A 60,948-nucleotide genomic window follows, 5' to 3' on the forward strand; every position below is an offset into this window, starting at 1 on the left:
GTGGACCATTCTTGATACACATGGGAAACTGTTGAGCGTGAAAAACCAGCAGTGTTGCAGTTCTTGACACAAACCGGTACGCCGGCACCTACTACCATACCCCGTTCAAAGGCAATTAAATATTTTGTCTTGCCCATGTAACAGTCTTGCTTCCGTCCCTCTCCTCACCCCTACCTGGGCTTGAACCAGGGACCCTCTGCACACATCGACAACAGTCACCCTCGAAGCACCGTTACCCGTCGCTCCACAAAAGCCATGGCCCTTGCAGAGCAAGGGAAACAACTACTTCAATGTCTCAGAGCGAGTGATGTCACCGATTGAAATGCTACTAGCGCGCACCGCTAACTAGCTAGCCATTTCACACCGGTTACACTCACCCCCCTTTTGACCTCCTCCTTTTCCGCAGCAACCAGTGATCCGGGTCAACAGCATCAATGTAACAGTGTTGCTTCCGTCCCTCTCCTCGCCCCTACCTGGGCTTGAACCAGGGACCCTCTGCACACATCGACAACAGTCACCCTCGAAGCACCGTTACCCATCGCTCCACAAAAGCCGCGGCCCTTGCAGAGCAAGGGAAACAACTACTTCAATGTCTCAGAGCGAGTGACGTCACCGATTGAAATGCTACTAGCACGCACCGCTAACTAACTAGCCATTTCACACCGGTTACACCCATTCACTCTCTAAATGGCACACATACAAAATCCATGCCTCAAATGTCTAAAGGCTTAAAAATCCTTCTTTAACCTGAAGTGGATTTAATAATTGACAAGTGACATCAATAAGGGATCATAGCTTTCACCTGGATTCAGCTGTTCAGTCTATGTCATGGAAAGATTAATATTTTGTATACTCAGTGTATTTGCCATTCCTTTTGCCTCGTCTCTCCCAACCATAACATTCTTCAATTCCTCATCAATCCACAGGGAATTTTTAACAGTCATTTTCTTAATGGGTGCATGCTTATTAGTAACTGGAAGAAGCAATTTCATAAATGCGTCAAGGGCAGCGTCTGGTTGCTCCTCATTACAGATCAGCAAAAATGATTTACATCTTCAACATAGGAATTACTACCTCTTGTATGATCTCTCATACACTTTTTTATGCCCTTGAAACTTTGGTTCCTATTAGGGAAAACCGCCTCAGTGCTAACAGTATAATTCAGGTTCATAGGCACATGATTACTGCTGACAATAGATGTCGGATAGACAGAGGCATTCAGGGGAGTTAGAGGAACATAAATTAGGTTACTTACATTATGACTGACAACACCCCTGGGAAAATGTAGCAGCACAACGACAACTCTGCGACACAATGGTAGGGATTACCTGAGCAGGGCTTGGGCTGCTGATAAGTCAATGTCTCAATGCGGCCTTGAAATGGGAGGACAGGATGCTCACCACATCCACACACCCCTGTCCCTGTATACAGTTCTTCCTGGTCTTCCAGATGGCTAGCTTGGCTACTTCTGACAAAAAGTTTAGCAGGACTACCCCGCCCCTGTACCTGAAACTGTACTTCGATCCTGGAATGAACAGCCTGGAAGAGAACACCTCCCCTAAGGCAGAGAACCAGTTTGTTAGCAGAGTAAACATCCCTACCAGTCTTGGACACTGTATTATGAGATGAGAAGAGAGAGAGGAGAGGAGGGGAGCGGTGAGGAGGGAGACGAGTGGTAAGGAGGGAGAGGAGTGGTGAGGAGAGGAGAGGAGAGGAGAGGAGAGGAGAGGAGAGGAGAGGAGAGGAGAGGAGAGGAGAGGAGAGGAGAGGAGAGGAGAGGAGAGGAGAGGAGAGGAGAGGAGAGGAGAGGAGAGGGGAGGAGAGGAGAGGAGAGGAGAGGAGAGGAGAGGGGGCTCTGCCTGCAGGTGTAGCACACGTGGAGCTCTGGCAATTATTATAATGTGCATGCTGACCTCCTGTGTGCCCTCGGGAACACACCCTTGGAATCACACTGAACAACCCCTCTCTTTCTCTTCTCCTTCTTCCTCTCTCTCTCTCTCTCTCTGACTTTGTGACTTCCTCCCTTTCTCTTCCTCTCTGCTTATCGCTCTCTCCTTTTCTCTTTCTTTCTATCTGTCTGTCTCTCACAGGATCCAAAGAGCTGTGAGATGCTCTCTGAATTAGAATGTAATTTAATTCTATAGTGGTGTAATTTAATTTGGGGGGTTTTGTTCTATCGTGGGAGGACAACTCTACCAGGATTGACTAATTATAAAAGAAAATGAAGAAGAACAAGCTTTTGGTCAACCAAGTTAAATGGAGGACGAAACTCAGTTGACTCTATCTTTAATTGCAAGGTTACTTTAAAGGCCCAGTGCAGTCCAAAATGTGATTTTCCTGTGTTTTATATACACTGAGTATACCAAACATTAGGAAAACATTCCTAATGTTGAGTTATTTTTTACCATTTTAATTGAAAACAATCACAGTAAGGTACTTAATTGTTACCCTGAAATTATTTGATATTGAGATAAAAACGGCTGCATTGGACCTTTAACAAAAAAAATCCACCAAATGAGGTGTCCGGAGCGTCTCCGCAGCAAAGCACTGAGCAACATTCAACATTTCTCCCACAGATTCTGTTCTATTAGTTCCCTACGGCAAGGAGCAATCAACAAAATGATGTAGAAGTAGTAGCATTTGTTTTGTTTTCACCCCCTGAAAGAACCCCAGAAGTGAATCAGTGACTCAGATAGAGGCTTCCCACTGGGCAAAAACTGGTTGAATCAATGTTTTTTCCACGTAATTTCAACAAAAACATTAAATGTGATGACGTTGATTCAAAGTGGAAAACTGATTGGATTTGAAAAAAGTAATCAACGTGAGGGAATTTCTTAATTTTTTCACCCATCTTTTAACCCAAATCCAATGACATGGTGAAATTATTGGTTGATTTCACGTTGACTACAAATTAATAATGGATATGTTGGTTTCAAGTCTCCATCTTAACCAGAAATCCAAGTGAAAGAAAATGACTAAACATGATCTAATCAAACTTTAAATGCACATTAAATAACGTTTAATTTGATTTAGTCATATTCTTTAACTTAGATTTTTGGTTGAGATGGAGATGTGAATCCAACATATTAATGGTTAACTTGGCGATTACATTTGAAATCAAGCAGAGCTTGAAACTCTAGGCCTATATGTATTGTCTATTTTTAGTTGAATCCTGGGCTGAATTTAAACAATAACTGTTGATGACTTTGCAAATGCTATATAGGCCTAAATATTATCATTGATGATATTAATTATAGAGTATGGTTATATTTCATTTGCTCTGTTAAACCTACCCTTTGGAATGACTTCGATAGCAACAGTGAAAATATTTAGTTATTAAGAGATCGCTCAACAATCATTCTCACGATAGCACATTGGTAGTAATCAGTGACAAATACCAAATCTAGGCTGGGCTTGATTAAAACAAAGGATGGGAGACCAAATTAATAATTGTAAATAGATAAATGGGGACTGTGAAGAGACACACACACAGGCACAGACACACATACACATGATAAGATACACAGTCTACACACACGTACACATGGATTTTGTATTGTAGATGATAGTAGAGTAGTGGCCTGAGGGAACACACTTAATGTGTTGTGAAAAGTGTTATGAAATGGAATGTCATGTAATATTTTTAATGGAGCATAACTGCCTTAATGTTGCTGGACCCCAGGAAGAGTAGCTGCTGCCTTGGCAGGAACTAATCAGGATCGATAATAAACCCCAGGAAGAGTAGCTGCTGCCTTGGCAGGAACTAATGTGGATCCATAATAAACCCCAGGAAGAGTAGCTGCTGCCTTGGCAGGAACTAATGGGGATCCATAATAAACCCCAGGAAGAGTAGCTGCTGCCTTGGCAGGAACTAATGGGGATCCATAATAAACCCCAGGAAGAGTAGCTGCTGCCTTGGCAGGAACTAATGGGGATCCATAATAAACCCCAGGAAGAGTAGCTGCTGCCTTGGCAGAACTAATGTGGATCCATAATAAACCCCAGGAAGAGTGGCTGCTGCCTTGGAAGAACTAATGGGGATCCATAATAAACCCCAGGAAGAGTAGCTGCTGCCTTGGCAGAACTAATGTGGATCCATAATAAACCCCAGGAAGAGTAGCTGCTGCCTTGGAAGAACTAATGGGGATCCATAATAAACCCCAGGAAGAGTAGCTGCTACCTTGGAAGAACTAATGGGGATCCATAATAAACCCCAGGAGAGTAGCTGCTGCCTTGGAAGAACTAATGTGGATCCATAATAAACCCCAGGAAGAGTAGCTGCTGCCTTGGAAGAACTAATGGGGATCCATAATAAACTTTTTTAGATGTCTGTCTCTATCTGGTGTCTGTCTCTATCTGGTGTCTGTCTCTATCTGATTTCTGTCTCTATCTGATGTCTGTCTCTATCTGGTGTCTGTCTCTATCTGATGTCTGTCTCTATCTGGTGTCTGTCTCTATCTGGTGTATGTCTCTATCTGATGTCTGTCTCTATCTGATGTATGTCTCTATCTGGTGTCTGTCTCTATCTGATGTCTGTCTCTATCTGGTGTCTGTCTCTATCTGATTTCTGTCTCTATCTGATGTCTGTCTCTATCTGGTGTCTGTCTCTATCTGATGTCTGTCTCTATCTGGTGTCTGTCTCTATCTGGTGTATGTCTCTATCTGATGTCTGTCTCTATCTGGTGTCTGTCTCTATCTGGTGTCTGTCTCTATCTGGTGTCTGTCTCTATCTGATGTCTGTCTCTATCTGGTGTCTGTCGCTATCTGGTGTCTGTCTCTATCTGGTGTCTGTCTCTATCTGGTGTCTGTCTCTATCTGGTGTCTGTCTCTATCTGGTGTCTGTCTCTATCTGGTGTCTGTCTCTATTTGATGTCTGTCTCTATCTGGTGTCTGTCTCTATCTGGTGTCTGTCTCTATCTGGTGTCTGTCGCTATCTGATGTCTGTCTCTATCTGGTGTCTGTCTCTATCTGGTGTCTGTCTCTATCTGGTGTCTGTCTCTATCTGGTGTCTGTCTCTATTTGATGTCTGTCTCTATCTGGTGTCTGTCTCTATCTGGTGTCTGTCTCTATCTGGTGTCTGTCTCTATCTATTTCTGTCTCTGTTCGTGGTTTTGATTGATGCAAGACATGATGCTGGGTTGGCCCCTTCACTTGTGTCAAATTGTGCTTGTCACTAGCCCCTAGCAAGAGCTATTCATTATACAGTAGCCTACTTAGCCTCTTAACATTGCTCCTCTCTAGATACTGTTTTGAGGAGATCAAGTTGCTAATCCGCTCTAAATCGTTGTGATTCAGATATGCTTATATCTGAGCGGGAATGGTCACAGAGTAGGAGCCAGCGCAAGGACAATCAATACCCAGTCTGAGGTCATCCTCTCTAGGGCAGCCTCTGTAGTGCAGAGGCGTGGGAATGGACGATATCACCACCGCCTCAGCCTCATAGAGCTCCTGTTTACAAAGAGACAGCCCTGCAAGAACAAAGGGATGTAATTCAGTTTAATTCAGTCTAAATGTCCACCATAATGAAACAGATGTTCTTTATGCGTTCAAGTATGTTTCCGATTCATTATGCAAAAAGTTCATAGGAAAGGAAGATGACGTGATAAAGACCTTACCTCACACACAGTGCTGCTTTTTCATTATTTCTGATCATCATAACAACACGCTGCTTCGTGCTGCTATTTTCCCACAATGGAAGAGAACAAAGAGACTTTCGAGATTCGGTTAGCCCACGGTGTAAGGCGAAAGCTAACCTAGTGTAACTGGAGTGAAATGGCAAGCTAGTTAGCGCTGCACGCTAGTAGTTTCGGTTAGCCCGTGCTGCAAGGCGAAAGCTAACCTAGTGTAACCGGAGTGAAATGGCTAGCTAGTTAGCGGTGCGCGCTAGTAGTGTTTCAATTGGTGACGTCAATCGCTCTGAGACCTTGAAGTTGTTGTTTCCCTTGCTCTGCAATGGCCGCAGCTTTAATGGAGCGATAGGCAACGATGCTTCATAGGAGGCAGTTGTTGATGTGTTCAAAGGGTCCCTGGTTGTAGCCCAGGTTGGGGCAAGGAGAGGGACGGAAGCAAGACTGTTACACTAGCTAGCTCACTATACATGCGTGCACTGCCAGAAAGGTGAGCAGCAGCTGGAAGTTCCCTGCCTCAGTATAATTATCACCCCACTATTCCAAGAAGAAGGAACATGCAAACTACAGTATCATCTAAACTCTATTTGTGTAACCACCAACGTGAACCACAGGACATCATTTTATCCCGTCAGCCTTCCTCATGATCTATTCTCTTATACATTACAGTCAATGTGTCACCAAGGAAAAGATATGGAGCAAAGTAACTGTAACTGAAAATGATGGTTAACGATAAAGTGACACTGGGCTATAACCCAGTAGTAACCGATAAAGGTTAAGATAAGGATTAAGATAAAGGTTAAGAAAAGGATTAAGATAAGGATTAAGATAAGGGTTAAGAAAATGATTAAGATAAGGATTAAGATAAGGGTTAAGAAAAGGATTAAGATAAGGATTAAGATAAGGGTTAAGAAAAGGATTAAGATAAGGATTAAGATAAGGGGTAGTAGTAGAAATCAGGAAAATGGATGGGGTGAGACCTTTGTAGACAATTATGAAGCAGTACTTGGGAGGAGTTGACCTTTTCTCTGTGACAGAGGCGATGGCATTGCTCTTAGGTGTTCAGCAACACTATAACCCTCCAAATGCCAGCCCTGATCTCGTGCTTGTCTCCAAGGGGAAAGGTTGCAGCAGATTCCCTCAGTATGACGTTACCTTTTGCATGTGAGGGCATTACTTATGTCTCTTTGAGTTTGTGTAAGAAAAGTATAACAAAATGCATCCCTCCATGCAGCACTTGTTTTACATCATCTCAGAATGATTACGACACAATATTGATGAAACCGTATCTTAAACATTCTATAGATAGAGGGACCTTTATGTTCTGAGTCAAAGCCCTTCCTCTCATACTCTGCTGTTGTATCGCGCGTGCAATGATGTGCAATGATGTGCAATGACGTGCAATGACGTGCAATGATGTTCAATGATAATCAATTATGTTCAATGATGTTCAATGATGTGCAATGATGTTCAGTGATTTTCAATGATATTCAATGATATTCAATTTTGTTCAATGATGTGAGAGGGGTAAAAAACAGTGTTCATTGTTTGAAGTAACTTCTTTGTTGTTGTGATATCGCAAATGGACGTGGCAGTTTCACCATTACGGATTCCAGCTTTAAATGATGTGGATGAGTTTGCCCTGTTTCTAGCCTCATACTGTCAATCTCAGCAATTTAACCGACTCTGAATGAACCCAGGGCTCTGTTCAAAAGTAGTGCACTATATAGAGAACATGGTGACATTTGGGACACAGACTTGTAGATGAGCTCACTCTAAACCTCCCTTTTAGTGTAATTGATCCATGATGTTTACCAATGATCAGCCAATCAGAGACTAAACATCCATAATAGACTGTGTGGATAGACTTTCGACCAGTGTCTTCAGAAGGGAATGGAGGGATGGAGGGATGGAGGGGTGGAGGGGATGGAGGGGATGGAGGAATGGAGGGATGGAGGAATGGAGGGGTGGAGGGGATGGAGGAATGGAGGGATGGCGGGGATGGAGGAATGGAGGGATGGAGGAATGGAGGGGTGGAGGGGATGGAGGAATGGAGGGATGGAGGGGATGGAGGAATGGAAGGATGGAGGGATGGAGGGGATGGAGGGGATGGAGGAATGGAGGGATGGAGGGGATGGAGGGGATGGAGGAATGGAGGGATGGAGGGGTGGAGGGCTGGAGGGATGAAGGAGTTGAATGGTAGCTTAGTGGTTAAGAGCATTGTGCCAGTAACTGAAAGGTCGCTGGTTCTAATCCCCGAGCCGACTAGGTGAAAAATCTGCCGATGTGCCCTTGAGCAAGGCACTTAACCCTAATTGCTCCTGTAAGTCGCTCTGGATAAGAGCGTCTGCTAAATAAAACAATTACAAAACTCACTAATGACAGGTGCTCAACCATGAATGTGAGTGATAATGGAAATGTTGAAAGTGTGCGGGTGATGGAGAGAAACAAAATGGTGCAGTTTGAGGCCATGTGGCGTAGAGTAACGCGGGCGCTGGGGGTGTGGGTCTGGGCAGGGGTGATGTTGTGAATGTTTGTGTGCGTCTGTATGTTTTGTATTGCTTAAAGAATTATCATAAATCAAATATTATTTTCAAAAAGGGTTCCATTTCACTTGGGCTAGCACTATTACCTTCAGTTAACAACATTTAGTCAGGACTTATTAGTTGTGGAAGTCATTCAGACTTCAGCAGAAATAAGAATCCCAAGAGGGAATATTATCAATGAAGAACATACTTTTTTAAACGAACTGCCAAAAGGTTAGGGTTCAATATTGATATACGGTAAATCATAATATTGACAATGGTATTGGTTCTGTCAATGGTATTGACAATAGGAGCTATTTACAGATGTAGGATCTTAATTGGACCTATATTTTCGCAACACAATAATCCTGCAACAACAGGATTTGAACATTTAGTCCATAATGTTGCATGATTGGTGGTTAGGCTATTAGCTGGCCAAAATTAGGCTACATGAAAAGTGCAATACTGTTAATATAACCGTGTTTTAGTGCATTTATGTAAATCACAAAGCTTGTCTACATTTCCTGTGGGGCAGGAAGATTCTCAGCAACAAAATAGTGATTCAATTAAGATCCTACATTGGTAGCTGTTCTTTCATCAAAACACAAACCTGAGTCACTCCTCACTTGAAATGTACAGGTAACTGCCAAAATAAAGGAAACACCAACATAAAGTGTCTTAACAGGGCATTGGGCCACCATAAGCACTTTATTTTGGCAGTTACCTGTATAACGCTGCGAACGCTGTTACACATTCTTCTCACAACTCTGCTGTTGCTATTTCTAAAAATCCTGTGAACTAAAAGTTTGAAGATTGTTCTCTATAAGGGAGAGTCAATTGACAGAGAGCGTGATTCCAGCTAGTTATTTCGGGAGATTTGACATCCTCCCTCTATGTTTTGGATGGCATTGATCTCCCCTCGTTGTGCCATGTCAGCCGTAGGTAGAGGCGTTTGATGAGGCAGACTGAAGTCCTGGTGTTATCTGCTGTAATCTCCTAGATGGGATACCTCCAAATCAGACAGCAGCTAGCACTGGATCCTGGTCACAGAGGTTGCTCCCAATTGGCACCCTGTATGGGCCCTGGTCAAAAGTAGTGCACTACATAGGGAATAGGGTGCAATTTGATAGGGAACTCTACCCTACCCACTCAGTATCACAGGCTGTGGCCTCTTCGTATGCGGCTCAGCGAGCTGAGCTGTCCTTCAAACACATTAAAAAATAATCAGGCTGTGGCCTCTTCGTATGCGGCTCAGCGAGCTGAGCTGTCCTTCAAACACATTAAAAAATAATCAGGCTGTGTTCCACTGTAAATCAATCTCTTTCCTCTGTGCTTTCAGCAGTCTGTCTGGCACTAATCTAATTTTACCAAAGGGGCCGTGTTGAGGTTGTGTTAATCTCTAGAACAAATCAACTACATGATAACACCTGACCCTATTCAATGTGTTATCATGTAGTTGTCCAATGAGCATTAGTGGTTTCTAATGGGCCTCACATTATTTTAGGGGAGTGGATATTGTAGAAGCTGTAGTAATCAGCCTTTTACTGAGCATCACTTCACTACCTGGGGTTTATTCGTTACGGAAACAGTAGACTGTTTAACAACCAAATGGAAGCAAACCGCAAAACGAGAGTCTCTATTGGACAAATTCAGGCAGGTCCCTCCCCTTCCCGTTCCGTTTGCTTCTATTTAGGAACAGTTTTGCAACAGAATGGGCGTAATGAAAACGGTCCTGTAAACATCGTCATGGCCATGGATCTTGTCTTCTGTTTCAACAGTGTCCCAGAAATCCATTAAAAAAGGGACCTGGAATGTTGTCAACTTTATATTTCCTTGAAGCAGCAATATGTTAGCCAACCACTAAATCAAATTAAATCAAATCAAATCAACCACTAAATCTAATCCATTACATTGATTGACTGTGGGACTCAGCTCCTCCCATTCAACTTTTGCTGATTTGGAGTCAGTCCATGTCCCACTGGGCACACACTGGTTGAACAACGTTGTTTCCATGTCCTTTCAATAAAATTACGTTGAACCAACGTGGAATAGACGTTAAATTGACGTCTGTGCCCAGTGGGGTATGAGTAAGACTGGAGCCCTTGGCCTGGATTCACAAAAGTCCTGTTTATACCTGGTTCTAACATTCGTCCTTTGTCCTGATCTCATCAACACTCTGATTGTGCCCACATAGAAGCCGTTGCATCTACACATGGTATTAAAATGTGTCTCTTATTCGTCCACTGTGTCCGCATTTTGAAAATATTTCCTGCTCCCTCCCTGTATGCAAATTATTTGATAGATATTCTGTCAAACAAATATTTATTTATTTTAAGAGACATCAAGTCAATGGTGCCACCTGTCAATGGGGTGAAATAATGATGATTTAAATGGTTTCACTGTCTAGATCTGTCTAGACTTGTAAGATATCTAGACACAATGAGTCCCTGACTTCCTCTGGACGTTGGCAGGGATTGTCTGCACCTGTCTAAAAATGACGGGCAAAATCTGAATGTGGACAAGATCAGGACAAAGGACACGTTTGAAGCAGGTATAAACAGGGCTAGTGTGTCTCAGAGTGGGAGTGCTGTTCTAGGATGAGTTTTGCCTTTTAAATCACAATGAGTAAGATCACATGGACAGTGGGGACCTGATCCTAGATCAGCACTCCTAGTCTAAGACGCTTTGTGGATACGGTCCCTGACTTGCACTCTATCTGTTGCCTTGAGGAGAGTGAACAGCTGATGAGCAGTGGTGTAATGGAGGGTAAATGCAAGTAACGCAGTTTACCCACCTTTTGTGGAAAAGTGCATTGAAAGTATAGGGAGCTTTTTTTACTGACCGGCGATCAGTTTACCCACCTTTTGTGGAAAATTGCATTGAAAGTATAGGGAGCTTTTTTTACTGACCGGCGATCAGTTTACCCACCTTTTGTGGAAAAGTGCATTGAAAGTATAGGGAGCTTTTTTTACTGACCGGCGATCAGTTTACCCACCTTTTGTGGAAAAGTGCATTGAAAGTATAGGGAGCTTTTTTTAATGACCGGCGATCAGTTTACCCACCTTTTATGGAAAAGTGCATTGAAAGTATAGGGAGCTTTTTTCACTGACCGGCGATCAATTTAACCACCTATTGTTTTTAACCACTACATCACTGCTGATGAGGTGCAATACTGGCCCACGGTGGACATCCTGCGCTAGTTCAAACAAGCTTTCTCAGGAGGGGGAAGGAGGGTGCTATTTTGATCAGTTTGGTTGGGTTCCAATGAACTAATCAATCCTCAAATGTTCACCCTGGTGATTAGAGTGTGGTAAAGTTTGGTGTTGCTGAATTTTGCATTAGTCAGCTCAGTCAGATCAGTTTCCCAGGAGCCAGCTCTCACCTGAGCCATTCACAACCTGGAATCCAACTAATGACTGAAGATTCCTGCCAGTCGCTTTATTACTTGGACATCCTGCAAATGATGTTGGAAATGAAGGGGGAATCGGAAAGCCAGGGAGGGCAGTGCTGCCAATCTGAAGCCCATCATGATGGAATTCATTACAGGTAATACCCAGTATCTCAGAGCTGAGCAGTGGCGATTTTAGCATATAAATCTTGGTGGGGCAAACTCAACAACAACAGAAAATGTGATGCATGCCAGCAAAGCCACTACACAACACAACATTAAACAATACATTAATTGCACTATAACGATGACAACCGGTGCCCACAAACTGTTAGGGCCTACATAAAGCTGACCCAACAGCAGAGCTTTCTTTTCAGCACCATGGAGTGAATCCTTACCACTGCTATATCTGGCTATCATCGGAGCCTTGTCTGGCAACGAAACAGTTAATTCAGCCTCATTTACCGCCTTTAAAAAAAATTGAGCTGATATGGCTGACTTGCTTAAACAAATGTGGTTTCTACTGTGAATTGAGATGTACAAACTATGGCATAAGAGGACGACGAGTGGATAAGAGGCAATCTGCAATTTCCGTTAATACATTAATGAGCGCACTTGGACGGACGTTGTCAATATAACTATTTGTTCAGCGACAGAATTCAGAACATGGGCCGTTCTCACAGTGTTCTCCCTGTACACCAAGTCAGAACCGTAGGATAAATAAAGGGGGCATATAAGCAGACAATATTCAATGACATTTCTCTAAAATAGGCTATAGGCTACATGTGCACCACCAACAGCTAACTACACAACATACACCTAGTATGACTTTCTTAGCTACAGTATACAGTGGGGGAAAAAAGTATTCAGTCAGCCACCAATTGTGCAAGTTCTCCCACTTAAAAAGATGAGAGAGGCCTGTAATTTTCATCATAGGTACACGTCAACTATAACAGACAAAATGAGGAAAAAAATTCCAGAAAATCACATTGTAGGATTTTTAATGAATTTATTTGCAAATTATGGTGGAAAATAAGTATTTGGTCAATAACAAAAGTTTCTCAATACTTTGTTATATACCCTTTGTTGGCAATGACACAGGTCAAACGTTTTCTGTAAGTCTTCACAAGGTTTTCACACACTGTTGCTGGTATTTTGGCCCATTCCTCCATGCAGATCTCCTCTAGAGCAGTGATGTTTTGGGGCTGTCGCTGGGCAACACGGACTTTCAACTCCCTCCAAAGATTTTCTATGGGGTTGAGATCTGGAGACTGGCTAGGCCACTCCAGGACCAGACCCAGCCATGTTTCATCTTCAATGCCCTTGCTGATGGAAGGAGGTTTTCACTCAAAATCTCATGATACATGGCCCCATTCATTCTTTCCTTTACACGGATCAGTCGTCCTGGTCCCTTTGCAGAAAAACAGCCCCAACCCATGCTTCACAGTAGGTATGGTGTTCTTTGGATGCAACTCAGCATTCTTTGAGTTTTTAACATTTTGGTTTCATCTGACCATATGACATTCTCCCAATCCTCTTCTCGATCATCCAAATGCACTCTAGCAGACTTCAGACGGGCCTGGACATGTACTGGCTTAAGCAGGGGGACACGTCTCGCACTGCAGGATTTGAGTCCCTGGCGGCGTAGTGTGTTACTGATGGTAGGCTTTGTTACTTTGGTCCCAGCTCTCTGCAGGTCATTCACTAGGTCCCCCCGTGTGGTTCTGGGATTTTTGCTCACCGTTCTTGTGATCATTTTGACCCCACGGGGTGAGATCTTGCGTGGAGCCCCAGATCGAGGGAGATTATCAGTGGTCTTGTATGTCTTCCATTTCCTAATAATTGCTCCCACAGTTGATTTCTTCAAACCAAGCTGCTTACCTATTGCAGATTCAGTCTTCCCAGCCTGGTGCAGGTCTACAATTTTGTTTCTGGTGTCCTTTGACAGCTCTTTGGTCTTGGCCATAGTGGAGTTTGGAGTGTGACTGTTTGAGGTTGTGGACAGGTGTCTTTTATACTGATAACAAGTTCAAACAGGTGCCATTAATACAGGTAACGAGTGGAGGACAGAGGAGCCTCTTAAAGAAGAAGTTACAGGTCTGTGAGAGACAGAAATCTTGCTTGTTTGTAGGTGACCAAATACTTATTTTCCACCATAATTTGCAAATAAATTCATTAAAAATCCTACAATGTGATTTTCTGGAGAAAAAAAATCTCAATTTGTCTGTCATAGTTGACGTGTACCTATGATGAAAATTACAGGCCTCTCTCATCTTTTTAAGTGGGAGAACTTGCACAATTGGTGGCTGACTAAATACTTTTTTCCCCACTGTACATATCTCCCTGGCATATTACATCATTTATGCAGCAGCATACAATACATTTTTGGACTCACCTTGTTGTGCTGTGCTCACTTGAACAGGAAGGTGGCGCGGCGGTCCTTTTTGGGCAGATTTTGTCATCAAACTTTGTCATCAAAATCTAGCATTCTCTGGATTTATGGTTCTTTCAAGACAACTGGGAACTCAGAAAAAACAAGGTTGAATCATGACATCAGTGATCTTCAGGTCGGAGCTCTAGAAAGAAGCCAGAGTTCCTGACTTGGAATTCCGAGTTGGATGACCGTTGAAAACGTTTTTTCCCAGTCGGAGCTCATTTTTTTCAGAGTTCCCAGTTGTCTTGAACTCACTGAAGTCTGATATTTCCGACTTCCGAGTTTCCAGTTGTTTTGAACACGGCAGAAATCATGCTGGATTGACAGCATGTCAATGTTGAATGTTTATCCTTTTAAGTTTGGTAAAGAGACCCTTAAACCCAGACTTGGACCACACACCCACTCCACTGAATAGCAGGCTCTCTCCCGAGTGGCGCAGTGGTCTAAGGCACTGCATCGCAGCGCTAGCCGTGCCACTAGAGATCCTGGTTCGAATCCAGGCTCTGTCGTAGCCGGCCGCGACCGGGAGACCCATGGGGCGGTGCACAATTTGTCCAGGGTAGGGGAGGGAATGGCCGGCAGGGATGTAGCTCAGTTGGTAGAGCATGGCGTTTGCAACGCCAGGGTTGTGGGTTCGATTCCCACGGGGGGTCAGTATGAAAAAATAAATAAATAATGTATGCACTAACTGTAAGTCGCTCTGGATAAGAGCGTCTGCTAAATGACTAAAATGTAAATGATTGCTTTGCAATGCTTGCAGTTAGCCACTGATTCCTTCCAAACCACTCATTGTGGAATTTTTGATTTCCATCTTGTTGTGTAATGTTTATGTCCAAAGGCCAATGAGCACCGATACGTTTTATCGATAATTCCTCTTCATCATTTCTCTTCATATGATAAGGATTAAAAAGGATTTGCCAGTAGATTGTCGACTTGATTCATGATGATGACTGCTAGCTTGCTAGCTAAGATTTTGAAAGTATGATGTTGACATGATCAGTCTGTCACGCCCTGGCTCTGGGGACTCTTGTATGTTGAGCCAGGGTGTTAGTTTCTTTGTGTAGTGTCTATGTTTCGTTTTCTATGTTCATATTCTAGGTTATGTGTTTCTATGTTGGCCGGGGTGGTTCTCAATCAGAGGCAACGAAAATCAGCTGTTGCTTGTTTTCTCTGATTGGGACCCATACTTAGGCAGCCTTTTGTGCACTTGTTATTCGTGGGATCTAGTTCCGTGTAGGTTTGTGTATGACCGAGGACTTCACGTTTCGTTTTGTTATTTGTATCGTGTTGATCAGTACACTATTAAAGAGATGTACGCATATCACGCTGCGCCTTGGTCCACTCATTATAACGATCGTGACACAGTCTAATCAAAGCTACGGTAGATATAACGTGATTTGACATCATTTTATCTGTGGCCAATGACCTTGAGCCTTCTTGGATGGGCACTTCTAATGTAACTCTATGGCAGCACCCAAGGGGCTTGAATTTTCGAGCTCTCCCCATAGATTTTGTCCCTGTGAGTGACACAACACTGAGCCAATCACAGCGCAACTGAAGAACATTACCAACCCTTACGCTCCGTATTTTCCACTGGCTGCCCCACCACCACAGAAAGCACTGAGCTCGGCTGAAAAACCTGCATTTTGGAGCTGCCTTACTCAAGAAAGCAAAAAAGAGACCATGTTTGTATGCAGCTTTATTAACTAAATGATATAAATGTTTTACATTGTTTCAAACTGATATATACATCTGAGCTCCTTTTCTTTTTCAAGTGTTCTACTCCGTTAGCCGGCACCTTGCCTAAATAGGTGTTCTACCCCGTTAGCCGGCACCTTGCCTAAATAGGTGTTCTACTCCGTTCAATCAATCAATCAATTTTATTTTATATAGCCCTTCTTACATCAGCTAATATCTCGAAGTGCTGTACAGAAACCCAGCCTAAAACCCCAAACAGCTAGTAATGCAGGTGTAGAAGCACGGTGGCTAGGAAAAACTCCCTAGAAAGGCAAAACCTAGGAAGAAACCTAGAGAGGAACCAGGCTATGAGGGGTGGCCAGTCCTCTTCTGGCTGTGCCGGGTGGAGATTATAACAGAACCATGCCAAGATGTTCAAAAATGTTCATAAGTGACAAGCATGGTCAAATAATAATCAGGAATAAATCTCAGTTGGCTTTTCATAGCCGATCATTAAGAGTTGAAAACAGCAGGTCTGGGACAGGTAGGGGTTCCATAACCGCAGGCAGAACAGTTGAAACTGGAATAGCAGCAAGGCCAGGCGGACTGGGGACAGCAAGGAGTCACCACGGCCGGTAGTCCCGACGTATGGTCCTAGGGCTCAGGTCTCTCAGTTGGCTTTTCATAGCCGATCATTAAGAGTTGAAAACAGCAGGTCTGGGACAGGTAGGGGTTTCGTAGCCGCAGGCAGAACAGTTGAAACTGGAATAGCAGCAAGGCCAGGCGGACTGGGGACAGCAAGGTGTCATCATGCCCGGTAGTCCTGACGTATGGTCCTAGGGCTCAGGTTCTCAGAGAGAAAGAGAGAACGAGAGAATTAGAGAGAGCATACTTAAATTCACACAGGACACTGGATAAGACAGGAGAAGTACTCCAGGTATAACCAACTAACCCCAGCCCCCCGACACATAAACTACTGCAGCATAAATACTGGAGGCTGAGACAGGAGCGGTCCGGAGACACTGTGGCCCCATCCGAAGAAACCCCCGGACAGGGCCAAACAGGAAGGATATAACCCCACCCACTCCGCCAAAGCACAGCCCCCGCACCACTAGAGGGATATCCCCAACCACCAACTTACAATCCTGAGACAAGGCCGAGTATAGCCCACAGAGGTCTCCACCACAGCACAAACCAAGGGGGGGGCGCCAACCCAGACAGGAAGATCACGTCAGTAACTCAACCCACTCAAGTGACGCACCCCTCCCAGGGACGGCATGAAAGAGCACCAGCAAGCCAGTGACTCAGCCCCTGCAACAGGGTTAGAGGCAGAGAACCCCAGTGGAGAGGGGAACCGGCCTGGCAGAGACAGCAAGGGCTGTTCGTTGCTCCAGCCTTTCCGTTCACCTTCACACTCCTGGGCCAGACTACACTCAATCATATGACCTACTGAAGAGATAAGTCTTCAGTAAAGACTTAAAGGTTGAGACCGAGTCTGCGTCTCTCACATGGGTAGGCAGACTGTTCCATAAAAATTGAGATCTATAGGAGAAAGCCCTGCCTCCCGCTGTTTGCTTAGAAATTCTAGGGACAATTAGGAGGCCTGCGTCTTGTGACCGTAGCGTACGTATTGGTATGTACGGCAGGACCAAATCGGAAAGATAGGTAGGAGCAAGCCCATGTAACGCTTTATAGGTTAACAGTAAAACCTTGAAATCAGCCCTTGCCTTAACAGGAAGCCAGTGTAGGGAAGCTAGCACTGGAGTAATATGATCAAATTTCTTGGTTCTAGTCAGGATTCTAGCAGCCGTATTTAGCACTAACTGAAGTTTATTTAGTGCTTTATCCGGGTAGCCGGAAAATAGAGCATTGCAGTAGTCTAACCTAGAAGTAACAAATTAGCCGTTAGCCGGCACCTTGCCTAAACAGGTGTTCTACTCCGTTAGCCGGCACCTTGCCTAAATAGGTGTTCTACTCCGTTAGCCGGCACCTTGCCTAAATAGGTGTTCTACTCCGTTAGCCGGCACCTTGCCTAAATAGGTGTGCGTTTCTTTCGCCTCCATGCAAACTGATATGTGACATGGATTAATGCCAAAATAACATAATGTTGTATTATTATTATTTATTTTTTGCTAAACAGTGCTCTGCCATACCTGCCCTGAATGACGGGTCGCCATTGGAGCTGAATCATTAGATCAGAAACATAGTGATTTAGCAAATATATTTATCTATGAAAAAAAAATATATATGCACTCACTAACTGTAAGTCGCTCTGGATAAGAGCGTCTGCTAAATGACTAAAATGTAAATGTAAATCTAGCCAGAATCCCTCTGTTTTGCTTTATTCAACTAAAGACAACAATTTAACCTTCATACATCATTTTGTTTATTAAAAAAACACTTGCTATAATGTTGACACAAGATTCAGAAAGAGGCTACAACAAAACAATGTATTACGACATGACAAAGTACCATAGTGGAAGCTGTTTGCAGGTGGAGGCTAGCATCTCTTCACTAGGCTCTCTTCTCTAGCGTTGTCTCTTTTCTAGCGTAATCCAGATGCCCTTCTCTGGTCGGAGTATGAGGTCTCCTAGAGGTCTCAGCTCCTCTCGGCTCTGGCAGGCCCGCACAGAGAAGTGACGCAACACCGAAGACAGCACCACCTTCTCCTCCATCATGGCAAACCGCTGGCCTGGAGACACACAACATACAGACATGCATGTGAGGACACCATACACTGACATAGGCCGTTTCCGAATACCCATACTTGCGTTCTAAATAGTAGGCTTTTTGGGTATTCGAAAATACAAAGTTTTATAGTATGTGAAATTTTGAAATTTGAGTATGCTTTAAATGCCAGGATGTCATACTAATTTCGTATTTTTATCAAGTAGAATTTGCTGCACACTATTGAGGAAGAGAATTGTCTTTTCACACTCACAGGTGTTTCACAACAGCTGATAATCAAAATAGTTCAAAATAGTATGTAGTATTAGTACACAGTCTGTAGTTTTAGTAAGTAGTAGTATTAGTACACAGTCTGTAGTTTTAGTAAGTAGTAGGCAAGACAGATTTCAGACATACAGTAGACAACTATCTGGCTGTAAAATCAGAGAACTTTTCTTTCATTCAGCTTTTGTGGGAATGCTTTTGTGGGTCTCTCTCTTTGTCTCTCTCTCTCTCTCTCCCTCTCCTCTCTCTCTCTGTCCTCTCTCTCCAGCTCTCTCCCTTTCTCTCTGCCATCATCTTGAGGTGAGAAACAATCTGTCTCATTCAGTGTGTGGGAGACAAGGCTAATTGGCGGCAGCGGCTCTCCTCTCAGGAGATGGAGAGTCAGTGCTCCTTTGCTCCTCCTCGCTAAATGGATGATTGATTCTTGAGGAAGAGCAGGCTCTTAAAGAGAATGGGAGCATAAAAGAGGTAAGTGAGGAAGCTGTTTCATAATAAGTGTTGGCCTAAATGCAATGTGACCCCTCCTAAATTGAGCTTCTCCTTTCAGGGTTTTTTCCACTTCCTGAAGCCAGACTGTGGGTCAAAACCATTTAGCTGCGTCTTTGATTCAACTTGAGTCCTTGCCCTGTGTCTGTACCATTGCCATCATTTTGATATATCATGGTTTGTATATTAGACCCATATTAAGAGGAGAGAGAGATATGAATGGTAATATGTCCTGAGCTGACCAATGCAGTTCCTGGGTCCAGCGGAGAAGGGGATGTATGCGTAGGGATGTCGTCCTGTGCTGTTCTCTATTAGGAAACGCTCTGGCCGGAACTCCTCGGGATCCGGGAAGTATCGTGGATCGCGATGCAGGGCGAAGGGAATGATCAGGGCATTCACTCCTTTAGGAATTTTAAAGCCATCTGCAATGGGATGATATTGAGTATCAGTCATGGAATTACATGTAATTAATTTCTAACTGTGGGCTCATTGTGCTGACAGTTGCGTGAATCATCATGTCAATATTTACTCCCTGCAGTAAACACTGACTTGTATTAAGTAGGGGTGTTGCTTGGTCACACAGTGGAATCAAACTCAGTCCTTTGGCAAAGAGTGACATTTATCCAAACTCAGACTAACAGATGCTTGCCCAGCCTGAGAAGGAAGACCGAATTACTAACACGAGACAGAACAACAGTGAACTCCACCCATTTGCTTCCGCCTTGGTGTTACGCTATCAGAAAATGCTTTTACGGAAAGCGGGATGAATGGAGAACAGGCTGCCAGACCTGACATGTGCTGTTTCACTGAGATGGCTTCAAACAGGGAGGATCTCAGTCTGCTGGCGTTTTACAGGTAAACGTGCACTTTGGGACAATCTGCTGCCACCTACTGATGTGACAGTCGTCGCTGACGGTGCGTGCGAACATGGGCACAGCGGGGAAGAGGCGTAGGGTCTCCTTGATGACGCATTCCAGGTAACGTAACCTCTTCAGGTCGTCGACGGTGACGGAGCGGTTGGAGGAACCTGGGTGGGAAAAAGAGGGACATATGGATGGTATTTTATAATACAATGGTCACATCGGAAGAGGAGAGAAGATCAATATCAATGTAAAGCAGTATTAAGACAGAGAGACGTGGATATATGTAAAACAACTGTCAAATGGGAAGAGGAACAGGAATATGAATGAAAAGAAGGAGTGTATTTACCGAACACCACTTGGAGCTCCTCCTGGACCTTGGTCTGGACTTCAGGGTAGGATCCCAGTAGGTGAAGGGCCCAGTTCATAGAGGCTGCTGTGGTGTCATGGCCCTAACCACACACAATCATTCAGAAGAACGCATTAGGGTTGTGTTGAATAGGGTGCCATTTGGGATGCATTAGGGTTGTGTTGAATAGGGTGCCATTTGGGACGCATTAGGGTTGTGTTGAATAGGGTGCCATTTGGGACGCATTAGGGTTATGAGCAGTTGTCTAATGTACATGTAGTAATTTCAAGTACAAAGAGGAACTATCCCACTTACAGTGTGAAGTCTTGTTCTATTGCCGAGGAACTCAGTGGAGTCACATGCTAAATGTGTGATCATACTGGTGGTGGGTTTTGTTACACTACCTCAAACATAAAGGTATCCACCTCCTCTTGGATATCACTATGGCACAAGTAATTTCCCTCCTCATCAGTGGCTTTTAACAGCATGTCCAGGAAGGCAAGTCTTCTCCTTTTGATACCATGGTCAGATTCACTGTCAGAACCTTCATTCTCCATGCTTTCTGCTCTCTCCTTGATCACCTGGAGATTACACAAACATTAATACCATACATTTATATTTCATTTTTGTTCAAAATAAATCTGTGCCAATAGCCATGCTAACAAAATGGTTATTATAATATATAACAGACAAGAGTCAATCAACTGGAATCATTTCTTATCTGTTATATATTGTAATAACCATTTTGTTAGCATGATCATTTTTGGCAGTCCAAACCACAAACGCTAAAGTGTTGGACATACAATAAGTACCTTAAAGACCTCAGTAGATGTACTCACACTCTCAGTGAATGAATGGAGGATCCTCAGTCTATTGTCATGGTCCTTCCCCTCCCATAACAGACTGTAGATGAAGTCTGACCAATACCAGGGAGCTCTCTGGCGACGGCCGATGATGTCACTCATTCTGTAAAGAGAGCTCAGTAAATCTAACAGACAGGATGTAGACAGGATGTTGACAGTGTATAAGACTGTCATGTTTATTAACATGTTATTACTTACTTGTACACACTGCGGACGTACTCAGAGTCACTGTTACTTTGTGCATAGATGTTCTTTCCCATTGCTGTTTCTGAAACCAAAGCAAAAAATAGGAAACAATGTGGCATTTATTACAAATGATTTTGATCACAGATTTGGAGAGTTTATTTTACAGTGCCATTCCAAAATCAGTCACTCACCACAAATAATGTCCAAAGCACAGAGTGTGATGTAGCTAAAACAGTTGAATGGATCTCCTCCCGCCTGCTTCTCCAGTTTCTGTGTTAAAACCTCAGCCTGCTCATTCATCACCTCCAGAAACTCAGCCAGGATGGAGAAATGGAAAGTCGGGGTCAACATCTTCCTTCTGCCACGCCACTTATCCCCTGTGCTGTTAGAGTCAGGACAGAGAGAACATTACCTGGAGTATGTCCCAGATGGCATCTTATTCTTTATATATATCACGTTTCAGGAGAAGACCCAGATGCAGACAGTGTCGAAGTAACAAATGTTTATTACAAAAACAGGGGGCAGGCAAACGACAGGACAAGGGCAGGCAGAGGTCAGTAGTCCTGTTCTGCGCACAGATCGTGCAGGTGGCGACGGACGCGGAGACGTCAGGAACCATGGTAGGCCATCAAAAGCGTTGTCGCACAAAGGCCAGGGTCCGACGGGAGCCCGGGTGGCAGGCAAGCCTGGAGTGGGCCCACTCCAGGCCCGAGGAGCGGACAGCGTCAGGAACAAACATCCGGTTATCGGCTGGGAATGCTGCGCCTCCCGGACCTGCTTTCCTATTCCCCAACTGAGTGCCGTCGCCAAGCACGAGGTGGGAAGGATGGTCTCGGATTCCGGGGTGTAGCAGCGAGGCTATAGCGGCGTGAAAGTGCATCTGGCTTGACATTCTTGGATCCCGGTCGGTATGAGAGGGAGAAGTTGAACCAGGTGAAAAACAGGGCCCATCTAGCTTGCCTGGAATTGAGACACTTGGCGGTGCCGAGATATTCCAAGTTCTTGTGGTCTGTCCACACAATGAACGGATGTTCCGCCCCCTCCAGCCAGTGCCTGCACTCCTCCAACGCAATCTTCACCGTGAGAAGCTCACGATTTCCCACATCGTAATTCCTCTCCTTGGTGTTGAGGCGATGGGAGAAGAAGGCGCAGGGATGTAACTTGAGGTCCAGGGCCGAACGCTGGGACAGGACCATCCCTGCGCATCCGAAGCGTCGGCTTCCACCACAAACTGGCGGGATGGGTCAGGATGAACCAAGACGGGAGAAGTGGTGAAACGGTGTTTGAGGTCCCGGAACGCCCGGTCAGCAGCTGGGGACCATGTGAACGGAACCTTGGGAGAGGTGAGTGCAGATGGGGGGAAGCCAGGGTGCTGTAACCCCGGATAAAGCAGCGATAAAAGTTGTCGAATCCCAGGAAACGTTGCAGCTGCACTCTGGACGTAGGCTGGGGCTAATCCACCACCGCTCTCACCTTCCCGGGACCCATCTGTACACTCCCTGCAGTGATGATGTAGCCCAGGAAGGGGATGGTGGAGCGATGGAATTCGCATTTCTCCACTTTCACATTTCTCCATGAGGCGTTGGAGGACCAGTCGGTTGTGGAGTACGTGTTCTTGGGCGGAGCGGGAGAAGACGAGGATGTCGTCGAGGTAGATGAAGATGAACCGATTCAACATGTCACGGAGAACATCATTAACCAGGGCCTGGAACACAGCTGGAACATTGGTAAGGCCAAATGGCATGACCAGATACTCGTAGTGACCGCTGGCTGTGTTGAAGGCAGTCTTCCACTCGTTCCCCTCCCGTATCTGCACGAGATGGTAGGTGTTCCGTAGGTCCAGCTTGGAGAACACGTTGGCCCGCTGGAGCGGCTCGAAGGCCGGGGAGATGAGTGGCAGCGGGTAGCATTTCTTCACCGTGATGTCGTTGAGACCCTGGTAGTCGATGCATGGGCGCAGAGTTTTGTCCTCCTTCTCCACAAAGAAGAACCCTGCGCCGGTGGGGGAGGCAGAAGGACGGATGAACCTGGCAGCTAGGGATTCCTCAATGTAGGTCTCCATAGCCTTGGTCTCCAGACCCAACAGCGAGTACAGTCGTCCCCAGGGCAGAGTGGTGCCAGGGAGAAGGTCGATTCCGCAGTCGTAGGGTCGGTGCGGCGGAAGCGAAGTCGCCCTGGCATTGCTGAACACCTACCGGAGGTCCTGGTACTCTGCGGGAATGGCGGAGAGGTCAGAGGCAATTTCCGAGCCCCCAGGAAGATGTCCCGGGGAAGGCTGCACTGACTTCAGGCAATGAGCGTGGCAGAACGGGCTCCAGCCCGTGATGGCACCAGTAGACCAGTCAATAAAGGGGTTGTATCGCTGGAGCCAAGAGAAATCCAATACCACGGGAACCTGAGGAGACTTCATTAGCAGGAATTGGATCGTCTCGCTGTGGTTCCCTGATACTCGTAGGTTGATGGGGATGGTATTGTGGGTGACCCAGCCTACAGAGTGCCCATCCAGAGCTCTAACATCCATGGGAATGGAGAGGGGCTGAGTGGAGATGCCCAGCTCGGACGCCACGGTAGCGTCCAGAAAGCTCTCATCGGCCCCATTGTCGATGAGTACCCAGAGAGATTTTGACTGGTTCCCCCATGGCAAGATGGCATGAAAGGGGGTGCGAGTAAGGGGAGAGGAAAACATTTCCGTATGGCCCACCAGAGTACTCGCTCCTAACGGTCAGCCTGGTCTTTTAGTGGACAGGTGGACACAAAATGACCAGTAGTCCCGCAATACAGGCAACTCTTTGTGTGAAGCCTGTATTGCCGTTCGGCTGGAGACAGCCTAGCTCTGCCTAGTTGCATCGGCTCGGGAAGAGGTGAATCGGAAGACTTCGGAGACTCTCAGGGGAACTCGGGTAGCCTCGGGTTCTCTGGGCAACGGAGCCGTCGGGGACTTCCGGGATGCCTCGGAGGCGAGGTGGAATCCTTCCTCTCCTTCCTTCGCTCCTGTAGTCGCCCATCTATCCGAGCTTGCAGCCCAGGAACTACCGGCAGATCCCGACTTTGGCCACACTGCGGGATTCTTGCCGAAGCTGGAGTAACTTCCGGGCAGCCTCTCTCCCGGACAATGGAGCGTCGAAAACCTTCTTTACCTCCTGCATGAACTCCTCCAGACTGAAGCATACGGCCGACTGTTGTTCCCACACTGCCGTAGCCCATCCTGGACATCAGCGTGATGAGGTACACTATCTTAGAGACTCTCCAGCGAAGCGTTCCGGGGGAGGGAAGCGGGGTTCTTGGGAAACCGGAGTGGCCGGGGAGGCCGCGCTGCTAACAGCCGGGTTACTGAGGGACTGGGAGGTTACCGTCGTGGTAGGCTGCCTAACAGATGTATTAAACGCTCAGACATGGTGTTCGGCCAAGGTCTGGAACCCTTCCATGAGACCACGAAGCAACTCCTCGTGCCTTCCAATGGTGGCTCCTTGGGAGGAGATGGCGTTGCGGAGCTGGTCCGAGTCTGCTGTGTCAGTCATGGCCAGTTCGTACTATCACGTTTCAGGAGAAGACCCAGATGCAGACAGTGTCAAAGTAACAAAAGTTTATAACAAAAACAGAGGGCAGGCAAATGACAGGTCAAGGGCAGACAGAGGTCAATAATCCAGATCAGGGTCCAAAAGGTACAGAACGACAGGCAGTCTCAGGGTCAGGGCAGTCAGAGGTTAATAATCCAGGGTGGTGTGACAAGGTACAGAACGGCAGGCAGGCTCAGGGTCAGGGCAGGCAGAATGGTCAAAACGGGAAAACTAGAAAACAGGAACTTGAAAAAGACAGGAGCAAGGGGCAAATCGCTGGTAGGCTTGACGAAACAAAACGAACTGGCAACAGACAAACAGAGAACACAGGTCTAAATACACTGGGGATAATGGGGAAGATGGGCGACACCTGGAGGGGGGTGGAGACAATCACAAAGACAGGTGAAACAGGTCAGGGTGTGACAAAATAGCCCTATTGGCCCTGGTTAAAAGTAGTGCACTATAAAGGGAATAGGGTGCCATTTGGGATGCAATCAACATTGGAATCTATATGCAATCAGTTTAAAGTCCTCAATGCCAATACTGTGTTTGATAATGGGGTAAGGAAGGAGGAGGAAAATGGCCTACCTGGTGAGTAGGCCAGTACCCAGCCAAGGCTGCAGAAACCTATAGAAATAGGCCTTGTCTATGTGTTTGGAACTGTGCAGAATCCCCTTGGAAGAGAACAAATGAAATGAGCATGACAATGAGAACAGAGCCAGAAAAAGAGACCAGAATTAACTAAAGATTGGAAGACTAGCTGTTGTCATGGCATCAGCTAATGGGGATCCAAATTAAGTTTAAACATTAAAGTTATGCTGAATGGATAGGTAATGTGCTATATCTCTGACGGTATCTGATGATTATCCAGTCAGTGTCAACAGTAACAAAAGTTGTAAAAAGTCCCAGCAGTGTGCCGATTACCTCCACAGTCTCTGCATGAAATAAGACCACCAATGGCAGGGGTCCAACCCAAACCTTCAGCAATGGTAAATGTCTGAACTCCTTAGTGCCTTCAATAATCTGGTTGAAGAAATCTACCAAAAAATAGAAAATATACTATTATTGCGTATTATTATTAATTATTAATTAATCATTATTATTAATATTAGATAGCCTAACCTAAATACAGCTCGCGGGAGAGGATCTTACCTCCTGCATTAGTGCTGAAAAGAAGTGCATTCCCAATGATTGGATATGCTCCTTCCACTCCAGGGATTGGCCTCAACTCGTTCCAGTCCTGAACGTATTTCTTCAGTGGATGGTACATGATGCAGGCCAACAGAACAATCAGAAGGACCAGACATATGATCCCCGGCATGTGTGTTCCAGACAGAATCTCCATCTTGGTTTAATGCAGCAGTCTGCTATGTTGTGAAATCCCTCTGATCTGTATGCGGAGAAGCTTTTGACGGACTTTAGACTGGTTATGCACTTCTCCTTTGGCACAGTTAACCGTACGGGTGCTGGAACCTCGACTCTCATGCAGCTACAGTGTGAGAAACTGGGTCATGTTGGTTGCAGCAGGTAAGTGAGGGGTGGAAGGATAGAGATGGGTAATGTGAAAACAAAGGTTGACTGTGTAATCGTGGCAATTACACAATCTGTGTGTGTGCGTGCTTGTGTGCGTGCGTACATGTAGTAGTTAATAATTATTTTGTTATGGCTCATCTCTTTTCTTCTCTTCTGACATTGACTCATGGGGTAACTAAACCACAACTACAGTCTCATTTACACAATGATTGGATAAGCTCTTTCCACTCCAGAAATACAAATGTGGCAATGTAACAGAAATAGCCATTTATTGCATAACACAAAATTATATCTTTACAACTTCAAAATAATATTTGAATGAATGATCATTCCTTGAAAAACCTAGGGTATTCAAGACACTGTGACATTTCTATACAAAACATACAAGTAGGACCTAGTTCATGTTTTTCCTCCTAACATGGCTCATTAAGCACATTTTAAAATAAACTACAATGTATCTAATTAAACGGCAGATACAATATAACCAAGTAGATTTGTCCTGCAAAATGCCGTTGCAGCCTAAATGTGGTCTTTTCAAATGAAAACTCTGTCCTTATTGTCCACACGCTATCTGCACATTGCTGTTCTACCTCTAGATAGCCACTGTCTGGGAGGCTAGCTAGCTATCGCCATAGCAATGAAAAGTGATATCCAACTCCGACTGGCTTCCAAACTCTTGCGGTAGTTCAATGGTAAATCTCATCCGTAGCTGTACTCCATCTGGTCACACCCATTAATTAAAGTGTTGGTGTTCCTGATGCATTCTGTTCTTCCTGTCTTCCTGTCCGGACTATGCTGCTATGACAACACCACCTGGAGTCTCTTCTTCACATGCCCAGGAAACCGACCAAACACTTTACGTTGATGAGGAACACCTGGAGAAGTTTTATACTTCAGTTAAACTACAGTAGAAAGGACACATAGTGTACTGGATTGTACTGCTTAATTTCCTTATTCATTCAATCCACTTTTCTCATCTCCCTCTACTTATCTACCTACTAGCAATCTTCCTGTACACATCAATCTATGAGCAGCCCCCTGTTTACTTGCACATTGCACTATAGTACTAGTGATGGAGGAAAAAATAAATACAGTTACATATCACAATATAGTTTTGGACGATATTATATGGATATATTAACTTCTTTTTTTTGCTAGGTAGCGTTAGCTAGCGCTAGTTGACTGTACCTGCGCCAAAACTCTGGTGTTTTTCATCCTATAGCTTGTTCTCCATCTCCACTTTCATATTTCCCTGACTGATCAAAACTCATTTTCTCATGGCCCTCTCTTGCCCCTCTGGTGTGCGATATGTTTGGAACATCAAATCGAAGTACAAACGCAGCATCGAATCGCAATACATATAGAATCGTGAGAATCGCAATGCATATAGAATAGTGAGAATCACAATACATATCGTATCGGCACCTAAGTATGGTGATAATATGGTAACGGAGGTCCCTAAGCATGGTGATAATATGGTATCGTGAGTGTCCTAAGTATGGTGATAATATCGTATTGTAAGGTCCCTCAGTATGGTGATAATATGGTATCGTGAGGGTCCCTAAGTATGGTGATAATATGGTATCGTGAGGTCCGTATCGTGAGGTCCCTAAGTATGGTGATAATATGGTATCGTGAGTGTCCTAAGTATGGTGATAATATCGTATCGTGAGGTCCCTAAGTACAGTGATAATATGGTATCGTGAGGTCCCTCAGTATGGTGATAATATCATATTGTAAGGTCCCTCAGTATGGTGATAATATGGTATCGTGAGGGTCCCTAAGTATGGTGATAATATGGTTTCGTGAGGTCCGTATCGTGAGGTCCCTCAGTATAGTGATAATATCGTATTGTGAGGTCCCTTAGTATTGTGATAATATCTTATTGTGGTCCCTTAGTATGGTGATAATATGGTATAGTGAAGTCCCTAAGTTTGGTGATAATATGGTATCGTGAGTTCCCTCAGTATGGTGATAATATGGTATCGTGAGGTCCCTGGCAATTGCCAGGCCTATGCAGTACCCTCTCCACTTTCCTCCTAATAACTCCATATACAGTATTTACCTAAGAGCAGGGGTCTGGTCCCACTCTCTCCCTCCACAGAGGAGGATGGCGGGCGCTGGCGTCTCCTCGTTGTCATGGTGCTCTCGGAGAAGCCGCTGGAGGTGGAGCAGGTGATGCCCACGCCAAAGCCTGTCACTCCAATCAGAGCACAGTCACCTAGGAGACCAGAGGTGACGCATTACGACATGCCCGTCTGACGCTGACATAGGCTTCCAAATGGCACCTCATTCTCTATTTAATGCACTACTTTTAACCAGGGCCAATGGGGACAATGACACATTCTGCCTCCGCTTTTAACCAGGGCCAATGGGGACAATGACACATTCTGCCTCCGCTTTTAACCTCCACTTTCCTCAGAGCCTGTGAGGCTGAGAGCCTGTGAGGCCGATGTGCAATAATAACTAATGCATTCACACAACACCTGAGCCTACGAACAGGCACTGAATTAAAGGAAACTGGCCTGGTTAGTCAAAACATACAAAATAAACTTGATCCATTCTAAAACAACATTTACAATGTACATAATACTTATAAATCCACCTGCACTGACAGCTGTCCTGTCACTTGTTGGCTAGACGCATGAGTACACAGTACTATAGCGGTCACCTGAGTGAGGTCCTTTCCCAGTCTTCATGTGGCAGGTGAAATCCATGGGAGTGAATGATCGCTTCATGGGTGTGTCTGACTAGAAAACAAAGAGCTGCTTTCAAGTCATATGTTAAAACAAAATGGATACTTTATTTGAGCAAACACACCTAGGTAAATAGTGGTAATATGTAACCTACACTACAGTAATCCAATCTAAAACAAGGATAATAATATATAATGTTACAATGATTACCCTCTCATTGTACAAAAGGTAGACAGCTTTTATTTATTTAGCCTTTATTTAACCAGGTAAGTGGACCCTCTACAGACTAAGCCCTGTCTAAGCCTTACTGCTATTAGCACATACAAACACATTGCATAACAGATTCACTACATGGAACAACAGATAGTCCCCCCAAAAAATCGAAAGGAAGCTTGTTCTGAAGTGTCTGTCTTATATCTGAGAAATATAAAAAAGATCAAGAAACATTTTTTATTTTACATGTATTTAACCCCTTATTTTTGGCACTAAACTGTCTCCATATATACTTCCATTAATTTTTTTAACTGGTACAGGGGGACCTTCAGACGAGTCTTGTGAGGCCTGTGGGCATCCTAGAGCAAAACAACCCACATGTACATGTCTCTTGGTCTGACAAACACCACTCTAGCTCTGTCACCTTTCACCCCAGACGCGGAAGTGCGACATCGGCGGATGTGGTGGAGACGCATCCAATGCAAAAAAAACAGATATCTCTAGCTTAAATTGACAGATTTTTATGGGGATTTTTCAATTATGCTAATTAGATTTCCACAGGGGCACAGACATCGAATCTAGGGGGTTTTAAGAACATATTCTCTTTTACAATAATGAGTTGACCAAAAGGTAGAGCAATAAACCATGCAGCAAAGCAGACAGTTCTATATAATGATAAGGCCATCTGCTATGCAACAGACAGTAATACACTCTCTTCTACTACCACTCCCTCAGACAACCCCACCATGCCCCCACTGTGTGTCCTAGACTGTGTGTGTGTGTCTCGTACCCGGAGTGTGTGTGTGGTGTTGGGACGAGACAGGGACTCCAACAGCGGAGTGGGCTCTCTGAGGGGTGGAAGGATGGAGATGGGTACAGTGGCATGTCCTTGCAGAATCCTCCCCCTGAGCTGTAAGGCAGAGAGAGAGAGCGAGACCAAAGTTCACTTGCCCTACACCAGCACACACCTGCTGTTTGCCCTGGAGTTAAGCATGTTTGCAAGGTCAGCCAAGCCAACACACACTTGCTTTCCATGTCTATGCAAATGCAAGAAGCTATTATTATTATTATAAGAAGCTGAATCGATATGGTAATTTATGTTCGGTCAGAATGACAAGTCATTTAAATGACATGTCATCATTACCCATTTATTATGGTATTGAGGCAAATATAATGTACTATAATCTGCATTAGAATTGACACATTGATATACTACCTTCCTGTATTGACATTTGAGTACATTGACGAAACAGTAGGTCACCTGGTACCTGCATGGGTGCAGCAGTGGACACTGAGGGCTCCAGCTCTGATTGGTCAGCATGGAGAAGGGGGAGGAGCCTCTGGTTCTGTAGTGAACTGAGGATAGGGGACGGCTGTCCTTCTGTCACTGTGGTCCTACAGTACAAACCAGGACAATTACAACCTTGTTATGATAGTTGGGCGGCAGGTAGCCTAGCGCTTAGGAGCAATGGGGCCAGTAACCAAAAGGTTACTGTTTCGAATCCCAGAGTCGACTAGGTGAAAAATCTTTGAGCATGTCACTTAACCCTAGTTGCTCTGGATAAGAGCATCTGCTAAATGACGTCAAATGTAATAGTCATTATGGCTAACTCTTCTCTAGAACAAAACTGCAATTTCATTTGACCTAACAAATTTAATTCTACCATAAACAAGTCATAATCATTTATTGCAGTTGCATATACCAATTATAATAGTGTTGCAATTAAACACCAGCCTAGCTAACTTGTTTTTATATACATGTAATACACAGTAGATATCTCACAGTCTGGTTCCTCTGATGACCTGGTGTCTGGGGACAGTATGTCTGGGGATGAGGCAGCTCCTGGCCCTGCCCCTGGAGCTGGTACTTGTGAAGGTGGAGCTGGGTCTGGAGCAGATACGGAGCCTGGGCAGGGGTAGGCCTCTGTGGGCTGGAGCTGGGCCTGGGCCTGGGGCTGGAGCTGGGGCTCTGTGAGAGGAAGTACTACATGCTCTCCTGGATGGAGACACAGTGGGGGCTGGAGCTCTTCTGGGTCTGTCCTCCAGATCATAACTACAGAGAAGTCAACAAAGTAGTGATATTAATGACATTACTTAAAGTCATACCAGTGTATCAATTTATTTTCTATCTAATCTATTTTAGGTGTTGGAGTTCTTATTTGTATCAAAGCCTAACAGAAAGGGTGCATCCCAAATAGCACCCTGTTCCCTGTCCCCCTCTAGCTCATGTTGACTCCAATGCTTCCCACCGTTGTGCCAAGTTGGCTGGTTGTCCTTTGGGTGGTGGACCATTCTTGATACACACGGGAAACTGTTGAGTGTGAAAAACCCAGCAGCGTTGCCTGGCACCTACTACCATAACTCGTTCAAAGGAAATTAAATCGTTTGTCTTTCCCATTCACCCTCTGAATGGCATCCATACACAATCCATGTCTCAATTTTGTCAAGGATTAAAAATCCTTCTTTAACCTGTCTCCTCCCCTTCATCTACACTGATTGAAGTGGATTTAACAAGTGACATCAATAAGGGATCATACAGTAGCTTCAACCTGGATTCACCTGGTCAGTCTATGTCATGGAAGGAGCATGGAAGGAGTTCTTAATGTTTTGTATATTCAGTGTATAGAGAATTGAGTGCCATTTGGGATGCACACCAAAGAGAAACAGGAATGGTTTGTTTGTTCAGGATCACACTTATAGCTGGGGATTCAGACAGACTTACTGAGACTTCTCTGCAAATCCGTGTTGTCTTTGTTGAAGAGGCTTAGCTTGGATTGTCATAACACCGTTTAAATTAATCTTGAAGGCGCTTGATAATACCTGAGAGGCCTAGAAAGAAAAAAAATGTAAATAAATGTAGCTAGGCTTGTTTTAAGGAGGCCTTGGCTCCTCTGTTGAGGCCATTGTAATAAGTGTGTTTGAGATAAATGTTAATTCATGTGAATGCTGTTGTTGCCAGAAGCGCAAGAGCTCCTCTAGAGAGCCAATGGCAGCAGCTGACACTTTGTGTTTTGGTGGCAGGCAGACTTCTCACCTGTGTGCTGGGGCAACAGTTGGACCACAGCAGCATGCTATGTGTGTTGGAGCCCCTGGAGAGAGGGACACGCTGACATGTACTGTTGATGTGAGGAGAGGGATCACCCAGGACTCCACCAAGTGCCTCCAACGCTCCTCTGTGACCTGCTCCACCTCCGGTACAAACAAAACACTTGATTCATAACTAGGACCCAGAGTTTATCCTGGCCAGGCCATGTGATCAGGTCAAACTCCTTGCCCAATTCAAAACACAGCATAACAAAAAGCATCAGCTACAACAGAGTTGGTGTGCTCTACCATGGTTGCTGTGTATAATAGGCCTATCATCATTGATATTCATGTAGTTCTATGGTATCTCTGTAATACAGTGGTTTGTAGATAGACAGACCAGTGATTTGTCTCTGCCAGTGTTTGTGGAGGAGCTCCCCCAGAGAGTTCACCACCTCCCTCCACACGTCATCAAAGGCCTCGTCAGCCACGGCATCCCTGATACAGGCGTGGGGAGACACAGGGGGAACCCCGGACCTCCCTGCCGCCCCCGCCCCAGCAGACCCCCAGGCTCCTCTCTGACCCACCCACTCATCCTCCCTGGGGGGAGAACACTGACGTCAGACACACTGGAGCAATACGGCCCCCATTCCACCCACATCTACACATGCACAGACTTGCACACACACAACCGCATACAGACACACACTCACACACACAACCGCACACACACACACACACATGCACACAGGCACGCACACAACACACACACGCCTACGGATGCGCACGCGCACACACACACACTCTCACTCTCTCTGTCCCACAACTCCCACAGGCTATTACTTACTTCCAAATACTCTTGAAATATGAAATGCCATGCTTACTGAGAAAGTAAAGTTAAAATGCCTTACGTGTCTTTGGCATCATAGGCAAGAAATTCCTCCATCCTTCCCTCTGCCTCGTAGACCTCTTCTTGTAGAAGGGAGGAGTGATCACAGAGAGAGTGGGAGGGAGGGGTTGCCCCCTGCAATGTGCAGGGAGTTGGGGAAAGACCATGACCTTCAACATATAACCTGTAGTCAGGGAGGCAGATTATTATGATTATACCTATTTTAGACAGAATTCATGGTATGTTGCCTGTAAAAAAAAAAAAAAAAAAGACATTTCACTGTTTATATGACCCCCTTTCAATCAGTCACTTTATTGCAGGTATACCCCTTTATATATCCCAGTGTGTAGCCAGTGAGTGGTGGGAGCATTGAATTTCTGCCCCAAAACACCAGAATTAATCTAAGCTAAATCAATAAAGGGGGAACAAAATTAATCTTATTTTTTCAGGTTAGAAAAATACCACTCTAAAAATAATACCATTCAACAATTAAATATTAATGGTCTCATCACAGATGATCCCAAATTAATCTCCATCTTTAGTTGCAACTTCTACAGGAATTTATATAGTTCTAAGTATTGTGAGATGTCCTCAACTCTTTTTTTAATTCTCTAGGGGATGTGAAATTGGGGAGGCTGAAAGGGAACAGTGTGATGACCCTATTATAGTTGAAGAGATCATTTATTCTATTGAACACCTTAAAAATAATACGTCTCCAGGGACTGATGGTATATCAAAACTATGAAATAACACATACGGAATCAAGTAGTAACCAAAAAAGTGTTAAACAAATCAAAATAGTAGCCACCCTTTGCATTGATGACAGCTTTGCACACTCTTGGCATTCTCTCAACCAGCTTCATGAGGTAGTCACCTGGAATGTATTTCAATTAACAGGTGTGCCTTGTTAAAAGTTAATTTGTGGAATGTATTTCCTTCTTAATGCGTTTGAGCCAATCAGTTGTGTTGTGACAAGGTAGGGGTGGTATACAGAAGATATCTCTATTTGGTAAAAGACCTAGTCCATATTATGGCAAGAACAGCTCAAATAAGCAAAGAAAAATGACAGTCCATCAATACTTTAAGAAATTGAGCTCCGGTGCATCCTGTTTCCATTGATCATCCTTAAGATGTTCCTACAACTTGATTGGAGTCCACCTGTGGTAAATTCAATTGATTGGACATGATTTGGAAAGGCACACACCTGTCTATATAAGGTCCCACTGTTGACAGTGCATGTCAGAGCAAAAACCAAGCCATGAGGTCGAAGGAATTGTCCGTAGAGCTCCGAGACAGGATTGTGTCGAGGCACAGATCTGGGGAAGGTTAACAAAACGTTTCTGCAGCATTGAAGGTCCCCAAGAACACAGTGGCCTCCATCATTCTTAAATGGAAGACGTTTGGAACCACCAAGATTCTTCCCAGAGCTGGCCGCCCGGCCAAACTGAGCAATCGGGGGAGAAGGGCCTTGGTCAGGGAGGTGATGGTCACTGACAGAGCTCTAAAGTTCCTCTGTGGAGATGGGAGAACCTTCCAGAAGGACAATCATCTCTGCAGCACTCCACCAATTAGGCCTTTGTGGTAGAGTGGCCAGACGGAAGCCACTCCTCAGTAAAAGGCACGACAGCCCACTTGGATTTTGCCAAAAGGCACCTAAAGGACTCTGACCATGAGAAACAAGATTCTCTGGCGCATGGCGCTTGTAACGCCAAGGTAGTGGGTTCGATCCCCGGGACCACCCATACGTAAAAATGTATACACGCATGACTGTAAGTCGCTTTGGATAAAAGCGTCTGCTAAATGGCATATTATTATTATTATTATTATTAAACCAAGATTAAACTTTTTGGTCTGGAGGAAACCTGGCTCCATCCCTACGGTGAAGCATGGTGGTGGCAGCAACATGCTGTGGGGATGTTTTTCAGCTGCAGAGACTGGGAGACTAGTCAGGATCGAGAGAAAGATGAATGGAGCAAAGTACAGAGAGATCCTTGATGAAAACCTGCTCCAGAGCGCTGAGGACCTCAGACTGGGGGTGAAGGTTCACCTTCCAACAGGACAACGACCATAAGCACACAGCCAAGACAACGCAGGAGTGGCTTTGGGACAAGACTCTGAATGTCCATGAGTGGCCAGCCAGAGCCTGAACTTGAACCCGATCAAACATCTCTGCAGAGACCTGAAAATAGCTGTCAGCGACGTTCCCAATCCAACCTGACACAGCTTGAAAGGATCTGTACAGAAGAATGGGAGAAACTCCCCAAATACAGGTGTGCCAAGATTGTGTCATACTCAAGAAGACTCAAGGCTGTAATCGCTGCCAAAGGTGCTTCAACAAATTACTGAGTAAAGGGTCTGAAGACTTATGTTGTCACGAGTGTCAGTGTAATGTGGTGGGTCGAAGTCAGGCGCAGGACACAGAACTCAATGAAAACGTACTTTATTGACAAGTAAAGAAACAAATACAAAATACCTCCACACAGGGAGGAGCAAACCCGCTCACCAAACGACACACGAAACGAAATAACCAACACGGACAAAACACAATGGGAGCCACCGGGTTAAATAGGGAAGGAGTAATTACACGATGGGAAACAGGTGTGAGACAATCAGACAACAACAGGTAGAACATAGAAACATAGAACATAGATCGGCAGCAGCTAGTATTCCGGTGACGACGGGGACGGCCTTGGGGACGGCCAGGAGGACGCGGCGCGGGGCGAGTCGGATGACTGCGGTGGAAATCCCTCAACATGGAGGGATCGAGGATGTCCCTCCTAGGGACCCAGCACCGTTCCTCCTGACCATACCCCTCCCACTCCACGAGATACTGCAGGCCCCCCACCCGACGCCTCGAATTCAGGATGGAACGGACCGAGTACGCCGGTGCCCCCTCGATGTCCAGTGGGGGCGGAGGAACCTCCTGTATCTCAGACTCCTGGAGTGGACCAGCCACCACCGGCCTGAGGAGAGACACATGGAACGAGGGGTTAATACGATACTCAGGAGGAAGCTGTAACCTATAACATACCTTGTTCAATCTCCTCAGGACATTGAATGGCCCCACAAACCGCCGACCCAGCTTCCGGCAGGGCAGGCGAAGGGGCAGGTTTCGGGTTGAGAGCCAGACCCGGTCCCCCGGTGCATACACCGGAGCCTCACTGCGGTGGCGGTCGGCGCTCGCCTTTTGCCGCCCGATGGCCCGCTGCAGGCGCACATGGGCAGCGTTCCAGGTCTCCTGCGAGCGCCAAAACCATTCATCCACCGCAGGTGCCTCGATCTGGCTCTGATGCCATGGTGCCAGGACCAGCTGATAACCTAATACACACTGGAATGGAGTAAGGTTGGTGGAGGAGTGGCGGAGTGAGTTTTGGGCCATCTCTGCCCAGGGGAGGAAAACCGACCACTCCCCCCGCCGGTCCTGGCAATACGACCTCAGAAACCTACCCACCTCCTGGTTGACTCTCTCCACCTGCCCGTTACTCTCGGGGTGAAACACTGAGGTCAGGCTGACCGAGACACCCAGACGTTCCATGAACGCCCTCCAGACCCTTGAGGTGAACTGGGAACCCCGATCAGACACTATATCCTCAGGTACCCCATAGTGCCGGAAGACGTGTGTAAATAGGGCCTCAGCAGTCTGTAGGGCCGTAGGGAGACCGGGCAGAGGAATGAGGCAGGACTTAGAAAACCGATCCACAACGACCAGGATCGTGGTGTTCCCTTGTGAGGGGGGAAGATCCGTCACAAAATCCACCGATAGGTGGAACCACGGTTGTTGTGGAACGGGTAGGGGTTGCAATTTCCCTCTGGGCAGGTGTCTAGGAGCCTTACACTGGGCGCACACCGAGCAGGAGGAAACATAAACCCTCACGTCCTTAGCTAAGGTGGGCCACCAGTTCTTCCCACTAAGACAATGGGAGTGGGCTCCACGGAACTCTTCTCCATGTCATACAGTCGGGACAGAGCGATGCCTTAGCATTCTGGGAACTTGGCCTGTAAGAAAGGGTGAAAACAAAACGGGTGAGAAACATGGACCACCTTGGCGAGGGTTTAATCTCCTCGCCACCCGGATGTACTCCAGATTGCGGTGGTCAGTCAAAATGAGAAAAGGGTGTTAAGCCCCCTCAAGCCAATGTCTCCACGCTTTCAGGGCTTGGACCACAGCCAACAGCTCCCGGTCCCCCACAACATAGTTGCGCTCCGCCGGGCTGAGCTTCTTCGAAAAGAACGCACAGGGGCGGAGTTTAGGTGGTGTGCCCGAGTACAGCACCTATCCCAGCCTCCGACGCGTCCACCTCAACCGTGAAAGCCAAGGAGGGATCCGGATGAGCCAGCACTGGAGCCGAAGTAAACAGGTCCTTCAGGTGACTGAACGCCCTGTCCACCTCAGCTGACCACCGCAGACGCACCGGTCCCCCCTTTAGAAATGAGATAATGGGAGCCACTACCTGACCAAAGCCCCGGATAAACCTCCGGCAGTAGTTGGCAAACCCCAAAAATCGCTGCTCCTCCTTCACCGTGGTTGGAGTCGACCAATTACGCACGGCCGAAATGCGGTCACTCTCCATCCTCACCCCAGACGCGGACATGTGGTACCCTAGGAAGGAGATGGACTCCTGAAAGAACAGGCATTTCTCCGCCTTGGCATACAGGTCATGCTTCGACAGTCGTCCAAGCACTTTACGCACCAGGGACACATGCTCGGCCCGTGTAGCGGAGTATATGAGAATGTCATCAATATACACCACTACACCTTGTCCGTGCAGATCCCTGAACATCTCATCGACAAAGGATTGGAAGACTGATGGAGCATTCATCAACCCGTATGGCATGACGAGGTACTCATAGTGTCCTGAGGTGGTACTGAATGCCGTCTTCCACTCATCTCCCTCCCGGATACGCACCAGGTTGTACGCGCTCCTGAGATCCAATTTCGTGAAGAAGCGCAACCCGTGCAATGACTCCGTCATACAAGCTATCAGAGGTAATGGATAGCTGTACTTGACGGTGATCTGATTAAGACCATGGTAATCAATGCACAGGCGTAACCCACCATCCTTCTTCTTCACGAAAAAGAAACTTGAGGAAACAGGTGAAGTGGAAGGCCGAATGCATCCCTGTCTCAGAGATTCGGAGACGTATGTTTCCATAGCCGCCTTCTCCTCCTGTGACAGAGGATACACGTGACTCCGGGGAAGTGCAGCGCCCACCTGGAGATTTATCGCACAATCCCCCGGACGATGGGGTGGTAATTTAGTCGCCCTCTTTTTACTGAAGGCGAGAGCCAAATCGGCATACTCGGAGGGAATGTGCATGGTGAAGACCTGGTTTGGACTCTCCACCGTAGTAGCCCCTAAGGAAACCCCTACACACCTCCCTGAGCACTGACTGGACCATCCCTTGAGAGCCCTCTGTTGCCATGAAATAGTGGGGTCATGAGTGGTTAACCAGGGAAGTCCCAACACCACAGGATACACAGGAGAATCAATCAGATAGAGACTAATCCTCTCCTCATGACCCCCCTGCGTCCTCATTAAGAGTGGAGCGGTGTCCTCCCTGATTAGACCTGACCCTAACGGGCGACTATCTAATACATGTACAGGGAAGGGCACATCAACACGTACAGTGAGAATCCCTAAACTAAGTGAATACTGACGATCAATAAAATTCCCAGCTGCGCCTGAATCTACTAGCGCCTTATTTTTTTATTTTTTTTATTTTTTTATTTCACCTTTATTTAACCAGGTAAACCAGTTGAGAACAAGTTCTCATTTACAACTGCGACCTGGCCAAGATAAAGCAAAGCAGTGCGATAAAAACAACAACACAGAGTTACATATGGGGTAAAACAAAACAAAGTCAAAAAATACAACAGAAATACATATATATACAGTGTGTGCAAATTTAGCAAGTTATGGAGGTAAGGCAATAAAATAGGCTATAGTGCAAAATAATTACAATTAGTATTAACACTGGAATGATAGATGTGCAAGAGATGATGTGCAAATAGAGATACTGGGGTACAAATGAGCAAAATAAATAACAATATAGGGATGAGGTAGTTGGGCGGGCTAATTTCAGATGGGCTGTGTACAGGTGCAGTGATCGGTAAGGTGCTCTGACAACTGATGCTTAAAGTTAGTGAGGGAGATAAGTGTCTCCAGCTTCAGAGATTTTTGCAATTTGTTCCAGTCATTGGCAGCAGAGAACTGGAAGGAATTGCGGCCAAAGGAGGTGTTGGCTTTGGGGATGACCAGTGAGATATACCCGCTGGAGCGCAGACTACGGGTGGGTGTTGCTATGGTGACCAATGAGCTAAGATAAGGCGGGGATTTGCCTAGCAGTGATTTATAGATGGCCTGGAGCCAGTGGGTTTGGCGACGAATATGTAGTGAGGACCAGCCAACAAGAGCGTACAGGTCACAGTGGTGGGTAGCATATGGGGCTTTGGAGACAAAACGGATGGCACTGTGATAGACTACATCCAATTTGCTGAGTAGAGTGTTGGAGGCTATTTTGTAAATGACATCGCCGAAGTCAAGGATCGGTAGGATAGTCAGTTTTACGAGGGCATGTTTGGCAGCATGAGTGAAGGAGGCTTTTTTGCGAAATAGGAAACCGATTCTAGATTTAACTTTGGATTGGAGATTCTTAATGTGAGTCTGGAAGGAGAGTTTACAGTCTAACCAGACACCTAGATATTTGTAGTTGTCCACATACTCTAGGTCAGACCCGTCGAGTGTAGTGATTCTAGTCGGGTGGGCGGGTGCAAGCAGCGTTCGGTTGAAGAGCATGCATTTAGTTTTACTAGTGTTTAAGAGCAGTTGGAGGCTACTGAAGGAGTGTTGTATGGAATTGAAGCTCGTTTGGAGGTTTGTTAACACAGTGTCCAATGAAGGGCCAGATGTATACAAAATGGTGTCGTCTGCGTAGAGGTGGATCTGAGAGTCACCAGCAGCAAGAGCGACGTCATTGATATACACAGAGAAAAGAGTCGGCCCAAGAATTGAACCCTGTGGCACCCCCATAGAGACTGCCATAGGTCCAGACAACAGGCCCTCCGATTTGACACATTGAACTCTATCTGAGAAGTAGTTGGTGAACCAGGCGAGGCAGTCATTTGAGAAACCAAGGCTATTTAGTCTGCCAATAAGAATGCTGTGGTTGACAGAGTCGAAAGCCTTGGCTGGTTATGCTGGGAATGAGGAGAAAACTCTGGGAAAACAACCTCAATACACATATGAGCAACAGGGAGCTCTGGGTGAGTCGGGTGCTTACTCACCTGAGACGGTCGACCAGTGCTCTGCCTACTGCCTCGACTCCCTGGGGACCCTCCCCAGCACCGACCAGCAGTGTGTCCACTGCGGCCACAGTTGGTACAGGGGACGGCCCCTCTCCTGGTCTCACTAAGCGCAGCACCTCGGAGCTCCATGGCGGTAGGGTCGGAGGTGCTGGCGGATGGAATGGACGGGCCCCGATCAGAACGTCCACGGGTTTCCAACAGGTTATCCAGCCTGATGGACATATCCACCAGTTGGTCCAGGTTGAAGTTGGTATCCCTGCAGGCCAGTTCCCGACGAACGTCCTCCCTTAGGCTGCATCGATAGTGGTCGATCAGGGCCCTCTCATTCCATCCTGCGCTGGCTGCCAGAGTCCTGAACTCCAGCGCAATATCCTGCGCGCTCCTCCTCTCCTGTCTTAGGTGGAACAGACGTTCGCCCGCCGCTCTCCCCTCCGGTGGATGATCGAATACCGCCGGAAGCGGCGGGTGAAATCCTCGTAGCGGACTGATGTAGCGTCTATACCTCCCCACTCGGCGTTGGCCCACTCGAGCGCCTTCCCTGACAGACAGGAGATTAGGGTGGACACACTCTCGTATCCCGAGGGCGCCAGGTGAATGGTTGCCAGGTAGAGCTCTACCTGGAGAAGAAAACCCTGACACCCGGCTGGTGTACCATCATATGCCCTCGGGAGCGAGAGCCGAATCCCACTGGACCCAGGTGGCGAAGGGGTGGACAGTGGTGTGGGTGGTTGAGTGGTTGGAGGAGGTGTAGGAAAGCCACCTCTCTCCCATCGTTCCATAGTATTTACCACTCTCTCCATAGCGGTGCCGAGAGCCTGGATCATGCTCTCCTGTCGTTGGACGCGTTCCTCCATCGATCCGGACTGACTGGCTGTACCTGCTGACTCCATACTGGTGCGTGTTTCTGTCACGAGTGTCAGTGTAATGCGGTGGGTTGAAGTCAGGCGCAGGACACAGAACTCAATGAAAACGTACTTTACTGACAAGTAAAGAAACAAATACAAATACCTCCACACAGGGAGGAGCAAACCCGCTCACCAAACGACACACGAAACGAAATAACAAACACGCACAAAACACAATGGGAGCCACCGGGTTAAATAGGGAAGGAGTAATTACACGATGGGAAACAGGTGTGAGACAATCAGACAACAACAGGTAGAACATAGAAACATAGAACATACTGTAGATCGGCAGCAGCTAGTACTCCGGTGACGACGAACGCCGAAGCCTGCCCGAGCAAGGAGGAGGGGCAGCCTCGGCAGAATCCGTGACATATGTAAATGTTATTTTTAAGTTGTTTATTTGTAATACATTTGCAAACATTTCTAGAAACCTATGTCGTGTATGAAGATTATGACGATTCTAGAGGAACAAAGAGAGAATGTTTATCTTAGTTCAAAAGTAGCCATTTGTGGGGTGACGCCCCAGGGGAGACAGGTGATTGGACAGCAGAGGGAGCAACCCATCTTTTTGCATTGTTTATAAGTATATGCTGGACGAAGAAGAGGGCAGAGCAGCCATTACAATTCGAGGACACTGCTCTCCGGGTCTCATGACACCTGTAACTCATGCTGAAAGCTTGTGATATGAATAAACGTATGATCAAAGGTTCAGTATGAGCGGACTCCTTTGTTTGACAGCAATGAGCACCAGCATTCGACGCGATACGACAAAATGGGGGCTCGTCCGGGATCCGTATGCATCGTTCTTTGTCCCATTCCTGAATCGCGAGATGACTACCGCTCAACCCGGCTAAGGTGAGATTCCTCACAAATTATTGGCCGTTAGTTGTTTGGCTGGTTTATGAAAGGGCACTGAAAGGTGTACCGTTTAAATTACTTGGGTTTGTGCTGATGTGGTGCTATTGCGGTCGACTAGGGGTCTGTCATAATTATTCTAAAATTGTACAGCAATTGAAGGCAGATATTAACGGCAGATATTGGCAGATATTGGCAGATATAATACAAGGCAGATATACGTATACATTAGGGCACTGTACCGTGTAAGACCCCGGAGTGGGCCATTCAGAATGGGCCGAAAATCCTCTTGCGCGATTAGATGTGTATTAGGTGTGTTTTAAAGAAAAACTCGGGTTGATGGAATTTATCTGATTGTGATTATTGCTCGACTTTCATCCGACGGGGTGTCCGCTTGGGGTAATCTCTCAGTAGATGGTCATTAAACTCACGGTATCACAAACGGTAGAAAATAAGTCAAAAGAAAGGGCAGTGCAGGGTACCTGTTGCGTGTTTCATGCCACATTGTACATAAAGGCTAATGCTAAATGCTAATGCTAAATGCTAATTGTGTTGCGTGCTACATGCTAACGGGTGTCCTTAGGGGGGCCATTGCGATGGAATAAAGCCTCTTAAATTTGTTTGTGTGTGTGGAATTCAGAGTTCTACGCAAGTGTGAGCTCTGTTAAGTGTTATTGTTTGATTATAAGGGGTAAAATAGTGAAGCGGTAGCGGAATGCTAGCGTTCTGTTGTTTGGGAATCGTATCGTTAAATGTATTTGCGCATGCGTTTAATTTTGCGACACTACACTACAAAACGTGGGAGTTTATGGCACGAGATTAGGACACGGTTGGTTTACGGGACTAAACTACAACACGTTGGTTACTAAAACTACAACAAAGGGGATTTTGGGTGAATTGGTCATTCCTCTGTTAGACTGTGCGGCAGGGAGAAACAGACACAGCTCAGATGGAGGAACAGAGAATTAGACATTTAGAGTCTAATGGTGTATTTTGGTTGTTACATCGGCTGTTGGTTAAAGATAACTGTTTTTGTGACCTATTGAATTGATAAATGAGAGAGATATGTTGACGGATTAAAAATAAAAATAATTAAATAAATAAATAAAATAAAAATGTTTTTGAGCGATCCATAATTATTCCTGAGTTGATTCTTAGAGCGAATGTGAACGAAGGAATGTTGAATGCTGAAAGTAACTCAGTGATTGCATTAACTACTAAAATCTTTTTCTGTGTCTCTGTTCTTTTGTCATATGAGAGGAACGATAGGACGAGACGACAGGCGAGAGAGAGAGAAAGAAAGAGAGGTGCTGACGTGACATCACGTGACAAGGGGAGGATCGAGTCAAAAGGTTTTGAGGCTGGTTCTGTTTGCAAAATCTTCCCCTACAGGATGTTTGATGTTATGACAATTTCACATAGGCTTGGCAACAGACTGATCATTTGAATAAAAATTGCATTTTGGAGGCTCTTGCATCACTTGGCTTGATTAGGGGTTGTGTTGGGAATCGAGGACTGACATTATTCTGTAAAATTTAAATAATTAGGTGCTTATAGAGCAAGGGTGTTTATGGGTAGTGTAGTAATGGTAGGGTTAGAGGCTTTGTTTTTAGGATTGTAGTCTGAAGTTGACTACTTGCATTTTCTTTCCTGATGGGTTGTGGTAAGATAGCCACTAATTGATAAATTGGTAAGATAGGATATAGAAATAAAAAAATGGTTTTAATTATTCATAATTTTTAATTGATTTTTTAATTGATTTTTTATTTTAATTAAAAATAATTTTAGAATAAAATTTTACATACAATTTTTTGATATTCATATTTTTGTTGATTGATTTTTTTTTTTTTTTGGGTTGTTTAGTTTATAATAATAATTAAAGGGGGGAAGCCATAGGCTATATAGTCTAAAATAAAATAATTCACAATAAAGGAATATAAAAGGGTTGGTACAATGGGAAAGGACAGCAAGGCTATGAAAGTCATTACACCGGTTGATATAGTTGAGAATAGTAATCCTTTAGTTAAGGGTATTGCGAGGTTATCCGGCAAATGAAACAAAAGTTGCCCTTCATTCTCAAACAAAAACTGATAAAAGATTCCAGCGATAAGATAAACAAAGGTATAGAGAAAAGGCTAAAGGAAGAGAAGGCGACAGAAAAACTAATGGCAGAAGTTAGTACACCTTTCTCACATACGGATTCAGCAAAAAGACACCCACCGTATGAGAAGGAAGTAGAGCTTAGGGATGTTTATCCTCAGCTTCCAGTGATCATCCAGGAGGGTGATTATTGCATCAGAGATGAAGATGAACGAATAATAGATAGAGGACAAGCAGAAACGACAATGAAGATGAATCCAAAACTCCAGAAGTAAGAAAAAACCGAGATGTCTGGAAACTAAGAGAAGAATGAGGTTCGGAAAGATGAGGATGAAGATACAGAAGAGAAGAAAAACTGCTGAGAAAATAATCCCAAGAATTGGAGGAGAAGAATACATTGAGGTCAAGGAAAGGCCAATAGTAAGAAGATGATGGAAGATGATATTTCGAGGACAGAACTTAGAATATAAGCTTTTGAAGAATACTGATATGTCAACAACAGGAAGAACAGGATAAAGAAACTCTCAGAAAACTCAATCATACAACTGGTGGAGAAGGAGAAGAGAAGCTTTGGTTATGAAGAATCAGAGTGAACCAAATCAACAATCACTGCTAAAGCTTCAACTGAACAAGGCCAACCGCAATTGTACCAGCCACCAAGGGTGGTACCAGGTGTTTCATATCCACAGCCAGTTTCTGGACAGACACAGAATTGGAGAGGAAGAGGACGAGAAGGCTTAGAAGGAGGAGGAAGATTTCAGCTACACTTCCAGCAACTTTCAGAAGACTGTTATAATTATGGACAGGTTGGTTACTTTACCTGTGAGTGCAATGGGCCAGGAGGAAACAACAGAGGACATTTCTAAGGAAGATAAAGGAGCAAGTGAAGATCACCTGTTCTCCAGGTGAACCCCTACAGGGGGCCGGAGCGTGGATTCTAGAGTGCCTAGAAGATCCGAAGGGGGGTGTCAGCTGATAGCATCGATTAGAGAAGAAGAGAAAATATCTAACAATTGAGGTAAAAACAAAGGACTAGGAGAGGTGAATAGTGGAAAAGCTTTTATCTGTGTTCAGCCTAAAGAGGTTAAACATCTCACTATGTAAAAAATAACTAATTAGGATAGGGATTTGAGGTAGTAAAACAGCTAATTACTCTTAAGGAACCACTTGAGCTCTGCTATAAAAATCAAAGAGAAATTAAAATAGACATACTAATATTAGAGCATATACCTATTGCATTGTTGGGAAGAGATGCATTGTGTAAATTGAACTGTACAATAAGATGCCCACTAGACGGCTGTCTGGTAGAATATTTTAAAAAGTAGGGTTTTTGGGAATCATATTTGCTTAAAAAGATAATATCATAGGAAGGATGATAATCTATTAGACTGCCTATTAGACAATCTGTCTGGAAAATAAAGTTAAAAGGGGTGACTGTTATTCTGGGTTACATTCCTACACCAAGAGATTTCAAACTAGGCTAAAAGGTGTTTAGTCGTTTGCCAAGTGTCACGCCCTGGCTCTGGGGACTCTGAAATGTTGAGCCAGGGTGTGGATTTTCTATGTTTAGTTTCACGGGGTAGCTTCTATGTTGTGTTTTCTATGTTTTGGGTTTTGTTCTAGATCATATAGATCTATGTTGGTCAGGGTGGTTCCCAATCAGAGGCAGCTGTTGCTCGTTGTCTCTGATTGGGAGCCATACTTAGGTAGGCTGTTTTCAGCTATTCTTTGTGGGATCTTGTTCGTGTTTGGTTGTGTATTGACCATTGACTGTCACGTCGTTGTTTTGTTGTTTTGATCGTGTGATCATTCTAATAAATAATATGTTCACATTCAACGCTGCGCCTTGGTCCTCCTCTTTGGTAGACGATCGTGACACCAAGTCTGTGTGTAAAGAAGTCAGAAGCAGTTGGGGACTTCCCAATCACATATTCTAAAAATTTGGTGGTAAAGGATTTTGTGAATAAATCAGTGGAAAAGGTTTTTAAAGGTTAGGAGAAAAGATTAGATTAAAAAAGTTAGGAGAACTAGGGTTGAAGGAACTCTAAGACAGTAAGCTAAGTTTCAATGTTAGTTAGTAGTAAGAGAGAGAGAACAGTGGTGAAGGACATTTTTAGAGTTTAGTGGGAAGATAGATATGGTAGGAGTTTAGATCTGTTAGGAGCAGATGCGTTGCTGAATGATAAGAGAAGATTGAGGGTGATTGAGTATCTATATTTACAATTCCCAGCAGGAAGATCAAGGTAATTGTGGGTGTATTTTTTATAATCAAAAGTTTGAAAGTCAGGGATTAGAGGTAGGACTGAGAGTTGAAAAAGTGACACTAGTGGTGATAGATGGAAGTACAAGCAAAGAGTTCAAAGCTTTGGGGAAACTAGATGAAGTAACAATAATGACATTAACACTTCAGTATATTAAAACAACAGTGAGAAGCAATTTAACTCTTTCAACATTGATAGTTATTAAAGCCATAAATATATCGCATTTGATTATAAGGGAACCAATAGCTCCAGCACCAATTTTAGGGGAACGCTGTTTTTATGGTACGGATGGAGAGTGCTGTCAATGGTAGTAAGGATAGGGTTAAAATAGGAGAGCAGATAGTGGTAGAGAACAATATAGATTCATCTGAAATAGTGAAGGATACTATCATGGAGGTACAGGATGAGGTCTTTGATTTTAATGACAGACAAGGAGAGGTATCTGATCAGTACCGCTCGTTAGGGAAGAGAGAAACTAAATGGATGGGTTTGATTCTTCTGTTGTGAAAATTAAAGATAGATGGGCAGGTAGGAATCTTTGGTTCCAGCAGCTAGCTCATTCTGTAAGATCAGTGAGGAATCTTGAGGGTCGATGTCTGTTGAGAATTCTAGCACCAAACATTTTAGAGACGGTCGCTCGACCTCTATCGAGTATGTGTCAATCTTATGCTTTGTCATAACTGTTGTATCAGCAACAATCAGTAACAGATAAAATAATGTCATTGTCAAAACATTTGTTTAAGCCTAGGTTTAAGTGTTATTGGGTTAAATTAATTACCCTATGGGAATTTGTTAGATGGGAAGGAAAATCAGGTAACAGCGAACCCTGAAGCATTGGAGGTGAAACCAGTGAGGGCTAAAAGTTGTTTTTGTTCTAATAAAACATATGATGTAAGGGGTATGTTTATGGGAATATCAGATTGTGATGATTATATGATGACTTTGGATAAGCATGAACATAAGGTTAGAGATGACAAATATAATGTAACTTTTTATGTTCCAGTTAGTAAGAAGAGCAGGACTTTGATGGTTAAAAGATTAGCTTTTGCCTGACAATGTGACTATTGGGAATTTTAGAGATATTTGGAGGGTTTGTGGTGATGAAGCATATATATTCTTACCCTATGGATGGACAGGATGTTGTTACATGTCAACGTTGAAGCTTCCATATGAGGCTTTTACCATTAAAAGAGGGGTAGCACCGGACACAGATAAATCTGAAGCTAGGGTTGAAAATAGGGTGAAAAGAGACATGGCGACATTTCATAGTCTTGAGGCCTATCATTGGAGGATAAGTCTAAGAGAGAAGGGGGGACTTTTTCCATGGTATGGTGTAACATTTTTGGCAGATCATATTGATAATATTACATATACTTTGCAGGGGTTTGCGAATGAAACAATAAGAGGGTTTAACCTTCTGTCAAATACTCAAAGAAGTCACAGACTGACGCTGTTGAAACATGACATGGCTCTTGACTATATTTTAGCAAAACAAGGTGGCTTATGTTTGGCTATGAATCTGACGGGGGATGATTGTTATACTTTGATCCCAGATAGTTCCGATAATATCACGAGTGTTATAGATGCATTGAAGAATATAAGGGATGCGTTTGGTAGATCTGAAGGAGCTGGATGGTCAGCGAAGACTTGGTTGCAAGATCAGTTAGGCCAGTAGGAGCAGTGATGGATTACATTTTAATAGCAGCTTTGATAACACTGTGTGTGATGTTTGTAATATGTTACTGACCTTTGAGAAAGCTATGATATTGAGATAGGTTGGAGTTGTGATGCCTGGAGACAACACTCAGATGCCGTTGTTGACTGTTCCTGATCTGGATGAAGAGGGACAAGTGGAACTGGATGGATAAATATCATTTTTGATGATTTGATCATTTTTCAAATTTTTCAAATTTTTTTTCAATGTTAGTGTGGTTTTAGTATGATTTTATGAATCAAAGGGGGGAAGTGTATGAATGAATCACATTATCCTATTTCATTATTCTATCATTTATATTGATTCATACATCATTTATATATAATTTTTATATTCTTAGTTGATATTGATGTTTAATTTGAAAGTGTTGTTTTGCAAAAGATACTGTTTGGTCTTTTCTTTTCTTCCAGAAGCATTTGGGGGAACATGTAGAGATTGAAATACTCAAACAAGGACAATATGAAGGGACAATATGAAAGGAGAAGAATTGGAGGAGATGGAACCAGAAAGGTGTGGAAAGGTTCCCATTCCATCATCAACAATGCATTAGAAGAGGAGAATACGGAGGAGATGAAGTGTAGTGGACTACATTCCAGTGTCTGCAATGAAATATAGACATATTTGCATGTGTAATACATAATTTGTGTCATAGTCTTAGGTATTAATTTTTGTAGAATGATGTTTGATGTTATTGGATACATGTGGGGATCTTAGATGTTTTTGTTTATTTCGTGAATGCTTAGGGACAGGGAGTCTAGGCAGGGAGAGGTCCACTATAGGGTCCGATGGGTTGACCAGCCTTGGTGTGGACATTTTTTTGGATAGTATTTTGTTTGCAGGGGCTTACATGTGTATTTAATTGCATCATAGTTTCAAATGCATTTATAAAGAGTTATGAATTCATTGGGAGTACCTAGGTGGTTGCCTGGGGCAGAGGGACCGTGAGAGAATTTTACTGTCTTGATTGATGGATGGATATCTGGAACAATGGCTGCCAGACAGTTTTTCGCTCTCACACTCCATAAAGATTTATTCATATTTCATAGTAATGTATTCACACTTCATAAACATTTATTCATATTTCATAGAAAGGTATTTACACTTTAGAGGAGAATGTTTTTTGGTTTAATGTTAAAGATACTCAATAAGATAAATTGTTACTGGTCATAATCCTATTCTGTTTGTTTTCGAGACTTTTAGTTAGTCTCGAAGGGGGGATATGTCGTGTATGAAGATTATGACGATTCTAGAGGAACAAAGAGAGAATGTTTATCTTAGTTCAAAAGTAGCCATTTGTGGGGTGACGCCCCAGGGGAGACAGGTGATTGGACAGCAGAGGGAGCAACCCATCTTTTTGCATTGTTTATAAGTATATGCTGGACGAAGAAGAGGTCAGAGCAGCCATTACAATTCGAGGACACTGCTCTCCGGGTCTCATGACACCTGTAACTCATGCTGAAAGCTTGTGATATGAATAAACTTATGATCAAAGGTTCAGTATGAGCGGACTCCTTTGTTTGACAGCAATGAGCAACAGCATTCGACGCGATACGACACCTATTATTGCTTTTTCATTATGGGGTATTGTGTGTAGATTGATACAAAAAACAACATTTAATCAATTTTAGAATAAGGCTGTAACGTAATTTTTTGGGGGAAAAAGTCAAGGGGTCTGAATACTTTCCAAATGCACTGTTTGTTATCATTGTCTATTTGTATATTCTGGTATGTACAGTGGGGAAAAAAAGTATTTAGTCAGCCACCAATTGTGCAAGTTCTCCCACTTAAAAAGATGAGAGAGGCCTGTAAATTTCATCATAGGTACACGTCAACTATGACAGACAAATTGAGATTTTTTTTCTCCAGAAAATCACATTGTAGGATTTTTAATGAATTTATTTGCAAATTATGGTGGAAAATAAGTATTTGGTCACCTACAAACAAGCAAGATTTCTGGCTCTCACAGACCTGTAACTTCTTCTTTAAGAGGCTCCTCTGTCCTCCACTCGTTACCTGTATTAATGGCACCTGTTTGAACTTGTTATCAGTATAAAAGACACCTGTCCACAACCTCAAACAGTCACACTCCAAACTCCACTATGGCCAAGACCAAAGAGCTGTCAAAGGACACCAGAAACAAAATTGTAGACCTGCACCAGGATGGGAAGACTGAATATGCAATAGGTAAGCAGCTTGGTTTGAAGAAATCAACTGTGGGAGCAATTATTAGGCAATGGAAGACATACAAGACCACTGATAATCTCCCTCGATCTGGGGCTCCACGCAAGATCTCACCCCGTGGGGTCAAAATGATCACAAGAACGGTGAGCAAAAATCCCAGAACCACACGGGGGGACCTAGTGAATGACCTGCAGAGAGCTGGGACCAAAGTAACAAAGCCTACCATCAGTAACACACTACGCCGCCAGGGACTCAAATCCTGCAGTGCTAGACGTGTCCCCCTGCTTAAGCCAGTACATGTCCAGGCCCGTCTGAAGTTTGCTAGAGTGCATTTGGATGATCCAGAAGAGGATTGGGAGAATGTCATATGGTCAGATGAAACCAAAATATAACTTTTTGGTAAAAACTCAACTCGTCGTGTTTGGAGGACAAAGAATGCTGAGTTGCATCCAAAGAACACCATACCTACTGTGAAGCATGGGGGTGGAAACATCATGCTTTGTGGCTGTTTTTCTGCAAAGGGACCAGGACGACTGATCCGTGTAAAGGAAAGAATGAATGGGGCCATGTATCGTGAGATTTTGAGTGAAAACCTCCTTCCATCAGCAAGGGCATTGAAGATGAAACGTGGCTGGGTCTTTCAGCATGACAATGATCCCAAACACACCGCCCGGGCAACGAAGGAGTGGCTTCGTAAGAAGCATTTCAAGGTCCTGGAGTGGCCTAGCCAGTCTCCAGATCTCAACCCCATAGAAAATCTTTGGAGGGAGTTGAAAGTCTGTGTTGCCCAGTGACAGCCCCAAAACATCACTGCTCTAGAGGAGATCTGCATGGAGGAATGGGCCAAAATACCAGCAACAGTGTGTGAAAACCTTGTGAAGACTTACAGAAAACGTTTGACCTGTGTCATTGCCAACAAAGGGTATATAACAAAGTATTGAGAAACTTTTGTTATTGACCAAATACTTATTTTCCACCATAATTTGCAAATAAATTCATTAAAAATCCTACAATGTGATTTTCTGGATTTTTTTTCCTCATTTTGTCTGTCATAGTTGACGTGTACCTATGATGAAAATGACAGGCCTCTCTCATCTTTTTAAGTGGGAGAACTTGCACAATTGGTGGCTGACTAAATGCTTTTTTTCCCCACTGTATACTGGTGTTTCTGCAATAAATAAAACATTTAATAAATAAATAAAAAACAAAAAAAACATACTGAACTACGGACTGACTGCTGAGAACATGTCTACAACTTACTTCATCAGCAAGCTGTCAAACTATCGCAAACTGACAAGCTACATGCTGTTTATCAGTGCAGTGGCCATCATCCTTACTGAGCTAGCTAATCCACTCTTGTGTTTGTCAGTGAAGATAGCTAGCAGCAGGCATGCTACAACAAGCTAAAACAGCTGATATAGTCATTGGTGATGGACATGCTTATTTTTGACGATCTCTGGCTTGCACATACAGTGGCAAGAAAAAGTATGTGAACCCTTTGGAATTACCTGGAATTCTGCATAAATTGGTAATAAAATGTCATCTGATCTTCATCTACTTCACAACAATAGACAAACACAGTCTGCTTAAACTAATAACACACTAATTATTGTATTTCTCTTGTTTATATTGAATACATAATTTAAACATTCACAGTGTAGGTTGGAAAAAGTATGTGAACCCCTAGGCTAATGACTTCTCCAAAAGCTAATTGGAGTCAGGAGTCAGCTAACCTGGAGTCTAATCAATGAGACGAGATTGGAGATCTTGGTTAGAGCTGCCCTGCCCTATAAAAAATGCTCACAAAATTTGAGTTTGCTGTTCACAAGAAGCATTGCCTGATGTGAACCATGCCTCGAACAAAAGAGATCTCAGAAGACCTAAGATTAAGAATTTCTGACTTGCATAAAGCTGGAAAGGGTTACAAAAGTATTTCTAAAAGCCTTGATGTTCATCAGTCCACGGTAAGACAAATAGTCTGAAATTGAGAAAGTTCAGCACTGTTGCTACTCTCCCTAGGAGTGGCCGTCCTGCAAAGATGACTGCAAGAGCACAGCACAGAATGCTCAATGAGGTTAAGAAGAATCCTAGAGTGTCAGCTAAAGACTTACAGAAATCTCTGGAACATGCTACAATTTCTGTTGACGAGTCTACGATACGTAAAACACTAAACAAGAATGGTGTTCATGGAAGGACACCACGGAAGAAGCCACAGATGTCCAAAAAAAACATTGCTGCACGTCTAAAGTTCGCAAGAAAGCACCTGGATGTTCCACATCGCTACTGCCAAAATATTCTGTGGACAGAAGAAACTAAAGTTGAGTTGTTTGGAAGGAACACAACACTATGTGTGGAGAAAAAAAGGCACAGCACACCAACATAAAACCTCATCCCAACTGTAAAGTATGGTGGAGGGAGCATCATGGTTTGGGGCTGCTTTGCTGCCTCAGGGCCTGGACAGCTTGCTATCATCAACGGAAAAATGAATTCAAGTTTATCAAGACATTTTGCAGGAGAATGTAAAGCTATCTGTCCACCAATTGAAGCTCAACAGAAGTTGGGTGATGCAACAGGACAACGACCCAAAACACAGAAGTAAATCAACAACAGAATAGCTTCAACAGAAGAAAATACGCCTTCTGGAGTGGTGTAGTGTCGAGTCAATGTTGCTAATTATTGCTGTTAAACAAAGGAGTCCGCTTATACTGAACTTTGATCATAAGTTTTATTCATATCACAAGATTTCAGCATAAGTTTACGGATGTCATGATCACCCGGAGAGCAGTGTCCTCCAAATTACAATGTCTGCTCTGCTCTTCTTTGTTTAAACCCAGTACTTATAATTTTCCCAAGATATGGGTGGCTCCCTCTACTGTCCAATCCCCTGTCTACAACACACACTCCCTCTGTTCTATGGGGCGTCACACTAAAACAATTCCCTCTGACACTAAATAAACATCCTCTCAGGTTCCACTTGAAAACATTAGCAAAGTCATAATCTTAATACACTACAGTGGCCCAGTCAGAGTCCTGACCTCAACCCGATTGAGATGCTGTGGCATGAGCTCACACCAGACATCAGAATATTGCTGAACTGAAACAGTTTTGTAAATAGGAATGGTTCAAAATTCCTCCTGACTGTTGTGCAGGTCTGATCCGCAACTACAGAAAACGTTTGGTTGAGGTTATTGCTGCCAAAGGAGGGTCAACCAGTTATTAAATCGAAGGGTTCACATACTTTTCCCACCCTGCACTGTAAATGTTTACACAGTGTGTTCAATAAAGACATGAAAACTTATAATTATTTGTGTGTTATTAGTTTAAGCACACTGTGTTTGTCTATTGTTGTTACTTAGACAAAGATCAGATCAAATTTTATTACCAATTTATGCAGATATTCAGGTAATTCCAAAGGGTTCACATACTTTTTCTTGCCACTGTATTCTGTACAGGAGTAGAGAGATGTCGTTTTGTACAGGAGGAGAGAGATGTCGTTTTGTACAGGAGTAGAGAGATGTCGTTTTGTACAGGAGTAGAGAGATGTCGTTTTGTACAGGAGTAGAGAGATGTCGTTTTGTACAGGAGTAGAGAGATGTCGTTTTGTACAGGAGTAGAGAGATGTCGTTTTGTACAGGAGTAGAGAGATGTCGTTTTGTACAGGAGTAGAGAGATGTCGTTTTGTTTTTACAACTTTCGGACTTTCTATCAGAGTATGCGTCTATGTCTGAAGCTTTGTGATTGGTTCACCCAAGTGAGTGTCATGCGTCAGAACATCAGAGTCACAGCTCGTAAAAGCCAAAAGCCGGGACAAGTTTTCAGAGGTGTAGGAGGGATTTTTTAAGAAAATACCACAACCATGACAAGGTCTCGATGCGGGTTTTAATGTCCCACATTTTTTACCCCCCTACCCCTTTCAGATATAAAGCACAGAAGGTATAAGGCAGACGGTATGGTAAAGACGGACGGGTTTTGATATAAAAGGGATTGTAGTTAGCTATGGTCTGAGAAAACATCAATGTTGTTTAAATCTTTCAGAGTTCATCTTGACGTGTACCTGGATTAGGTATTTTGGCATTTCTCCTTACTAGATCATTTATAGATCATTGTTTTGGGTCACCTTTGAAAGCATACTGTGCTACAACTTGCATTGTATTCATACCGTACTATGTGTATTTATGCAGCCAAACAGTCATTCTCCCATGAGTCTGGCTCCCTCACTGAATTCTAAACAAACAAGGTTGTAATACATGTGTTTTAGTTGGTGTGTTTTAGTAGGTGTGTTTAAGTAGGTGTGTTTTAGTAGGTGTGTTTAAGTAGGTGTGTTTAAGGTAAATCCTCTTTGGGAACTGATTAGTAAACAAATAACTGTGTTGCCTGGAGACAGACTGCCTGAATGTTATTCCCAGAACCACGGCAGATTCCTCATTATGCCATCTGTCCCTTAGCTGGCCCCCTGCCACAGAGCTCACCTCCACAACACACCTAAATACACACCTGAACACAAACCTGAACACACAACCATAATACCTCTCCTCCAAAATTCTCATCATGTCTGCTCTGTTGCCATGGGAGACCAACTGAAGTACTGTGAGATGTTAGTGTCATGTTGTTGTTGTTGTTGTTGTGGTGTAGTATACACGAGGAGCCAGGCCTTACTCTCCAGAGTCCTCCCTCTTGTCCACACACGGGTGCAGCACTGCACTCCCTCTCCCTCCGCTGGCCACCACTCTCCTGTGGACGTACTGAAACCCCTCCTGATTGGGCGACTCCAGCTGATAACCCAGAATCCTGTGAAGGAAAGACAGAAACAATATAAGAAAGTATTGGAAAAAGACACACAGAGGGAGAGCCAATTCAGTTAAACACTTTTACATTAAGGACTTTGTCTGCACCCCAAATGGTACCCTATTCCCTATGTAGTGCACTGCACTTGACAAGGGCCCATAGGGTAAATTAGTGCAGTATAGGGATAGGGTGGCATTTGGGACACAGCCATACTGTTGGTGTACCTGAGGTGTGGGGAATGTCCGTTCCACTCCTGACACTCCTCCTGTAGTAGCAGGGAGCTGCTGTTCACCCTCCCTTCATACAGCAGCTCGTCCACATCACTGAACAGCTGATGCACACGCTGGGTGTTCACTCTGTCAAACTCCTGAACACACCACAGGAGGCACACACTCACGAAACCTTCTTTACTGGAAAGGGCACTGTGTGTGTGTGTGTGTGTGTGTTGTGTGTGTGTGTGTGCTCTCATACATCGTATCTCCATGAGTAGAGGGAGCTCTGTTCAGTAGAGAGGCCTGTAGCACAGCTCTGAGTGTCAGACCAGCAGGTGAGGCGTCTCTCAGGGGTCACTCCTCCACAGGAAGACTGGTACGAAGACAACTCACTGGAGGAATAGCATCAGAGAAGACCTCACTCACACTGACTGTATCTCAAATGGCACCCTATTCCCTATATAGTGCACTACTTTTGACCAGGGCCCATAGGGTTCTGGTCAAAAGTAGTGGTCAAAAGTAGTGCACTATAGAGGGAATAGGGTGCCATTTGAGACACAGACCTGGTTTTCCATTATGAAACAAGTATATAGTCTGTAATACCAGCATGTTTCAAGCAGACCACCATAGTCCCTGTGCCCAAGAACACTAAGGTAACCTGCCTAAATGACTACCGACCCGTAGCACTCACGTCTGTAGCCATGAAGTGCTTTGAAAGGCTGGTCATGGCTCACATCAACACCATTATCCCAGAAACCCTAGACCCACTCCAATTTGCATATCGCCCCAACAGATCCACAGATGATGCCATCTCTATTGCGCTCCACACTCCCCTTTCACACCTGGACAAAAGGAACACCTATGTGAGAATGCTATTAATTGACTACAGCTCAGCTAAGGACCCTGGGACTAAACACCTCCCTCTGCAACTGGTTCCTGGACTTCCTGACGGGCCGCCCCCAGGTGGTAAGGGTAGGTAACAACACATCTGCCACACTGATCCTCAACACGGGGGCCCCTCAGGGGTGCGTGCTCAGTCCCCTCCTATACTCTCTGTTCACTCATGACTGCGTGGCCATGCACGACTCCAACACCATCATTAAGTTTGCCGATGACACAACAGTGGTAGGCCTGATCACAGACAACGACGAGACAGCCTATAGGGAGGAGGTCAGAGACCTGGCAGTGTGGTGCCAGGACAACAACCTCTCCCTCAACGTGATCAAGACAAAGGAGATGATTGTGGACTACAGGAAAAAGAAGAGGACCGAGCACGCCCCCATTCTCATCGACGGGGCTGTAGTGGAACAGGTTGAGAGCTTCAAGTTCCTTGGTGTCCACATCACCAACAAACTAACGTGGTCCAAGCACACCAAGACAGTCGTGAAGAGGGCACGACAAAACCTATTCCCCCTAAGGAGACTGAAAAGATTTGGCATGAGTCCTCAGATGCTCAAAAGGTTCTACAGCTGCACCATCGAGAGCATCCTGACTGGTTGCATCACTGCCTGGTATGGTAACTGCTCGGCCTCCGACCGCAAGGCACTACAGAGGGTAGTGCGTACGGCCTAGTACATCACTGGGGCCAAGCTTCCTGCCATCCAGGACCTCTATACCAGGCGGTGTCAGAGGAAGGCCCTAAAAATGGTCAAAGACTCCAGCCATACCGCACGGCAAGCGGTACCGGAGCGCCAAGTCTAGGTCCAAGAGGCTTCTAAACAGCTTCTACCCCCGAGCCATAAGACTCCTGAACATCTAATCAAATGGCTACCCAGACTATTTGCATTGCCCCCCACCCCTCTTTTACGCTGCTGCTACTCTCTGTTTATTATCTATGCATAGTCACTTTAATAACTCTACCTACATCTACATATTACCCCAATTACCTCGACTAACCGATGCCCCCGCACATTGACTTGGTACCGGTACCCCCTGTATATAGCCTCGCTATTATTATTTTTACTGCTGCTCTTTAAATATTTGTTACTTTTATTTCACTGTAAGGTCTACACCTGTTGTATTCGGCGCATGTGACAAATATAATTTGATATGATTTATATAAAATGTTACTGCTAGCTATCTGTTAAAACTACTGTTAAAACATTTACTATCCATTTCTACCATTGGAAAATTACAATGGTTCACATGATTGATTTGAAGCACAGTGCCTTAGCTGACTTGCAATGGCTCCTCCTTGACTGCCTCGGGTGAAGAGGGAAGGGATTGAGAAAACGCTCCTCTCTCTGACCAGCTTTATCCTGGAACAAATGCAAAGAAAAGATGGCAATGTTTAAACGTTTTTGCTTCGTGTGGACGTACAGTGGGGAAAAAAAGTATTTAGTCAGCCACCAATTGTGCAAGTTCTCCCACTTAAAAAGATGAGAGAGGCCTGTAATTTTCATCATAGGTACACGTCAACTATGACAGACAAATTGAGATTTTTTTTCTCCAGAAAATCACATTGTAGGATTTTTAATGAATTTATTTGCAAATTATGGTGGAAAATAAGTATTTGGTCACCTACAAACAAGCAAGATTTCTGGCTCTCACAGACCTGTAACTTCTTCTTTAAGAGGCTCCTCTGTCCTCCACTCGTTACCTGTATTAATGGCACCTGTTTGAACTTGTTATCAGTATAAAAGACACCTGTCCACAACCTCAAACAGTCACACTCCAAACTCCACTATGGCCAAGACCAAAGAGCTGTCAAAGGACACCAGAAACAAAATTGTAGACCTGCACCAGGCTGGGAAGACTGAATCTGCAACAGGTAAGCAGCTTGGTTTGAAGAAATCAACTGTGGGAGCAATTATTAGGAAATGGAAGACATACAAGACCACTGATAATCTCCCTCGATCTGGGGCTCCAGGCAAGATCTCACCCTGTGGGGTCAAAATGATCACAAGAACGGTGAGCAAAAATCCCAGAACCACACGGGGGGACCTAGTGAATGACCTGCAGAGAGCTGGGACCAAAGTAACAAAGCCTACCATCAGTAACACACTACGCCGCCAGGGACTCAAATCCTGCAGTGCAAGACGTGTCCCCCTGCTTTAGCCAGTACATGTCCAGGCCCGTCTGAAGTTTGCTAGAGTGCATTTGGATGATCCAGAAGAGGATTGGGAGAATGTCATATGGTCAAATGAAACCAAAAAAGAACTTTTTGGTAAAAACTCAACTCGTCGTGTTTGGAGGACTAAGAATGCTGAGTTGCATCCAAAGAACACCATACCTACTGTGAAGCATGGGGGTGGAAACATCATGCTTTGGGGCTGTTTTTCTGCAAAGGGACCAGGACGACTGATCCGTGTAAAGGAAAGAATGAATGGGGCCATGTATCGTGAGATTTTGAGTGAAAACCTCCTTCCATCAGCAAGGGCATTGAAGATGAAACGTGGCTGGGTCTTTCAGCATGACAATGATCCCAAACACACCACCCGGGCAACGAAGGAGTGGCTTCGTAAGAAGCATTTCAAGGTCCTGGAGTGGCCTAGCCAGTCTCCAGATCTCAACCCCATAGAAAATCTTTGGAGGGAGTTGAAAGTCCGTGTTGCCCAGCGACAGCCCCAAAACATCACTGCTCTAGAGGAGATCTGCATGGAGGAATGGGCCAAAATACCAGCAACAGTGTGTGAAGACTTACAGAAAACGTTTGACCTGTGTCATTGCCAACAAAGGGTATATAACAAAGTATTGAGAAACTTTTGTTATTCACCAAATACTTATTTTCCACCATAATTTGCAAATAAATAAATTAAAAATCCTACAATGTGATTTTCTGGATTTTTTTTTCTCATTTTGTCTGTCATAGTTGATGTGTACCTATGATGAAAATTACAGGCCTCTCTCATCTTTTTAAGTGGGAGAACTTGCACAATTGGTGGCTGACTAAATACTTTTTTCCCCCACTGTAGGTAGGTGGATGGAGGGCAGATGAGGAAGTCCCATACCTATGTGATTATCTTGAATACATTATACATACCACATAGACTACAAAACAGTCGAGTCACACCTGATATGTCACCTCCATGCTTACCTGATGAGTGACAGTGCCAAACAGATGTCCCGTTCAAAAGGACACCAGCAACATTAGCACGCTGACGGTAACAAACCCTCAGCCAGCCCGTACAGCTGCACCCAAGCCAGCTTTCTTCCACTGACTGACTGCCCCCCTAATCCTCCTGCTAGTTATGACATTAATAATTCAACCTGAACAAGGCAGGGGAATAAATATGCCGACAATTACATGCCTGAATGAGTTAGTCCATTACTTCATCTTTTGTTGTTGTTAGTGTGAAATAAAAATGGATAGACAGAATTAGAATTAAAAACATTTTAATATAGATTTTTTTATTCATATCCACTTACTTCAAATGTCAAATTGTTTCAATTTCTTCAATAATACGTCCCTGGGTTTCCATTTAAATGTCTCTTGTACACAATGTAATCTAAGTAGCACAAACGGGCGTATGGGGTAAATGTACACTGTCAGATAATGCCGTTTCTAGTCCATGCTGAGTGTTGGCTGGGATAATGAACAACGTGTCCTGACACTATGGCAACATACACAGCCTGCTACAAATATGACATTTAACTATGTCATAGAGCAATGGAACTGTTAAACCGCTGAAAAGTCATTACAAGATGGAAACTGAAACCAAATCAGTGCTCGACTTGGACTGAAATAGGTGCCGGTACTCGTTTTGGGTGCTGGTAATGTTTATATTTAGGGGCAGGAGCTACACAATACTTTGAACTAATATTCTATGAGAGGAACAGGAGCTCAAGCTGTGGAAAATGTGAGGTGCCGGTTCTCAACTCCGGTGAGCTCCTGCCCAAGTCAAACACAGAACCAAATGTAATTGAAACTAGATGTCATCAGGCAATAGAGATGAATGGTGTGGAGATAAATGTCTCAAATATGTCTTTTTTTATAATCAATTAACTATAGCTTCCACACAGAAAAACAGGACTTGACTTACCCTATGACAATGAGTCCCCTGCCCCTGCTGTGGTCCCCTAGCCTACAGTAGTCCGTGTGGAGCGGGTGGAGCAGCAGGGGGAGGCTGGAGCCAGGCAGGGCCCCCAGGCTGAGGGGTACACCCTGGGTAACGGCAGCAGCAGGCATCTACTCTCCCTCCCTAGAGGTGCCTGGAGCCAAAGAGCCAGGGGTTGTCCACTGCCTCCTCCTCAGCTGTCTGACCTGGCTGGCCACCTTAGCACTGAGCCCCTCACACCTCAGCCCACACTCACGCATTTCCAGCCCAGGGTTCCTCCTCTCCTGCCTCCTCTCTGGCTGGTACAGTAAAGGTCAGGGCAAACCCCAGGGTGCTGGCCACTCACAGGGTGACGCTCTTCTCATATTTCCCT

At 44.6% G+C, this 60,948-nt stretch overlaps 2 protein-coding genes across 2 annotated transcripts; both read right to left on the reverse strand.

Moving 5' to 3' along the window:
- Nucleotides 1-18,013: 18,013 nt before the first annotated feature.
- On the reverse strand, nt 18,014-26,298 carry cyp4v2b (cytochrome P450, family 4, subfamily V, member 2b). Its single transcript, XM_084147130.1, has 11 exons — nt 26,057-26,298; nt 25,829-25,941; nt 25,493-25,578; nt 21,539-21,729; nt 21,360-21,429; nt 21,138-21,264; nt 20,703-20,879; nt 20,299-20,401; nt 19,982-20,116; nt 19,332-19,511; nt 18,014-18,343 (listed from the first exon to the last, which is right to left on the reverse strand). The coding sequence occupies exons 1-11, from the start codon at nt 26,247-26,249 to the stop codon at nt 18,180-18,182; spliced, it is 1,539 nt and encodes a 512-aa protein (XP_084003256.1). The 5' UTR covers nt 26,250-26,298; the 3' UTR covers nt 18,014-18,179.
- A 937-nt stretch (nt 26,299-27,235) lies between these two features.
- Nucleotides 27,236-60,706, reverse strand: fam149a (family with sequence similarity 149 member A; the record flags this gene model as incomplete). Its single annotated transcript, XM_084146891.1, has 15 exons — nt 27,236-27,312; nt 28,503-28,658; nt 29,109-29,187; nt 30,137-30,256; nt 30,615-30,741; nt 31,130-31,399; nt 32,069-32,175; nt 32,381-32,535; nt 32,771-32,970; nt 33,282-33,443; nt 55,238-55,369; nt 55,591-55,733; nt 55,838-55,970; nt 57,747-57,836; nt 60,561-60,706. The coding sequence occupies 15 exons, from the start codon at nt 60,704-60,706 to the stop codon at nt 27,236-27,238; spliced, it is 2,097 nt and encodes a 698-aa protein (XP_084003017.1).
- Between the last annotated feature and the right edge of the window lie 242 nt (nt 60,707-60,948).

The sequence above is a fragment of the Coregonus lavaretus genome (assembly GCF_964263955.1).
Source record: "Coregonus lavaretus genome assembly, chromosome: 29".
Taxonomy (NCBI): Eukaryota; Metazoa; Chordata; class Actinopteri; order Salmoniformes; family Salmonidae; genus Coregonus; species Coregonus lavaretus.

Bases quoted from the DNA above. Each gene is read 5' to 3' on its own strand.
- cyp4v2b (XM_084147130.1), bottom strand. From the start codon at position 26,249: ATGGAGATTCTGTCTGGAACACACATGCCGGGGATCATATGTCTGGTC. The intron at 20,402-20,702 runs GTAGTGTAACAA...GTGTGTGGTTAG, and splicing joins TGGATACCTTTATGTTTGAG to GGCCATGACACCACAGCAGC. The intron at 19,512-19,981 runs GTAGGTGGCAGC...ATCCCATTGCAG, and splicing joins CAGCGACGACTGTCACATCA to ATGGCTTTAAAATTCCTAAA.